This window comes from Salmo salar, chromosome 01 (genome assembly GCF_965601325.2).
Source record: "Salmo salar chromosome 01, fSalSal1, whole genome shotgun sequence".
Taxonomy (NCBI): Eukaryota; Metazoa; Chordata; class Actinopteri; order Salmoniformes; family Salmonidae; genus Salmo; species Salmo salar.
This window is the reverse complement of record NC_138291.1, coordinates 43,551,435-43,623,523: the sequence shown is the minus strand read 5'-3', so window position 1 is coordinate 43,623,523 and position 72,089 is coordinate 43,551,435. Positions and strand designations below refer to the sequence as shown.

General features: G+C 43.0%; 2 protein-coding genes across 2 annotated transcripts; both read right to left on the bottom strand.

The window, feature by feature from the left end:
- Positions 1 to 12,737: 12,737 nt before the first annotated feature.
- tmem229b (transmembrane protein 229B) lies at positions 12,738 to 28,032 on the bottom strand. Its single transcript, XM_014195496.3, has 2 exons — positions 27,701 to 28,032; positions 12,738 to 16,091 (listed from the first exon to the last, which is right to left on the bottom strand). Exon 2 carries the CDS (start codon positions 15,881 to 15,883, stop codon positions 15,338 to 15,340), a length of 546 nt encoding a protein of 181 aa, XP_014050971.1. The 5' UTR covers positions 15,884 to 16,091; positions 27,701 to 28,032; the 3' UTR covers positions 12,738 to 15,337.
- Positions 28,033 to 29,386: 1,354 nt separating this feature from the next.
- On the bottom strand, positions 29,387 to 71,651 carry mta1 (metastasis associated 1). The gene is made up of 17 exons (XM_014195485.3): positions 71,507 to 71,651; positions 64,668 to 64,735; positions 56,129 to 56,222; positions 42,100 to 42,232; positions 41,840 to 41,903; positions 39,935 to 40,052; positions 39,359 to 39,461; positions 38,837 to 38,936; positions 37,638 to 37,826; positions 36,435 to 36,568; positions 35,843 to 36,033; positions 35,303 to 35,454; positions 34,914 to 35,103; positions 34,555 to 34,644; positions 34,229 to 34,384; positions 30,320 to 30,458; positions 29,387 to 30,091 (listed from the first exon to the last, which is right to left on the bottom strand). The coding sequence occupies exons 1-16, from the start codon at positions 71,532 to 71,534 to the stop codon at positions 30,355 to 30,357; spliced, it is 1,914 nt and encodes a 637-aa protein (XP_014050960.1). The 5' UTR covers positions 71,535 to 71,651; the 3' UTR covers positions 29,387 to 30,091; positions 30,320 to 30,354.
- Positions 71,652 to 72,089: the final 438 nt, after the last annotated feature.

The window sequence follows — 72,089 nt, the reverse complement described above, 5'->3', positions numbered from 1 at the left end:
TTTGGACACTGTGTTAACAACCCTCCAGACAAGCTTCAATGCCATACAACTCTCCTTCCGTGGCCTCCAACTGCTCCTAAATACAAGTAAAACTAAATGCATGCTCTTCAACCGATCGCTGCCTGCACCTGCCCGCCTGTCCTGCATCACTACTCTGGACGGTTCTGACTTAGAATATGTGGACAACTACAAATACCTAGGTGTCTGGTTAGACTGTAAACTCTCCTTCCAGACTCACATCAAACATCTCCAATCCAAAGTTAAATCAAGAATTGGCTTCCTATTTCGCAACAAAGCATCCTTCACTCATGCTGCCAAACATACCCTCGTAAAACTGACCATCCTACCGATCCTCGACTTTGGCGATGTCATTTACAAAATAGCCTCCAATACCCTACTCAACAAACTGGATGCAGTCTATCACAGTGCCATCCGTTTTGTCACCAAAGCCCCATATACTACCCACCACTGCGACCTGTACGCTCTCGTTGGCTGGCCTTCGCTTCCTAATCGTCGCCAAACCCACTGGCTCCAGGTCATCTACAAGACCCTGCTAGGTAAAGTCCCCCCTTATCTCCGCTCACTGGTCACCATAGCAGCACCCACCTGTAGCACGCGCTCCAGGAGGTATATCTCTCTGGTCACCCCCAAAGCCAATTCCTCCTTTGACCGTCTCTCTTTCCAGTTCTCTGCTGCCAATGACTGGAACGAACTACAAAAATCTCTGAAACTGGAAACACTTATCTCCCTCACTAGCTTTAAGCACCAGCTGTCAGAGCAGCTCACAGATCACTGCACCTGTACATAGCCCATCTATAATTTAGCCCAAACAACTACCTCTTCCCCTACTGTATTTATTTAATTTATTTTATTTTGCTCCTTTGCACCCCATTATCTCTATTTCTACTTTGCACTTTCTTCTACTACAAATCTACCATTCCAGTGTTTTACTTGCTATATTGTATTTACTTTGCCACCATGGACTTTTTTTGCCTTTACCTCCCTTATCTCACCTCATTTGCTCACATTGTACATAGACTTATTTTTCTACCTATATTATTGACTGTATATTTGTTTTTCTCCATGTGTAACTCTGTGTTGTTGTATGTTGTCGAACTGCTTTGCTTTATCTTGGCCAGGTCGCAATTGTAAATGAGAACTTGTTCTCAACTTGCCTACCTGGTTAAATAAAGGTGAAATAAATAAATAAATAAATAAATAAATAAAAAATTTGGCAACACACGGTTTGAAAAAGCACGTGATCAAACAAAGATTCGGGCGTCATTGATGACGTACTTCTGATAAAGTAATATACGCATCGGCACACTGCTTGGAAATTAGCTGCTTAGCGATTTCGACGCGTAACTCGGAGCTCCGGTATCAAACGTAACATCACTATGGATCTCTTGGTGTAATGGTTAAATATACTATGTAAGGTGTGATTGCATTAGACCGTTGGTGTAAACTATGTATATAAACTTCCTAGGGTTAAAAATACTATATGAGGTGTTATTGCATAACACCACGTCAGTCCTAAGCACAGAGTTAATTTAACACTCAAAAGTGTGGACCCGTTTAGACACTGGCCCAGTGTTAAATATAACACTGTCAGTGTTGATTTAACACTGGAGAATTTTCTGTGTAGACAGTAAATTGTAGTTAACTAGACGTCACTAGTTACCAAAGCCATAAAGTCAGAAACCTTGCATATTTATTACATTTGTCTTCTTAAAATGTGATTTTAAACCTAACCTTAACCATAACCTTAACCACACGGTTAACCTTATGCCTAACCTTAACCTTGAATGAAGACCAAAAAGCTCTTATTTTTTTCATGAATTATGACAATATAGACAATTTTGACTGTGGCTGTGGTAACTATTGGAAACCTTGTTAACCCCCTAGAGTCTAATTAGCATAATACAAAATCCCCATAAAAATCTGTCAATTTAAGCTAGAGATATGTTGTTTTTGCATTGGATGCATCACAATCCACCACATCTGCCGATGTTGCACTTCCGCATCTGTGGTGAGAGGTGACAGATCTAGAGCGGTGTTCGTCTGACCATGACATATCCTGAAAATCAGTCTTCGCACAAAATTGTCTGTAGCTTCCGAACAGTCTAGCTTACTATTATGACCTCTCTATGGAAAGATAAAATCTCACGAACACAATGGTGTTCTCCGTTTTCCTCTCCGACCCCCACAAGCGTCTTGGGACTCGTCTGAAGTCGGTACAGATGATCTGCCAACTGGCTACACACTAACGTGACCCCTCATGTACGAACACGTACATGTACATGTCGGTTGTTTCACTCTAGGACGCCCACAAGCCTCACAAAGACTCGTCTGAAGGTCTCCCGGTACCAGTTGAAAAAAATGTATGGAAGTATATATGGAGACTGTTTAAAACCAAAAATATGGGGTTAAATACATGTTTTTTAAAAAGTTTTCTGAACTTTCTTATATCTCGCAGATATAGGACTGACACTTCAATACAAACTTCCTTTAGATTTTTTGGGGGGGGGACTATCTGTTGCTCCATGTAGTGAATCTGTTATTCAATGCATTTGTATGGGCTAATAGCAGTAAGGCCCTCAAAATAAATTCTTTTTTTTGATACTTCAAGGGGTCAAATAGCAAAATGATCCTTGGTATGACCTTCTTAAAACAATTCCAAAAAGTTTAGTAGAACCCTGCATATGCTTATATACACCAACAATATATACTAAGAATGATATGCAGTAGATATATCAGAGTGAGCTATGTCAATAATTCAGTATATAAATATGCAGTCTGTATAAACAGTGTAAGAAAAATGCAATATACTGTACAGTAGTAGATATACTAGAATGAGCTATGTGAAGAATACAGTATACAGTATGAATACACAGTATGAAAAACAGTATAAAAGAAATAGTGTCCAGTGTTTAATGTGTGTGTGTGTGTGTGTGTGTGTGTGTGTGTGTGTGTGTGTGTGTGTGTGTGTGTGTGTGTGTGTGTGTGTGTGTGTGTGTGTGTGTGTGTGTGTGTGTGTGTGTTTTGTTTGGGTGAGTCTGTCTTTGTCACTTACTACAGGAGGGCTCCCTCTTCCTTTTAAATGTTTTATTTATTTCACCTTTATTTAACCAGTGACCTGGCCAAGATAACGCAAAGCAGTGCGCCAAAAAACAACAACAGAGTTACACATGGAACAAAAGTACAGTCAATAACAATAGAAAAATCTGTATACAGTGTAAGGAGGTAAGGCAATAAATAGGCCAATAGTAGCTAAGTAATTACAATTTAGCAAATTAACACTGGAGTGATAGATGTGCATGTGATGATGTGCAAGTAGTAATACTGGTGTACAAAAGAGCAAAAAAGTAAATAAAAACAATATGGGGATGAGGTAGGTAGTTGGATGGGCTATTTACAGATGGGCTGTGTACAGCTGCAGCGATCGGTGAGCTGCTCAGATAGCTGATGCTTAAAGTTAGTGAGGGAGATATAAGTCTCCAACTTCAGCAATTTTTGCAATCTGTTCCAGTCATTGGCAGCAGAGAACTGGAAGGAAAGGTGACCAAAGGGTGTGCTGGCTTTGGGGATGACCAGTGAGATATACCTGCTGGAGTGCGTGCTACGGGTGGGTGTTGTTATGGTGACCAGTGAGCTGAGATAAGGCGGAGCTTTACCTAGCAAAGACTTATAGATGCAATTTCTGTCTCCTGGAGTCCACAATCAGCTCCTCCATTTTTTTTAACCTTGATGGAGAGGTTATTTTCCTGGCACCACTCCACCAGGGCTCTAACCTCCTCCCTGTAGGCTGTCTCATCGTTGTTGGTAATCAGGCCTACCACTGTCGTGTCGTTAGCAAACTTGATGATTGAGTTGGAGTCGTGGGTGAACAGTGAGTACAGGAGGGGGCTGAGCACACTCCCCTGGGGGAACCCCGTGTTGAGAATCAGCCTGGCAGAGGTGTTGTTGCCTACCCTCACCACTTGGGGCCGGCTCGTCAGGAAATCTAGAACCCAGTTGCACAGAGAGGGGTTCAGACCCAGGGCCCTGAGCTTAGTGACAAGCTTGGAGGGCACCAGGGTGCTGAAAGCAGAGCTGTAGTCGATGAACAGCATTCTCACATGGGTATTCCTCCTGTCCAGATGGGATAGGGCGGTGTGCAGTGCAATGGCGATTGAGTCATCTGTGGATCTGTTGGGGCAGTGTGCAAATTGTTGTGGGTCTAGGGTGTTGGGAAAGTTGGAGGTGATATGGTCCTGGACTTCATGGGTGAGTGGGTGAACATAATGTGGGGACAACAGATTGCGATAGGGAGAGGTTAAGTATGTCCACACTCCAGCCAGCTGGTCTGCGTATTTACTGAGGATGTGGCATGGTATGCCGTCCGGGCCGGTAGCCTTCAAAGGATTAACACGCTTGAAAGTTCTACTCACGTCGGCTACAGAGATCAGGAACCCGCAGTCCTCGTGAGCAGCAGGGGCCCACAACGGCGGCTCTGTGTTGTTTTCCTTGAAGTGGGTGAAAAACGTGTTAAGTTTGTCTAGGAGTGAGGCGTCGACATGGCTGGTGTCCCTTTCTAATCTTTGATTGTCTGAAGTCCATGCCACTGTGACTTCAGTTTGTCCCTGTAATGTATTTTTGCCTCTTTGATTGACTTACGGAGGTCGTAGCTGGTCTGTTTGTACTTGTACTTGTTCCCAGTTACCTTCCTGTGGTGAAATGTGATGGTTCGCGATTTCAGTTTATTTGCAAATGCTTCCATCTATCTACAGTACATGGGTTGGATGTGGTCTAATCCTCACTGTAGGGACAACAACTTGCCTACAGCTAAATTCTAGTTTTTTTTTACATTGTTGTTATAATTCTAACATGTTGTCTTTGGCAGAGTCAGGAGAGAATGACTGCCCTTCTCATTGAAGTAACAAAGTTCAAGCCAGAATGCAGGCATTGTTTGCAGAAAACAGCAGTCCATATTATAATGAATAGGAAAATGGCAATCTTCATTGTCAATCTTTCTGTAAAAAAATTATAATTTAGAGACAGTCATGGTACCAATAATTGCTTATTTTACCCCAGATGTATGTCCTTAAACCGATTATTTTAAAATCGCACACAGAAGAAGTTATAAGGATAATTTAGTAGCTAATGGCAGCCTGCAGTACCCCGGTCGGCCTTCAACTTAAAATACTCAATTAGAGGATGCATAGCTGAGCTAGCCTGCAACGTCACTTCCTGGAGTAGCTCAAATGTCTCCACAAATCTCCCACAGACACCATCTTAAACGAACACATACATGTACATGCTCGTTGTTTTGCTCTAGGACGCCCACAGGTCTCACAAGACTCGTCTGAAGGTCCCCCTTCAAAACCTTCAAAACAGGTGTTCCTTTTTTGAACACTCACTGTGTAGAGTTTTGCAACAAAAACATTTTTTCATACACATCTAAAACCTAGGAATAAAAAAAAATCTGAGAACAGTAATATTTTGCACTTCCTTGGCTTCAAATGCACTATTGAGTCTTCACATAGGAATGAATGGGGTCATGTGATCGATGGCTTTGTCCATTCATATACATAGAGTCATTGCACAAGGAGTGGAATGTTACTGAGACTGGTACCCAGGCTACGTTGCCTGATGACTCAGACCGAATTCTTCTGCTGCTCTATCAATCTCTACATATTTCATTCATTCATGAATTAATTCATTGCAGAAAAGAAACAAACGTTCGTGGGTGTGTCGTGGCGTTTGGCCGGAGCAATGGGCCGGTTTGTTTTGCAATGGACCCGGTGCACCGGGTGACTGGAGGTTTCACTTAAGGACCAATGGAACGGTCTAAAATGTGCCAGGCAAAGATGTGAGCATTGTTTAGGATAATCGATTCTGAAATGTGTCAGTGACATAATATGACATTTTTTTGGTCATTCAAATGCATTATACTGTTTCTAATAACTTGCTGTAAATGTAAAATAAATGTTTATTGTCGGTCCTTCTCGTTTTGAGGTTCTTTTTATTTAATTTGTGCTGGATCCACCTGCCGGTGGTTTTTCTGGACCATTTCCGGTTTCAGGGTATTTAAGCCATTTGCTCTCGGGGTGGCGGATCATGTGTAGACAATGTGCTGTTGCTTTTGTGCTCATGTATAGAGTGCAATAGTAATCGTGTCTTTTTGTAGACACTAACGGAGGCTAACTCCGCCATGTCTTGTTGGACAAACCCTATGAGGAAATGTTGGGATAATTGCAGAAAAAAAAGGTCTGTGATACACAGGCTTAGGAGATATTATACGTTTTGTTCTATGACGTAATCTTCATCTGCTAACATCCCTTTTTGTGAGTTTGAAAGCATTTATATAATTGAAACAAGCATATAAATCACATAAAGGCTTCATAATTCATAAAGGTCATGTTAACTGACTGATATTATCTCAAATTTGATTTTCGCCGCATATACCAAAACCCTATTGTTTCCCCATTAATTTCCCCCAACAAACCAGATGTAGAAAATGCTAATTAATGTCTGTTTTTTGGGACTACAAGCTGGCGAGCTATATTAGACTAGTATGAGTTTTTCTGAAGTTCTTGCCGTGTTTGGTCGTTTTGCTAAGGTAACCTAAGTCTAATCCTTTTTTGTCTGGTCTTTTTTTTTAACTACAACCATTTTTGCCCTGAACTTCTGGACTATACATTTGCAAATATCGTCATACCTTTTGCACAGTGGGCTTAAATAAAAACTGATTTTTTTTCAACCATCTGCTCCAAAACCCAGCATTCCACTGGCATCTTCTGACAAGACAGGCACACTGATCTCATTACTTTGTAGTGAGAGAGTGACACCATGTGACAGGATAATATCACTGCAACACTACAGAAAGGTGGGTGAGAAATGAGAAATAATAGTAGCTCACTAGTAAAGTGCATCATCATCACTGCCCTCTGCTTTGTCCTACTGACATGCAGTAGGCCTAGGGTTTCTATATTGGGATGTAAAATATGGCTGGTCTGGCTTATCCCCGTTACCCTCTGTGTGTTTTAATGTGTTTACCTGGCTTGCACACACAGTGGACTTCGTCTGACTACTAACAGAGGAGAAGGAGACAGAGGTTAGCTGAAGGGGCCTGTCGGTTTCATATAGCATCAATATTGTTAATGATTTCTCTACCCTTGTTAAGCATATGTACATTTACTGTACAGCCAAATGGTAATTTGTAAGTCCGAAAACCAGCTTTTTTAAATCAAATAAATAGGTTTATTCCAAAGATTTGTTACAAATTAAACACAATAAATACACACTTGAAATGTATGATACAATACAGTGCAGTGTTTTCACTAAACATTTGTAAAAAAAACAATAATTAAAACAAATAAATCATTTCAGAGACTGATCAAACCAAGAATATAGACAACTTGGTTTTGGAAGATTTACAACTGATAACGTTCTGACATGCATGAGTCTTAGATTTACGTGGTGAGAGATCAGAAACAGCCTCTCTCTCAGCGTCACTAAACATGCAAACATACACACACACACACACACACACACACACACACACACACACACACACACACACACACACACACACACACACACACACACACACACACACACACACACACACACACACACACACACACACACACACACACACACAGTTCTCATTTATAACTGAAAATATTCATTTCAAAATGCTACAGTATATATGTATTTTCAGAAATGTTGGTCAATTACTGTTTAAAGAAATGATGAAAGAGATTGGTGTGTTTTTCTCACTGTCTAATCATGGCATGGGGTTGTTCAATGACAGACATCTATTTGTTTAAAATCTATCACTTGATGGTTTCATTTCAGAGACAAGTAATCAAGTTTGGTTCCTAAATGCTATATATATCCGCCTCACTCTCAAGAGAAATAAGTAGTACTGCTAGGTTTTACAAAGTCAAATGTAACAAATAACTACATTTTTAATAAAGAAATGTACAAATGACAGAGCTGGCCGTAAGTATTCAGACCCCTTGACTTTTTCCACATTTTGTTACGTTACAGCCTTATTCTAAAATGGAGTAAATCAAAAAAATCTTCATCAAATCTACACACAATACCCCATAATGACAAAGCGAAAAACAGGTTGTTACAAATAATGGAACATTTAATTTGTTTTAAACAGAAATACCTTATTTACATAAGTATTCAAACCCTTTGCTATAAGACTCGAAATTGAGCTCAAGTGCATCCTGTTTCCATTGAACGTCCTTCAGATGTTTCTACAACTTGATTAGAGTCCACCTGTGGTAAATTTAATTGATTGGACATGACAGGCACACACCTGTCTATATAAGGTCCCACAGTTAGCAGTGCATATCAGAGCAAAAACCAAGCCATGAGGTTGAAAAGAATTGTCCGTAGAGCTCCGAAACAGGATTCTGTCGAGGCACAGATCTGGGGAAGGGTACCAAAACATTGATGCAGCATTGAAGGTCCCAAAGAACACAGTGGTCTCCATCATTCTTAAATGGAAGAAGATTGGAACCACCAAAACTCTTCCTAGAGCTGGCCGCCCGGCAAAACTGAGTAATCGGGGGAAAAAGGCCTTAGTCAGGGAGGTGACCAAGAACCTGATTGTCACTCTGACAGAGCTCCAGAGTTCCTCTGTGGAGATGGGAGAACCTTCCAGAAGGACAACCAATCAGGCCTGGTAGAGTGGCCAGATGGAAGCCACTCCTCAGTTAAAGGCACATGACAGCCCGCTTGGAGTTTGCCAAAAGGTACCTAAAGACTCAGACCATTTCAAAAAAATGTTAACCTGTTGGGGATAGGGGGCAGTATTTGCACGGCCGGATAAAAGAACGTACCCGATTTAATCTGGTTACTACTCCTGCCCAGTAACTAGAATATGCATATAATTGTTTGATTTGGATAGAAAACATCCTAAAGTTTCTAAAACTGTTTGAATGGTGTCTGTGAGTATAACAGAACTCATTTGGCAGGCCAAAACCTGAGAAGATTCCAAACAGGAAGCGCTCTCTCTGACTATTTCTTGGCCTTCTTGATCATCTCTATCCAAAACAGGGGATCTCTGGCATAACGTGACATTTTGTAACGCTCCCATAGGCTCTCAGAAGGCGCCAGAACGTTGAATGGTGACTTTGCAGGCCATGGCTGAAAAACAGTAGCGCATTTGGATAGTGGTCGATCTGAGAACAATGAGACTGGGGCGCGTGCACGAGCCGACACCATGTTTTTATTTTTTCGTCTTTGAACGAAAACAGGGTTTCCCGGTCGGAATATTATCGCTTTTTTACAAGAAAAATCGCATAAAAATTGATTTTAAACAGCGTTTGACATGCTTCGAAGTACGGTAATGGAATATTTTTTGTCACGAAACGCGCCGGGCGCGTCACCCTTCTTTACCCTTCGGATAGTGTCTTGAACGCACGAACAAAACGCCGCTATTTGGATATAACTATGAATTATTTGGAACCAAACCAACATTTGTTATTGAAGTAGAAGTCCTGGGAGTGCATTCTGACGAAGAACAGCAAAGGTAATCCAATTTTTCTAATAGTAAATCTGAGTTTGGTGAGTACCACACTTGGTGGGTGTCAAAATAGCTAGCCCGTGATGGCCGGGCTATCTACTCAGAATATTGCAAAATGTGCTTTCACCGAAAAGCTATTTTAAAATCGGACACCGCGATTGCATAAAGGAGTTCTGTATCTATAATTCTTAAAATAATTGTTGTGTTTTTTGTGACCGTTTATCGTGAGTAATTTAGTAAATTCACCGGAAGTGTTCGGTGGGAATGCTAGTCACATGCTAATGTAATAAGCTGGTTTTTTATATAAATATGAACTTGATTGAACAAAACATGCATGTATTGTATAACATAATGTCCTAGGAGTGTCATCTGATGAAGATCATCAAAGGTTAGTGCTGCATTTAGCTGTAGTTTGGGTTTATGTGACATTATATGCTAGCTTGAAAAATGGGTGTCTGATTATTTCTGGCTGGGTACTCTGCTGACATAATCTAATGTTTTGCTTTCGTTGTAAAGCCTTTTTGAAATCGGACAGTGTGGTTAGATTAACGAGAGTCTTGTCTTTAAAATGGTGTAAAATAGTCATATGTTTGAGAAATTGAAGTAATAGCATTTCTAAGGTATTTGAATATCGCGCCACGGGATTCCACTGGCTGTTGAGTAGGTGGGACGCAAGCGTCCCACTGGCCCAGAGAGGTTAAATGTAACCTTTATTTAACTATACAAGTCAGTTAAGAACAAATTCTTATTTACAATGACGGCCTAACCCTAACCCAGACGACTCTGGGTCAATTGTGCGCCGCCCCATGGAACTCCCAATCACAGCCCAGGATCGAACCAGGGTCAGTAGGGACGCCTCTAGCCCTGTGATGCAGTGCCTTAAACCGCTGCGCCACTCTCTGGTCTGATGAAACTAAAATTGAACTCTTTGGCCTGAATGCCAAGCGTCACACCTGGAGGAAACCTGGCACCAACCCTACGGTGAAGCATGGTGGTGGCAGCATCATGCTGTGGGAATGTTGTTCAGTGGCTGGGACTGGGAGACTAGTCAGGATCAAGACAAAGATGAACTGAGCAAAGTACAGAGAGATCCTTGACAAAACCCTGCTCCAGAGTGCTCAGGACCTCAGACTTGGGTGAAGGTTCACCTTCCAAAAGGACAATGACCCTAAGCACACAGCCAAGACAACGCAGGAGTAGCTTCGGGACAAGTCACTGAATGTCTTTGAGTGGCCCAGCCAGAGACCGGACCTGAACCCGATCGAACATCTCTGGAGAGACCTGAAAATACAGTTTACGGAAGTTTACATACACCTTAGCCAAATACATTTAAACTCAGTTTTTCACAATTCCTGACATTTAATTCTACTAAAAATTCCCTGTCTTAAGTCAATTAGGATCACCACTTTATTTTAAGAATGTGAAATGTCAGAATAATAGTAGAGAGAATGATTTATTTCAGCTTTTATTTATTTAATCAAATTCCCAGTGGGTCAGAAGTTTACATACGCTAAATTAGTATTTGGTAGCAGTGCCTTTAAATTGTTTAACTTGGGTCAAACGTTACAGGTAGCCTTCCACAAGCTTCCCACAATAAGTTGGGTGAATTTTGTCCCATTCCTCCTGACAGAGCTGGTGTAACTGAGTCAGGTTTGTAGGCCTCCTTGCTCGCACATGCTTTTTCAGTTCTGCCCACCAATTTTCTATGGGATTGAGGTCAGGGCTTTGTGATGGCCACTCCAATACCTTGATTTTGTTGTCCTTAAGCCATTTTGCCACAACTTCGAAAGTATGCTTGGGGTCATTGTGCATTTGGAAGACACATTTGCGACCAAGCTTTAACTTCCTGACTGATGTCTTGAGATGTTGCTTCAATATATCCACATATTTTCCCTCCTCATGATGCCATCTATTTTGTGAAATGCACCAATCCCTCCTGGAGCAAAGCACCCCCACAACATGATGCTGCCACCCCCGTGCTTCACGGTTGGGATGGTGTCCCTCGACTTGCAAGCCTCCCCCTTTTTCCTCCGAACATAACCATGGTCATTATGGCCAAACAGTTCTATTTTTGTTTCATCAGACCAGAGGACAGTTGCAAACCGTAGTCTGGCTTTTTTATGGCGGTTTTGGACCAGTGGCTTCTTCCTTGCTGAGAGGCTTTTCAGGTTGTGTCGATATAGGACTCATTTTACTGTGGATATTGATACTTTTGTACCTGTTTCCTCCAGCATCTTCACAAGGTCCTTTGCTGTTGTTCTGGGATTGATTTGCACTTTTCGCACCAAATATGTTCATCTCTAGGAGACAGAACGCGTCTCCTTCCTGAGCGGTATGACAGCTGCGTGGTCCCATGGTGTTTACACTTGCGTACTATTGTTTGTACAGATGAACTTGGTACCGTCGGGCGTTTGGAAATTGCTCCCAATGATGAACCAGACTTGTGGAGGTCTACAATTTTTTTCTGAGGTCTTGGCTGAGTTCTTTTGATTTTCCCATGATGTCAAAGCAAAGAGGCACTGAGTTTGAAGGGAGGCCTTGAAATACATCCACAGGTACACCTCCAATTAACTCAAATTTTCTGGAATTTTCCAAGCTGTTTAAAGGCACAGTCAACTTAGTGCATGTAAACTTCTGACCCACTGGAATTGTGATACAGTGAATTATAAGTGAAATAATCTGCCTGTAAACAATTGTTGCAAAAATGACTTGTGTCATGCACAAAGTAGATGTCCTAACCAACTTGCCAAAACTATAGTTTGTTACCAAGATATTTGTGGAGTGGCTGAAAAATGAGTTTTAATGACTCCAAGGAAAGTGTATGTAAACTTCCGACTTCAACTGTAGCTGTGCAGCAACGCTCCCCATCCAACCTGACATAACTTGAGAGGATCTGCAGAGAAGAATGGGAGAAACTCCCCAAATACAGGTGTACTAAGCTTGTAGCGTCATACCCAAGAAGAGTCGATGCTCTAATCGCTGCCAAAGGTGCTTCAACAAAGTACTGAGTAAAAGGTCTGAACACTTATGTAAATGTGATATTTCAGTGTTAAATTTTGTATAAAATACAAAAAAGTTCTAGCAACCTGTATTTGCTTTGTCATTATAGGGTAGTGTGTGTAGATTGATGAGGGGAAAACTATTTAATCAATTTTAGAATAAGGCTGTAACGTAACAAAATGTGGAAAAAGTCAAGGGGTCTGAACACTTTCCGAATGCAGTGTATTTAAACAAAAGTTGTTTAAAATGATTCGATACAGTAATAAGACATTTGACATTTTAGTCATTTAGCAGATGGACTTGTACTAAGTGCATTCATCTTAAGATAGCTTGATGAGACAACCACATATCATAATCAAAAATACAGGAAACAAACATTCCATTGAGTGTAGAAAACATAGGGAACATGAGATTGACTGACCAGGAGAATCCAGGTGAAAGCTATGATCCCTGTTACGTCAGCTGTAAAATCCACTTCAATCAGTGTCGATGAAGGGGAGGAGATGGGTTAAAGAATTATTTTAAAGCCTTGAGACAATTGAGACATGGATTGTGTATGTGTGCCATTCAAAGGGTGAATGGGCAAGACAAAATATTTAAGTGCCTTTGAACGGGATATGGTAGTAGGTGCCAGGTGCACCGGTTTGAGTGTGTCAAGAACTGCAACACTGCTGGGTTTTTCACGCTCAACAATTTCCCGTGTGTATCAAGAACGGTCTGCCACCCAAAGGACATCCAGCCAACTTGACACAACTGTGGGAAGCATTGGAGTCAATATCCCTGTGGAACGCTTTCGACACCTTGTAGAGTCCATACCCAAAATAATTGAGGCTGTTCTGAGGGGAAAAGGGGGTGCAACTCAATATTAATATATAACTCACAGTATAGTTTTGCAACAAAACAAAAAATTCATACACATATCTATGAATAAAAACATTTGAGAACAGTAATATTTTACACATGAAGGTACCCATAAGCAATCCTTTCTGATGAAAAAAACACAAATGTAAAAAATTGGTGGATATAGCGTTTTGAAAATAAACACTTCAATTGAATCATCAACGCAGTGCATTTTTGAATAAAGACATTATCTGCACAAAGTTATATACTGGTAGACAGTAGTCAAACTATAGACTTCTATGTTGACTCAAGGATTCATATAATCATTGGTTAAAGGCCCAATGCAGTCAAAAATGTGATATCCTGTGTTTTATATATATTTTCACACTATGAGACTGGAATAATACTGTGAAAATGTGAAAATTATGATAATGCCCTTTTAGTGTAAGATATGTTTGAAAAGACTGGCTGAATTTCTTGTCTGTTTTGGTGGGATAGAGTTTTGGCCCTCCAACGTGACATCACCAGGTGGTAAATTAGTTAATAAACCAATAAGAACAGCTAGTTTTCAGTTTTCCACTCCCCACTCAGACCACTCCCAGACAGTCCTAGCTAAATTCTTGCTTGAGAAATTACTCTTTACTCCTCCACTGAGAAGCTTGTTTTGTTTCTTTTTGACCATTTTCATTCAAAGCGATCACAGTAAGGTACTTAATGGTTACTCAGAAATGATTTGATATTGAGATAAAAACAGCTGCAATGGGCCTTTAATGTATTGCTTTTGAATCCCCTTTGTGGTTTGAGATACACATTATTTTGCATTATCAAAACAGTACCAGAGGCCATAAAGCAAGGGCCATTATAGGGAAAAACCAAAGATATATCTGGGAGGAATACAGCTCCTATAGTCCTATTTTTGAGACTTCAGATTAAGCTTTCAGATGCAGTATCATCTCAAGTCCACAAGGCAGCAGCAGCAGCTCTTTCAGTGTGGTGACAACATCCTTGGCTAATAGTGAATGATTACATCACATGAAAATCAGAAATCCTGATTTGGGATTTGTCTTTCATTTGGAAGAACAGATATACAGTAGAAATAGCACACAATTCATTGAGTAAGTTACCTGAGACCTAATTTCTCAATAGGCAAATAGCTTATGAGTAAACAGACTACAGTGCATACAGAACTTTTGGGGTAAACACCTCCCTCATGCATTTCCAAGTATTGTGGGTTATCACTAACTGTAGAAAATCATTCTCCATGACAATGAATTATGAACATATTGCATATAGCACCTTATTCAGATTGCTTTTGAAGCTATACAGATATACAGTACTTATGTATTTAATACAATGTTTTAGTGCTTGAGTGGGATTCCAGAGTGATTCAGATTCAGTGGCCTTTTCTCAATTGGACATGCTCAACTCCTGTGTCCTCTCTCCTCCGTCCTCTCTGGCCTCCTTTTGAAAAAGGTCAAAGGTAATTGTGGAGAGGTGGTGAGGAGAGGGAATGTGGATGAAAATGCACTTGTATGAAATGAGACTCTCCTTCTCCCATCATGAGTCAATCAAGAAAATTACTTTTGAAGGGTGGAATCCCCAAATAAATGTATAAAGTGATCAAAACAAATGTAGCCAGTCGTGCAAGACATTTTGTAGATAAATGGATAAGTAGCATATCGTTTTTAAATGTTTGCATGATTTTCTCCTTTGAGAAAAGAATTGCTGATTCAAAGCGGGTATGGCAGATTTCAAAACTCTTCCGCAAAGGACTCAGGTATGATACACTTGTGCTTCCTTGCCAAAAGGAGGCTACCGAGGAGGGGAGGACTGTCTTCCATTTTTCTACTAACAAATTGACACTCTCCTCGACCACTTATCGGTTTCCAGGTCACAGAAGAGAGAGGGCAGAGGTGCGAGGGTGGAGGATGGACTTTTCCCAAATTAGGAAATGCCCTTGTTCTTTGATCAGTCCAATTTAAGAGAGCAGTTGGCTCCTCTTTGTTCGCCCCACGCTTTCCTTCGTCCTCCCCCGCCTGCATCCGACTGGTCCCCTTCCACCCTGTCCATCCGTAAACGCAGCGTGTTGCGTATAACCAGTCGCTCCGTCATGAAAGATGCACAAAACCAGGGCAGGGCGTACTCCGCTGTGATCAACCCCATAAAGTTATACTGAAAATGGGAATAATCCCAGGGACAGGCATCGAACTGGGTCAACAACAGCCCTGTACCGAACTCCCAGATGTACGTCCATAGGGTATAGATGAGGCATCGCAGCAGCACGGGGCAGCGGAGAGCTCGGAGGGCCAGGTACATGTGCTCCACGATGAGGATGCAGGTCCCGTAGATTAGCAGAGCCCATACACTGGTCACACCAGGGAACTTCCAGTTGCGGTTGACCACGAACTCCCAGGCGGCGGTGAACATGACCTCGCAGAAGTAGCCGTGGATGGCGTACAGGTACCAGCGAGACAGGACCGTCAGAGGCACTGGTGAGGGTGCCGGGGTTGCCATTGCGGTGGATGCGATTTGGAATTACGCCCTCGTGATAAGGAAGTCCTGCCTAAGAGTTGTAAGCCCAAATGTCGCCCTCAGACCACAAGGATTTCCTCTTGGTCTAATGGTTGGTTTGGCGTGCCATACTGTAGGTCTAGTTCAACGACACCCGTTACACCATGGTGACGGCCCCTCGCTCTTTATCTAGTGGAGGAGAAACGTAGGTCTGTAAGGGAGAAAGGAGAGAAAAGTGAGTTAGTCAGTTTGGTGTTATAGAACGAGAGACAGCTGGAGTACCTCTGCTACCTCAAATGCCTACCTTATGCATGTGAGGCAAAGGAAAGTGTTTCATAAGGGCAATGCTACACTCTTAGAAAATAAAAAGGTGCTAAGTAGAACCATACAGGCCTCTGGTTTGTCCCTATAGGGGAACCCTTTGCATAGGGTTCTATCTAGAGCACTCTATACAGGGTTCTTCAAAGAACAACCTGTACATAGTTCTACCTAGAACCCTCTATGAAGGCTTCTGCATAGAACCATCTATGAAGGGTTCTACCGAGAACCCTTTCATCTTTGGACGGTTCTTCCTAGAACCCTCTATGAATGGTTCCACCAGCCTTATTAGCCTTTAAATGTTATTATTTATGACAATAAATTACATATATCATATGGCCTTTTTTAGGGCCTATTTATACCCTAAGCCTGCTGGCTTGTAAAGGGATGTGTAATTCCTATCGGAACCCAGACAGAATTGGGATATCCAACAAGTGGAATTGTTAATCAAGCCAGAGTAAGGAAGACTGAATACTGAGACTAACCCAATCATTTAAACTGGAACAACCACCTCAGTAACGGGTGCAATAAATCCAACAGATTGGATTAGTTTAGAAAACTGTGTTATTTATCTTTGTGTAGCATACAAATGTATCAACCATCAATGTACATGCAAAAATACTGATATTATAGTAAAATAAACAATTCTGAAAATCTCCCTGCAATAGAGCATGCTGGGAAATATTATATATGTTTCTATGTAGAACCCTTCTTGCCTTCTAAAGAATCATCAAAGAACCTTTTCTTCCAAAAACGGTTCTCAGGATGTTAAAGGTTCTAGGTAGAACCCTTTACCTTCCAAAAAGGGATATTCTGATCAAAACAGAACCCTATCCCTCTGCAAATAACTGTTTTGGAACCCTTTTTTCTAAGAGTATATGGAAACTACACAGACTGCTAAAGATTAACCTTCAGATGACTTGAGGCCTCTTAGATATCCCTTCCAACATTTTTGGCTGCTGGTACAAAGTCTTAAACTGACCACTTGACATTTGAATTAACGTCAGCTTGCATTTCTTTCCATGTCAGTTTGCAATATTAGAACCCGTGAGAATCAACGACTGATCATAAAGGAGTAAGTTGAAGTGGCCTCTAGAGTCTGATCTTGGGTCAGTTTCGTATTTCCCCCACTAGTGGTTAAGGTTAGGATTTGTCGTGGATCTGTAACTAGGGAAAACTTTACTCCTCAGCAATCATAATGTTGTATCAGCCACACAATGCCATTACATCACAAGTGATATCGGGGGTCAGACTAACACAATGCTATCACATGTAGAGAGAGTTAGAATAGCCCCCCATGATCTGTGTGCATCATGTGCCCTTGCTTTCTGTAGTGTAAATCCCCAGGTCAGAGCAAAGACTATATAAATAACGGGGGCAAGGCCAGGCACAGGCAGTAAGCACCACTGGTATCAAGTGTCTGGAGGCTCTAGCAGGAATGCCATCTCTCAACCACTCTGTCATAGTATATAACCTCTTCCCAAGGCCCCATTGGTTTGACAGAAAGCCTAAAGTATAGAAAGATTCTATAGTATTTACAGTATGTCTGAATCTGATTGAGACCACTGCATAGGCCTACTGACATCGGAAAATGGAACCAGAGGTCAAAAACTTTCAGAGCTAACAGTTACAAAAAATAAACACAGTGTACAGTGAATGTATGCATTCACTACTGTAAGTCGCTCTGGATAAGAGCGTCTGCTAAATGACTAAAATGTAAATGTACAAAACATCAAGAACATCTGTTCTTTCCATGACATAGACTGACCAGGTGAATCCAGGTCAAAGCTATGATCCCTTATTGATTTAAGTACCTTTATGATTGCTGGTAGTAGGTGACAGGTGCACTGGCTTGTGTCGAGAATTGCAACACTGCTGGGTTTTTCACACTCAACAGTTTCCTGTGTGTATCAAGAATGGTCCACCACCCAAAGGACATCCAGACAATTTGACACATCTGTGGGAAGCATTAGAGTTAACATAGGCCAGCATCCCTGTGGAACGCTTTCGGCACCTTGTAGAGTCCATGCCAAAATGAATTGAGGCTGTTCTGATATTAGGAATGTGTTCCTAATGTTTGGCATACTCAGAGTATATATAGTTCTGTAAATATTAGTAAGTAAAAGGAGACAATTGTTTCATAATAGTCAAGCTTGTAGTTCACAATCATCAAAGGGGATGATTGTGGACTACAGGAAAAGGAGGACCGAGCACGCCCCCATTTTCATCGACGTGGCTGCGGTGGAGCAGGTTGAGAGCTTCAAGTTCCTTGGTGTCCACATCACCAACAAACTAACATGGTCCAAACACACCAAGACAGTCATGAAGAGGGCACAACAAAACCTATTCCCCCTCAGGAGACTGAAAAGATTTAGCATGGGTCCTTAGATGCTCAAAAGGTTCTACAGCTGCACCATCGAGAGCATCCTGACGGGTTGCATCACTGCCTGGTATGGCAACTGCTCGGCCTCCGACCGCAAGGCACTACATAGGGTAGTGCGTACGGCCCAGTACATCACTCGGGCCAAGCTTCCTGCCATCCAGGACCTCTATACCAGGCAGTGGCAGAGGAAGGCTCTAAAAATTGTCAAAGACTCCAACCACCCTAGTCATGGACTGTTCTCTCTGCTACCGCACAGCAAGCGGTACCGGAGCGCCAAGTCTAGGTCCAAGAGACTTCTTAACAGCTTCTACCCCCAAGCCATGAGACTCCTGAACAGCTAATCAAAGGGCTAACCAGACCCCTATTTTACGCTGCTGCTACTCTGTTTATTATCTCTGCATAGTCACTTTAACTCTACCTACATGTACATATTACCTCAATTACCTCGACTAACCGGTGCCCCCGCACATAGACTCTGTACCGGTACCCCCTGGTGATAGCCTCGCTACTGTTATTTTACTGCTGCTGTTTAATTATTTGTTACTTTTATTGTCTATTGTTTACTTATCTATTTTCACTTTTTTTTCTTAAAACTTCTTAAAGCATTGTTGGATAAGGGCTTGTAAGTAAGCATTTCACTGTAAGGTTGTATTCGGCGCATGTGACAAAATAAAATTTGAAGATTATACATCCAACCGTAATACAATAGTACAATTAAATCCTATCAGGGAGAGGTTGTGAGTGTGACCATATACAGCAGAAGCTGGTTTGGCGAAGTGGGCAGAGAGCCAGGCTGGGGAGGATTTCCTAACAAGGAACAAGGAACAACTGGGCCAGGAGACTGGACTGACCTGCCGCAACCCTGTTTTCCTCACCTTCACACTCTTCCTGGCTCCCTCTCTCTCACCCTGTCTTGCCCCACTGGATCCTAACTCCTGCTCCCTTGAATTCACCTGAACTCCTTCTAGTTCCGCACTCTCTCTCCCTCGCTCACCCACCGACTCCCTCCCTCTCTCACCCCATGCCCTCCCTCCTCTCCCCACACCCTCTCTCACCCCATAGCCCCACTTCCTCTCTGCCTCACCCCTGCTGCCTCTAAAACATTCATAACGTCCCTACCACCACAGTGTCACCTGACCCACACCCTAACACCCTTTAGCATGCCTCTGTAGCCCAGCTTGACCCAGAGCTAAAGCCTGACATACAGTGGCTTGCGAAAGTATTCACTCCCCTTGGCACCCCCCAAAGTCAATACTTTGTTAGAGCCACCCTTTGCAGGAATTACAGCTGCAAGTCTCTTGGGGTATGTCTCTATAAGCTTGGCACATCTAGCCACTGGGAGTTTTGCCCATTCTTCAAGGCAAAACTGCTCCTTCAAGTTGGATGGGTTCCGCTGGTGTACAGAAATCTTTAAGTCATACCACAGATTCTCAATTGGTTTGAGGTCTGGGCTTTGACTAGGCCATTCCAAGACATTTAAATGTTTCCCCTTAAACCACTCGAGTGTTGCTTTAGCAGTGTGCTTAGGGTCATTGTCCTGCAGGAAGGTAAACCTCCATCCCAGTCTCAATGTGACTTCTGTGACTTCTGAAGATAATTGGTTGCACCAGATCTTATTTAGGGGCTTCATAGCAAAGGGGGTGAAGACATATGCACGCACCACTTTTCCATTTTGTTTTTTTAAACAAGTAATTTTTTTTCATTTCACCAATTTGGACTATTTTGTGTATGTCCATTACATGAAATCCAAATAAAAATCTATTTAAATTCCAGGTTGTAATGCAACAAATAGGAAAAATGCCAAAGGAGATGAATACTTTTGCAAGGCACTGTAGTGTGCAAGGCAAGTAGTGACCTGAAACTGTTGTTGTTGTTGATGATGATTATGATGTTGTTTTGTTGTAGGTCCTCTCCAGTGGTAGAAAAAGTACCAAATTGTCATACTTGAGTAAAAGTAATGATACCTTTATAGAAAATGACTCAAGTAAAAGTCACCCAGTAAAATCCTATTTGATTAAAAGTCTAAAAGTATTTGGTTTAAAATATTCTTAACCTCCCTGGGCACTTCAATTTCTCAAACATATGACTATTTTACACCATTTGAAAGATAAGACTCTTGTTAATCTAACCACGTTGTCCGATTTCAAAAAGGCTTTACAGCGAAAGCAAAACATTAGATTGTCAGGAGAGTACCCTGCCAAAAATAATCACACAGCCATTTTCAAAGCAAGCATATATGTCACAAAAACCAAAACCACAGCTAAATGCAGCACTAACCTTTGATGATCTTCATCAGATGACACTCATAGGGCATTATGTTATACAATACATGCATGTTTTGTTCAATCAAGTTCATATTTATATCAAAAAACAGCTTTTTACATTAGCATGTGATGTTCAGAACTAGCATACCCACCGAAAACTTCCGGTGAATTTACTAAATTACTCATGATAAACGTTCACAAAAAACATAACAATTATTTTAAGAATTATAGATACAGAACTCCTTTATGCAATCGAGGTGTCTGATTTTAAAATACCTTTTCGGCGAAAGCACATTTTGCAATATTCTGAGTAGATAGCCCGGCCATCACGGCTAGCTAATTTGACACCCACCAAGTTTGGCCCTCACCAAACTCAGATTTACTTTAAGAAAAATTGGATTACCTTTGCTGTTCTTCGTCAGAATGCACTCCCAGGACTTCTACTTCAACAACAAATGTTGTTTTGGTTCCAAATAATCCATAGTTATATTCAAATAGCTCCGTTTTGTTCGTGCGTTCAGGTCAGTATCCGAAGGGTGACGCGCGAGCGCATTTCGTGACAAAACAAATTCAAAATATTCCATTACCGTACTTCGAAACATGTCAAACGCTGTTTAAAATCTATTTTTATGCGATTTTTCTCGTAAAATAGCAATAATATTCCAACCGGGCGACGTTGTATTCATTCAAAGGCTGAAAGAAAAACATGGCGACTTCTTGTGACCGCGCATCTCCAGTGTCATTGTCCCCAGCCTGACCAGTAACAAACAGAGCTGCTGTACTTCACCCAGAGACTGCAGACACCCCATTACACTTTCTGGCGCCTTCTGAGAGCCAATGGAAGCCTTAGAAAATGTCACGTTACAGCAGAGATGCTGTATTTTCGATAGAGATGCCACAGAAGGAGAACAAATTGTCAGACAGGGCACTTCCTGTATGGAATCTTCTCAGGTTTTGGCCTGCCATATGAGTTCTGTTATACTCACAGACACCATTCAAACAGTTTTAGAAACTTTAGAGTGTTTTCTATCCAAATCTACTAATTATATGCATATTCTCGTTTCTGGGCAAGAGTAGTAACCAGTTTAATTTGGGTACGTTTTTTATCCGGCCGTGCAAATACTGCCCCCTAGCTCCAACAGGTTAAGAATCGAAAGTAAAATGTAATTGCTAAAATACACTTAAGTATCAAAAGTAAAAGTATAAATCAGATGGCACCATTTTCTTGTTTTTCTAATTTACGGACAGCAAGGAGCACACTCCAACTTTCAGACATCATTTACAAACTCAGCATGTGTTTAGTGAGTCTGCTAGATCAGAGGCAGTAGGGATGACCAGGGATGTTCTCTTGATAAGTGTGGGAATAGAGCATTTTCCTGTCCTGCGAAGCACTCAAAATGTAACGAGTACTTTGGATATCAGGGAAAATGTATGGAATAAAAACGACATCATTTTCTTTAGGAATGTAGTAAAGTAAAGTACAGATGCCCCAAAAAACTACTTAAGTAGTACTTTCAAGTATTTTTACTTAATTAAGTACTTTACACCACTGGTCGTTTCCTACCTCCCCACCTCCCAGCTGCCATCCCTCCCTAGCATCAATGGACAGTTTTCTGACTTCTCACTGCTTTTTATTGATCATGATGATCTGTTCTTGTTATTCTATTTTTGTGCTGCCTGGCATGAGGTGTTGGGTTCTAGGTCCAGATCAATAGGAAAGACAGCTCATATGCAATTACTTCTGGACTGCCTACTGGGTCTTGGCACTGCCTCCACTCTCAGTCCCTCTGCCACCTGGGACTTCTACCTGCTTCTGTACAATGGTCTCAGAGGATGTTAGAACAGCCCATAAATAGCACTAATATCTGTTTCATACAGCTCTAATACATACTACTACGCACCAATAGAAATGTGACACAGAAGGAATGAAACAGTGATCAAGTCAGTCTGACTGTGAGAGTCATCCACTGAGAGAAATTTGCTGGGTGGATTATATAAAAAGAACCGGGTGATGCTGATGGAACAGAGAGAGAAAAATTCCGTGAGGGATTAAAACGCTCATATAACACTCCAGTAGGCAGGTTTAAAGGTTTAAACTGCTACGTATGGTCTGCGTTCCCATAATGACTCAAATATGCTACCTGTCCTAAATGATTGCACAACTATGATCTACTATTGCTAGGGATCCTCAGGAACAACCGCACAAAGTTGACAGAGGAAAGAAAGGTAAACCAACAATGTAATGTAATGTAATGATGCAAAATGTAAGGAAACTAACACTAAAGTGGAAATAACTGATTAAGTAGGCCTACGATAGTGGCTAATATTTAAAGCTGTAATATGTAACTTTTTGGGCAACCCACCCAAATGCACATAGAAATGTGTGTTATAGTTCTGTCACTCATCGAAAGCCAGTCTAAGAAGCTATATATCTGTTCTATGTGCGCTATTTCTATGCTCCCCCTTCTTAAGTTTCGTTTTTGCGTCTTTTACTTTCGGTTTTGTACACCAGCTTCAAACAGCTGAAAATATTCTATTTTGTTATGGAAAATATATCGGTTTAGATGGTACAATGATTCTCTACCCTATACTTGCTTGTTTTGTCACATAAACTGAAATTAAGCAAACTATTCAAATTTTTGCAACCAGGAAGTGGCAGAGCGATTTCTGCAAAGTGCATCTTTAACATGATACAAATGTTTAAAAATACAGTGAAAAGTCCAGGCATACAGTATAATTCAAACATTCTAGAAATCACAAATCAACTCGGTAGGTTTGGAGCTATACTGTCATTTGCGCATGGCTACAGAAGCCTATAGCTTGGGTCTCCAAATGTAATCTCTGCAAGGTTATAAAGCCAGCATTTCATAAACTTAACTGTGGAAAAGGTGATATGTTGATATGCTTCAGTTTTATGCCATATGACTGGTTTCACATTTGTCTCCAGCGATCATAAAAGGTCAGATAGATCTACAACAATTGTCATTTATATTTACAATTCCCTTATTCAAACGGTTTACTCATTTACCTAGCTCTTATCAATAGCTCTTATCAATTTGTAAATTACAGTGCATGGACAATGGTGTTTAATTTGTCAGAAAAAAATTAAGTAGGCCTAGATGTTGTTCCACTTGGAACTGACAGGTTTCTTAACCTAATGAATTGTTTCATCGCGCGTAAAGGTGGTGGAATCAGGAAGGAATTAAGTCAAGGTCTGAATATGGTGTATCTGTGACACACCTCTGCCACACCTTCATTTCTTTGATCTCCACCCCAAACGAATAGCGGGTGCATAGCATGCTATTCCCATGCTTAAGTTCAAGGTCATCAGAATACACATAGAGAGAAAAGTGCATAAAAAGGGAATTACATTCCATTTACACATGCTTAACTCGGGTCAGAATTCCCCCATTGTCCCTGTGGGTTAGTATTGGACTGACTGAGCAAACCCTTTTTTTCAATTTTCGCCTAAAATGACATACCCAAATCTAACTGCCTGTAGCTCAGGACCTGAAGCAAGGATATGCATATTCTTGATACCATTTGAAAGGAAACACTGAAATTTGTGGAAATGTGAAATGAATGTAGGAGAATATAACACATTAGATCTGGTAAAAGATAATACAAAGAAAAAAACATGTGTTTGAAACGCAAGAGAAAAAGGCCATAATGTATTATTCCAGCCCAGGCGCGATTTAGATTTTGGCCACTAGATGGCAGCAGTGTCTGTGCAAAGTTTTACACTGATCCAATGAATCATTGCATACATGTTCAAAATGTTGTGTCAAGACTGCCCAAATGTGGCTAATTGGTTTATTAATACATTTTCAAATTCATAACTGTGCACTCTCCTCAAACAATAGCATGGTATTCCTTCACTGTAATAGCTACTGTAAATTGGACAGTGCAGATAGGCAGAAAGATTGAATTCTTGTTAATCTATATCAGATATGTCTGTCCTGGGAAATGTTTTGTTACTTACAACTTCATGCTGATCACATTAGCCTACGTTAGCTCAACCGTCCCGCGGGAGGGACACCGAACCGGTAGAGGTTCATCAAAAAGCATTAAGAAGTTTCCAAAGGTAGATGCAAAAATGTGGATGGGTTTTTCTCATTACACGGTAGGCCTACTGTGTTGTCTGTATCCAAGTTAAATCTGTAATTAAATGATTTACAGAAAAGTACATCTGTGGTCTTTCTTTAATTCCCTCAATTTTAATGAAAGACCCTGGGACGTGGAGTTAATCCGAACATCTTTGTCATGTCCCTGGGATTAGGAATCTGGATGCTCAAATTGAGAGGAAAAGACTTTAAGATTTTGTTAACTCTTTAGTAGATTCACATGTGCATATCTGGAGTGAATAATTATTGCCCTTTATCAAAATACACAGGGAACAGGATGTGTAAATAAGGATTGTAGGTTGGCCGGACTCCTTGTGCAGGCCCAAGAGAGGAGTTACTGTTACCGCAGAATCACTGTGCCGGCTGCCCCACAGAGATACTAATTTTGGGGATGCCCCGCTCTCTCACTTTTGAAACTGTGACAACCTCAAATAACCTCACTGCGGCAACCCCACTGATAGTGGGAGAAATGTTGATGCCATATAGGACTGTGACGGTCATGGAATTTTGGATGACAGTAATTGGCCAGTAATAATCCTTTTTTATTTGATTTTGTGGCACATTATCTCCTCTCCTCCACTCCTGACTGCATGTGCTGCCATATACAGTGCATTCGGGAAGGATTCAGACGCCTTGACTTTTTCCACATTTTGTTACGTTACAGACATATTCTAAAATGGATTGTATTGTTTTCTTCCCCTCATCAATCTACACACAATACCCCATAATGACAAAGCAAAGACGGGTTTTTGTACATTTTTGCAAATGTATAAAACATTTAAAACTGAAATATTATATTTACATAAGTATTCAGACCCTTTACTCAGTAGTTTATTGAAGCACCTTTGGTAGCGATTACAGCCTCGAGTCTTCTTGGGTGTGACACTACAAGCTTAGTACACCTGTATTTGGGAAGTTTCCCTCATTCTTCTCTGCAGATCCTGTCAATCTCTGTCAGGTTGGATGGGGAGAGTCGCTGTTCAGCTATTTTCAGGTCTCTCCAGAGATGTTCAATCGGGTTCAAGTCCAGGCTCTGGCTGGGCCGCTCAAGGACATTCAGAGACTCGTCCGGAAGCCACTCCTGCATTGTCTTTGCAGGGTGCTTAGGGTCGTTGTCTTGTTGGAAGGTTGGAAGGTGAACCTTCGCCCCAGTCTGAGATCATGAGCACTCTGGAGATTTTCATCAAGGATCTCTCTGTACTTTGTCCGTTCATCTTTCCCTCAATCCTGACTATTCTCCCAGTGCCTGCCGCTGAAAAACATCTCCACAGCATGATTCTGCCACCAGCATGCTTCACCGTAGGGATGGTGCAAGGTTTCCTCCAGACATGATGTTTGGCATTCAGGCCAAAGAGTTCAATCTTGGTTTCATCAGACCAGAGAATGTTGTTTCTCATGGTCTGAAGAGTCCTTTAGGCAAACTCCAAGCGGGCTGTGCTTTTTACAGAGGAGCAGCTTCCGTCTGGCCACTCTACCATAAAGGCCTGATTGGTAGAGTGCTGCAGAGATGGTTGTCCTTCTGGAAGGTTCTCCCATCTCCACAGAGGAACTCTGGTGCTCTGTCAGAGTGACCATCGGGTTCTTGGTCACCTCCTTGACCAAGGCCCTTCTCCTCCGATTGCTCAGTTTGGCCAGGCGGCCAGCTCTAGAAAGAGTTTTGGTTCCAAACTTCTTCCATTTAAGAATGATGGAGACTACTGTGTTCTTTGGGACCTTCAATGCTGCAGACATTTTTTGGTACCCTTCCCCAGATCTGTGTCTCACACAATCCTGTCTCAGAGCTCTACGGACAAGTCCTTCGACCTCATGTCTTGGTTCTTGCTCTGACATGCACAGTCAACTGTGGGACCTTATGTAGAAAAAGGCTGTACGTAACAAAATGGGGAAAAAATCAAGGGGTTTGAATACTTTCAGAATGCTATGTAAATAAAACAAATAGAACAGGCACTCCCATTCAAATCAATGATCGCATAATGAGTGGACCCGCGTCTGGCGGCCATTGCGAGTGTACACATTGGAGCAAAGCAGAAAGTAAAAGCAGGAAGTGTACCCATCAACATGTGCTGTGATTTGTTGATTCAACTCAACTGACATTACAAAGAATACATTCCATTGCATGAGCCACGTCAGATAACATCATTTTGAATGAACATTCTACATTTCATTAAGGAGCAACAAAGTTTCATCACGTTGTTAGGGGTCCATGTTACTGCAGTAACGGACTCAACCGAATGCTTACATTTTTTAGTTCATGGGTTATTTTATTTTCATGACTTCTCATCCATAACCTTCGGTTACTCGGTTATATGGTGATTGTGCCAGCCCCAGTAATGCCATAGGCTATGCCTTGCCTACTCCCCCCCCCAAATCAAATATTGATTGCTCATGTGATGCTTGGGCTGCATTTATGTTAGGCCATCCTACGGTAGCCTATGCCAATAGTACACATTTTGCATATGTATCAGTGAGTTTAAAAATGGCTAATATTATAGGAAAACATACAAATAATAGGAAACGCTCAACTGTTATAACGGCGGGAAATATGTGCTATTCATATTGTTCTCCCCATGGACAGCGCGTCAAGTGGGGCAGCAGAGTAAAAAAACAAGGAATTTAATCAACTGAATTCCTCTGCCAAAATACAGTCTGTAGCCTAGTCTAATCCCTGTCCTGTGCGGTTTCAAGTAGGCAGTAAAGTGGAACAAAAATGATATCAACCCGCACGTCTTACCGGGAGATTGTCGCCCACGGTTGTAGATTCCACGGGAATGCACCTCAGGACCAACGGTCAATGTGAAATGTACCATCCGCAACCAGGACATCGTCTGATCGTCAGTTACAGGCTCATTCACCATTCCGGAGGGGACTACTGTCCAATGAAAATGGACACATTTTCCTTCACTGCAGTATCAGCCTGGACAGCGGCAGCAGCACATGCTGAGACAGAACGGTCCCTACTCCTGCTGTTCTTGCATCTTTCATTAACTCTTACTTCACCTCAGTGAGTAGTGGGTTTTATTGAGCTCTGGCAGAATTCAGAGCTGGGTCGTGTTCAGTAGGGAGAACCGTTTTAAAACGCAGAGGTACAGTGCTACCTGAACTTGTCCAGTAAGAACAGGTTTAGTTTCAATCTTCCATAGCTAAACGCTTTGCTACAGTGTGTCCTTCTGAAGAGGCCTTTCTACCAGGCCTTTCTACCCCAGGCAGACAGTTTCTCTTGACAATCAGTGAGGACATACAAACACACAGTACAGAGTGCATAACTAAAGCACCGTTATATGTAATACCTGTAGGAACTGAACTCACCATCTTGGCATTTCTATTGCGACGCTCTTACCAACTGAGCCACAGTTATCATAAGCATTGACCAGGTAGAAACAGCTCAGGAATTGGAGTTGCAGTTTCCATTACAAATGAAATTGACCCATTCCCTGAACCTGATATAGAGCCTTGTCTCTAAAACTGTCTGTCATTGACAAAACCCGTGTGACCTCTAAGCACTTTTGGAGGTAGTGGGCAGGGCCAAACCTCTGCAGTTCTAAAACAGTAAAAAATAAGATCTCAGCGCCCAATCAGAGGTTGGATATGGCAGACTGGGTTTGTATCAGGATTGAGATCCACATATGGAGGTGGTATGGTATAAATTGGAAGTCAAAAGATCAGATTCAATATAGTTCCTATATACACCCCTATAGTAGGACTGGGAATTGCCAGGGACCTCACAATAAGACATCAAAATACTTAGGTGGAATACAATGTATTGCAATCACAGGTGGTTGGTGGCACATTAATTGGGGAGGACGGGCTCACAGTAATGGCTGGAACGGATTATTGATATGGTATCAAACGTGTTTGATGCCATTCCATTCACTCCTTTGCAGTAATTAGGAGTCATCCTCCCCTCACCAGCCTCCGGTGACTGCTATTCTATATGCATCACGATTTATCGCTCACGATTCTATGTACTGCGATTCGATAGTTCTTTTTTATTCCGATTGAATGTTCTAAACTTATTTCTCACGGTGTCTGCTGCAGCGATACAAGATGCCATGAGAAAAAAAAAGTTGGTCCATCATGGCAATAAAAGTGCTGAAAACATGTTGGCTCACCACTTATAAAGTTTGAAGCCAACCTATCGAAGGAGAAATGCTGGAGTTTTGGCACAGGTACAGCCGACCAGCGCTAGCCAACTATCCTAGCAAAAACATATCTTATAGAATCCATACTTGGGAGTCAAAGAATACATATAATATCATCATAAATAATACCGCGATCCTCTACTATATCGATTTATATTGTGCATTACTTTTAACCAGAACCCTGAGCCCCATGTAAAATTTAGGGTGCCATTTGGGACACAAACCTAGGAGTAATCCCACACAAACCTAACAGTAATCCCACACAAGGAGAAGAAAAAAAAAATCAATCATCTTTTTAATTACATCATTGAAGCATAGATGCATTACTTGTGAAAAAGGTAGAAAAAACAGCATGTTTCAGTTTTTCTCAATAAGTTAAACCTCTCGGGCCAAATAGGGTCGGGCCTGCTCACAAAACATAATCAGAAAACTCTAGAAGCTTTCAAAATAATAAATGAAACAAAAACAACCAAGGAGTTATTCTTATGTCATTGAAATGAATCTTTGTCTCCTTGTTGTGTATTTAATAAACATGTAAAAAAAAAATGCAAATGGCTTATATTACAATACAGACAGTCGTTCTTTCACCCTTTTCCACAGGGGTTTTCCACGCAACAACACCAAGAAGTTGTCATGAAACTTAAAGTTATCGTTTTTTTTAATTAACATTTAAACTGATAAGCTGTCGGGTTATACTCGGTAAAAAACAAAAAAATAATAATTATAATTACAATAATGACAGTAATAACAAGGTTAAGTAATAAACACAGTCCTGTTGAGTCAGGAAGTCTTCTGATAGGCCAAAGCCTTAGATCCATTCCCAAAGACAATTGGTCCATTGGTCTTTGACAGTTTTGCAGGCTCGTGCTGATTGGGTGAGATGATGGACAATCAATGATGGTGCTGCGGCTTTCAGCCCTCCTCCACTCAAATCCCCCAACTCCATCTCTGGATGTGGAAAAATACATTCCCATTTCATTTACCTGGGGTAAGAAAACAAGAGGGTTTAGACTTCATCTCTTATACTCCACTATATGATTCTACTGCAGAGTGCAATAAAGTACTATTTAACACTGTAAATGCATTACTTTTGGAATATCTAGTATCTTATGAGCCCATATCGACAGGACATCTTAAAGATGAAAGTCACTGAAATAACAAAATACATCAAATCAGCCAACAAATGAATCCTTGAACGAGAGGTGTCCTACCTTGTGTAAAGGTTAGAGGTTCCTGCTGTGGTCAGTCAGTCCAGTTCATGTACCTGCTGCATAGGGGCAGAGGTGGTCCGGCCTGGCTCAGCTGTCCTCTTGGCCATAATATCCCACTGAGGGGCTTTGGGCTTCATACCTAGCGGAGATGGATATTAATACACAGTCACAAGGGAAGGGCATGTGAAATTATTCCCCTATTTAAATAATATCATGATTCTCCCCCCCCCCGGTAGACAGCTTTTTTGGAACACACAGAGACAGAGAGAGAGTAGCCAAACTTGCGCTAGTTAGACAAACTTGTTGCTGCGAAAGGTTCTCTAAATCATCTGGTAGTGTCGGTCTCGACTGCATCAAATCGATGTAAAGAAACTAGCTGGCTAACGTAACGAGGCTATTTTGCGGCGCTCCCCATCCTTGTCTACAACAACTCCATATTAAAACATCCTATACCGGTTGGTTGATCATTATAGCCTACTCCCTCATTTAGCCAACTGAATCCCATCATTTTAAATTCCATTTTGCAATAACACGCTACAAGTGTGAAAAGTGTGTAGGCTACCAGTACATCTTTTTGTTAAAATGGGGCACACTCATAAAAACTGTCATAAAACTGCTTTATTAAAATGTCTAATGTAATGGTCTATCCTTGTAGGCTATGTAGAAATGTCATATACATTTCATTTTAGACAAAGCCTTGTGTTATAATAGGCCTATACGGGGTTTTTTTCTTCGTAAAAATGGATACTCTTGCAAGTAATAGAATACTAACGTCTGCTCGGATACTGAAATATTCTAATACCCGTGCCCATGGCTAGCAGACACACTATCAAGACTCTAGTCTATTGTAAAGCCTCCAGCACTGAGCGACTGATGCTGATGGAGCAGCAGCATTAAAAGGTTCCCTCCTGCCCCCTGTTGGTCTTCTGTAGTACTGCATGTTCATCTGCCCTGCGCTGCAGCAAGAGAGCCACTCCACCCAGTGACACACTTCCTGTCCCAAACCCTGACCCCCACTCAAGACAGAAGGGTTTCTTATTAGATATCAGACAATTGTGTAAACAGGGCTATGATCAAACTGATCTGTTCATACAGCATATCAATGAGATTGATGGAAACTTGCTGTAGCATATTCATGTCAATAATGTAGTAGTGCAGTCCGTGACGTGTGCATAACCACAGAGGACAAATAAATTATTTTTCCTAAATGAAAAGGAGACAGACATGAAGTGGCATTCAGACTAGTCAGGCACAGACAGCACATACAGTTGAAGTCGGAAGTTTACATACACCTTAGCCAAATACATTTAAACTCAGTTTTTCACAATTCCTGGCATTTAATCCGAGTAGAAATTCCCTGTCTTAGGTCAGTTAGGATCACCACTTTATTTTAAGAATGTGAAATGTCAGAATAATAGTAGAGATTTATTTCAGCTTTTATTTCTTTCACCACATTCCCAGTGGGTCAGAAGTTTACGTACACTCAGTTAGTATTTGGTAGCATTGCCTTGAAATTGTTTAACTTTGGTCAAACATTTCAGGTAGCCTTCCACAAGCGTCCCACAATACGTTGGGCGAATTTTGGCCCATTCCTCCAGCTGGTGTAACTGAGTCAGGTTTGTAGGCCTCCTTGCTCGCACACGCTTTTTCAGTTCTGCCCACAAATTTTCTATAGGATTGAGGTCATGGCTTTGTGATGGCCACTCCAATACCTTGACTTTGTTGTCCTTAAGCCATTTTGCCACAACTTTGGAAGTGTGCTTGTGGTCATTGTCCATTTGGAAGACCCATTTGCGACCAAGCTTTAACTTCCTGACTGATGTCTTGAGATGTTGCTTCAATATATCCACTTAATTTTCCTACCTCATGATGCCATCCATTTTGTGACATGCACCAGTCCCTCCTGCAGCAAAGCACCCCCACAATATGATGCTGCCACCCCTGTGCTTCACGGTTGGGATGGTGTTCTTCAAGCCTCCCCCTTTTTCCTCCAAACATAACCATGGTCATTATGGCCAAACAGTTCTATTTTTTTTTCTCCATCAGACCAGAGGACATTTCTCCAAAATGTATGATCTTTGTCCCCATGTGCAGTTGCAAACCGTAGTCTGGCTTTTTTATGGCGGTTTTGGAGCAGTGGCTTCTTCCATGCTGAGCATCCTTTCAGGTTATGTTGATATAGGACTCGCTTTACTGTGGATATAGATACTTTTGTACCCGGTTCCTCCAGCATCTTCCCAAGGTCCCTTGCTGTTGTTCTGGGATTGATTTGCACTTTTCACACCAAAGTACGTTCATCTCTAGGAGACAGAACGCATCCTTCCTGAGCGGTATGACAGCTGCGTGGTCCCATGGTGTTTATACTTGCGTACTATTGTTTGTACAGATGAACGTGGTACCTTCAGGCATGTGGAAGTTGCTCCCAAGGGTGAACCAGACATGTGGAGGTCTACAATTTATTTTCTGCGGTCTTGGCTGAGTTCTTTTGATTTTCCCATGATGTCAAGCAAAGAGGCACTGAGTTTGAAGGTAGGCCTTGAAATACATCTACAAGTACACCTCCAATTGACTCAAATGATGTCAATTAGCTTATCAGAAGCTTCTAAAGCCATGACATCATTTTCTGGAATTTTCCAAGCTGTTTAAAGGCACAGTCAACTTAGTGTATGTAAACTTCTGAGCCACTGGAATTGTGATACAGTGAACTATAAGTGAAATAATCTGTCTGTAAACAATTGTTGGAAAAATTACTTGCGTCATGCACAAAGTAGATGTCCCAACCGACTTGCCAAAACTATAGTTTGTTAACAAGAAATTTGTGGAGTGGTTGAAAAACTAGTTTTAATGACCCCAACCTAAGTGTATGTAAACTTCCGAATTAAACTTTATTCTAGGAGTCTTGAACTTCCGTCCTAACTCCAAACCCAGAAAAGATGTCTGTAGCTACCAGCTAGCCTGCACTGCAGTCATCCTAAGAGCAGGGTTTCCCAAACTCGGCCCTAGGGGCCTCCTGGGTGCACATTTTGGTTTATGCCCTGGCACTACACAGCTGATTCAAATAACCAACTCAGCATCAAGCTTTGATTATTTGAATCAGCTGTGTAGTGCTATGGCAAAAACCAAAACGTGCACCCAGGGAGGGGCAGGACTGAGTTTGGGAAACCGTGCCTTAGAAGACACAGTAGAACCACTCATTATAGGTAGCCTATAGGCCTAGCTCCCTCCCGCCATTACTCTCCACATCTTCCCCCTCCCTCTCTATGCAACACACACATTGACAGGTGCTCCTCCTTTCTGAACATGGACATAGTCCCTAGTGAGTGTGGACTAGCCCTGCTGTGGTCCAGGAGAGAAGGGTTATTAGGGGGCGAGGTCCCAGCGAACCACACCACCCCTCTGGTCTCACTCCTGTCTCAGATAGGTCCTGGCTACCGCTCCGTTACCATGACAACACCCGCCGTAGCCTAGAGCGATATACACCACAGAGAAAGAACCCAGCCTTCACTACAACCTACTGAGATGGATATACAGAGACAAAGAGAGAGAAATGGAGAGCAGGAAAAAAAGAGAACGGTGCAAGAGAAGAGGGGGTAAAGGAGAGAGTGACAGAGACAGATGGTGAAAAAATAATAAACTGTCAAGGGAGAAAGAGGGGGGGTAAAGAGAGAAAGTGAAAGGCGGAAAGTTGGTGAGCGAAAAAAAGAGGGTCATGTATAACCAGTTACAGTAGTACATTGAGACAAAGGGAGATGAGGGGGAGGGGTGGAGAAAGGGAGGCCGCAAAGACACAAAACGTTGGGTTGCAGACTCCAACCCCAGTGGAGTGCAGCAATGACCACAACAGTCTTCCATCAACATCCCAACTGCTCCAACCCCTTTCCACTCCTCTCCCGCACCTCGGTCTCTCACCATCAATGCCGTTGTGCTGCTCGTAGGTGCGTTTGCCCAGGATGGTGGGCGAGCCGTTGTTGAGGATGTTGGGTGTGGACTTGATGGGTGTCAGGCTACCCGTGGTGACCGTCTGGCCACGCGGGGGGTCATGTTTGGGAGGGCACGGGTGGGCCTCTGGGGACCCGGAGAGAGGAGGGCGGAAGAGACAGAAAGGAAGAGAAAACAGAAAGATATGAGTTTAAAATCGCAAAACCAACACCGGCTAAACAGACTATAATATATAATACAGTATGTCATTTAGCAGACTGAAAATTAAAGACTACAGATGGGCATAAGATCCTCACCTAGATATCGGACAACAGACTCTAGAGGCTTCCTCTCAACTGGCTTCAGCGGCAAGGGCTTTTTGGGCTCGTCTGGCAACCGCAGCGCACCTGAAATACACAAGAGTCAGTATGCATGTACCACATTTCAGCAGACAGTTACATAAGACAGCCACTGAGACCTTTCAAAACATTTTGCAACAGGAAAATAAAACAAACGTTTCTTATTGGACAATTCCAGGTTCCAATTCCTCCCTGTTTTACTCAGTTTTGGTCCGTTTGGTGCCTTAATGAACAGGACCCAGGTCTACGTCGTACTCTCGCTACGCCTTGATTTGGGTGGTGAGGAGGTGGTAGGGGTTGAGGGGTACAGTACTCACACTCTTGTTTGATTTGGGCTGTATTGAGAGGGAGGTAAGGGTGCCGGGCGAGGAAGCGTGGTCTGATGATGTCCTGACAAACCCGTCGGGCGGCGCGTGTCACCTGGGTAGTCTGTAGGTAGAAGGCCTGTTTCGTCTTCACAGCAAACTTGGGGCTCCCACCGTGACGCATAGGCACACTGTGAGGAGACTGGCGGTGGGGGAAGAGAGAGAGCGAGGGTATGAGAAATTGTTAGAGAATAGACAACAAGCAGAGACAAGAGTGGAGTCCAAGACAAAGGGTTCTAAGTTGTTATACAGAATGTCCGGGAAGTTTTTCCTGGTCAGTTTCACATTACCTGTGAAAATGTTTTTATCCAATACATGATATCTCAGTTTGAGTTGTTTACCATGTTGTTGCGGTTGGGTCCAGGCCGCTCTCCTTCCAGTCTGGTTGGCATCTTCAGTCCTCCATACTTCTTCCAGTAGGTCCAGCAGGAAGCACACAGACGACACTGCATGTTGGGGGGACCCCACGAGTACCACTGGTACGAGCTGGTGGCTACACGCACAGAGAGAAAGAGGACACACGTCGAGAGACACCCACAGACTCAGTGAGTCTTTAAAACATTTAAGACTTTATTAACACTACTAAAATAGCTCAATAGATTCTACTGCAGCGTGAGCTGAGCTTTGCCTCGCTCTCCGTCTTAAAAACTCCCACTCCTTCATTGTTAAAGAACAGCAATAGAGATGGAGGCTTGGCTTGGCGCTTTGCTACTGTAGTATGTGGAAGAAATCATACTAGGATGAGAGTGAATCTCAAGGTTCTTCAGGAGGTACTGAATATCTGTACTAGGAGCACATGTACTCTTGACTCCCAGGTTTACTTCCTGGTCTCTTTTTTTCCCCCATCATCCAGGAAACAGGACAGTTGTGGTGTTACTCACTGTAGCAGCTTTCGCAGGCGCGGCCCAGACCTGGGATCTGTCCTGGGGGAACTGATATCACCCCCAGAGCTCCAGGCAAACCCCCGGCTCCGACTGCGGCTCCAGCTGCAGCCCCGGAGCCGTTCACCAGGCCTCCCACACCTCCAGGCTTTACACTGTTAACACTCAGCTGGTTGGGGTTGGGCTTGTTGCTATGAGGAAGTGGGCAGAGGATCAGAGACAGAGATGCAGTCGTCACTATCTGGGCAAGTTGCAAAGTCATAAACCCCGCCTATTTCTACAATTTCTCTTCTTAAAATCAGATTTTAAACCTAACTGATAACCTTATGCCTAACCCAAACCTTAAATTTAAGACCAAAAAGCTTGACCATCTAGTGGGAACCGTCATCTGCAGCCAGTCCCAAATATCTCCCTAACCCTTCGGCAACATCCCTCCATTGTTTGCAGACGCTCCACCACTACCAATTACACTTATACAGAGCCTTCCGATCTGCAAACACCGAAGACTTCGCGGCAGAGTGCAAATTGGGACTTGCTGTAGGAGCCTGACAAGAATCACAGTATCCCAGTAGCCAGCCAGATAGATACTCACTAGTTGGGGATGTAGACCTGCTTCAACTTGCTCTCTGCCTCTGCTGCTTTTAACCGTTTCTGCTGTACGTATCTGTCTGTGGTCTTCCACATGTAGTAGTACTCTATGATACTAGTCAGGGACTTCCAGGGGAGCTGCCAGGGAGGACGAGAGACAAGCGGTTTCAACATCACAGATATGTCGTCGTCATGCTTTAGAGCCCTTCCCACCTCACAGACAACGGGTCCTCACCATCATGCTTTAGGGCACTACATTAGTACATTTCCTACATCTTTGTAAGCAAATACTTTGATCTTCGATGGGAAAAATGAACACTGCGATCTTTAAAAAAAGTTTTGAAAGAGGCAACTGAATTGTCAGGCTGCCAGAGAGAGCAAGCCCCACCCCTAACAGCAGCCAGTGGCTGTAGGCTGGGTAGTGCACAGACTGTAACCCACCACCAGGTGGCAGAGTGAGGCACAGTGTAAAGACTGCAGAAACCTCATTCATTTATTCTTCCCCCTCAGGGCAACAACAGCACCTGGCTGACAGAGATATAGACATACAGTATCCATCTCTATAGCTACAGCAGACATGCTGGATTCTCTTCTCTGCTCTCAATAGGGTCCCTGTGAGCCTCTGAGTTGAGTGTCTCACTATTAGTTACATAAAGGATGGGCAACTTTGATGGGGGTGGGGGCCACAACAACAACAAACAAAAAAATCATAGCTCATCATGAGGGGCTACCAGTGGCTAGCGGGTCTGTGTACCCACATCCATACCCACACATGCAGTCAGATCCGGGTATGGATAGTCTTTTGGGGGCCCTAAGTAAAACAAATTGTTGGCCCCCACCCACCTTGCGAGCAAAACATTTTTTAGCGGCCACCCTCTTGAAAGCGGAGAGAAAACATTTACGTTTTACAGTTAATTTACTCCAATGCTACAGATTTTGCCATGGGGAAAAGATTTAGCTGTTTTCTAACACATTTCATGTAATACTCATTTTGCCATGAGGGAACTGATCCGCGGGCCACCAGGTGCCCATCCCAGAGATCCATATTGTGAGCCTTGAACTGAGCCAGTTCCTCTCAGTCTAAGCATTGTTTCTCTTCCCCCTTATTTTGGTGGCATGTACATCAGAGCTTCCTTGTCGAGGCTAGTCTAAGCCAAGGCAGCAGAATCGTGCCTTCCTGACTGGCTACCCGTCAGTCTGTACTCACAAAGTCCTGTTGTATGTCTGTGAAGTCTTTTCCGTATTTCTCCAGGGCCTCTTCAAACAGGTTGGCCTCGGAGGCGCTCCACTCCTCCATTTCGTCCCGGCAGAGAACAGGCCCTCCTTGGGGAACCAGCGCAGCGATGGCCCGCGTCATGTCATAACGCGTCTTATCCAGGCTGTCCATGGCATGGAACTGGGGAGAGGAGGGGGGGGCAAAATGGCAGGTAGTGTTTGGTAGGCACAAAACAGAAGAAACACATCAAAACTGGGAGGTACCATCTGTACTGGTCCAATATGAAACACTTGTGCGTTTTTTTATTTTATTTAACATTTATCTAGGCAAGTCAGTTAAGAACAAATTCTTATTTACAAATGAAGGCCTACCAAAAGGCCTCCTGCGGGGATGGGGGCTGGGATTAAAATAAATAAATACAATATAAATATAGGACAAAACACACATCACAACAAGAGAAACCTACGACAACATAGCAACACATGGTAGCAGCACAAAACAGGGTACAAACATTATTGGGCACAGACAACAGCATAAAGGGCAAGAAGGTAGAGACAACAATACATCATACAAAGTAGCCACAACTGTCAGTAAGAGTGTCCATGATTGAGTCTTTGAAGAGAACTGTGTTTACCGTGTGCCCTAATGAACACAACCCTGTTTACCTTGTGCCCTAATGAACACAACCCTGGTTTACCGTGTGCCCTAATGAACACAACCCTGGTTTTTCCACATACACCCAGCAAACAAAACCCACCCTCGTAAAATACAAACCAAGCAAAGGGTCCCCATTCTGCTTGTCAAAGCCACCAAGGTTGAGGAACAGAGCATAGTCAAAAAACAGAAGTGGATGGGCTATTATCTTGTCACTTGACTTAGTGTGAGCGTCTCTATTGGCGAGTCTGAGTGGATGTGCGTTGTGCGCATGCGTTCATGGATGTGTGTAGCTTGGAGGCCTGCGTTTCATGTTTTATATATGAGGTGCAGAAGTGGGCCGGAACGTGTGGCGTCTGGGGCAGGCTGAATCCTGCTCGTTACTGATCCTCACACTGTGGCAAGCTAACACACACGCAAACAAGCTCACATACACACCTTCTACTGTAGCTCCCAGCATACCCCTGGGCTAACAGCACTCAACTCTGGCCTGACCCTACCTAGGGAAGTGGGCAATGTGTGTGTGTGTGTCTTACCAGGGTGATGTCTCTAGAGGCAGCAGCAGCACTCATGTGGAGACTGGGCTGCCGGACAGAACTACTGCAGTCTAGAGCCCGCGCAAAGGTACCCACTGACCTGAGAGAGAGAGAGAGAGAGAGAGAGGGATGAGGCGGCAGAGGGAAAGAGATGGATGAGAGACAGACAAGGATACAATTTTTACATTTAAGTCATTTAGCAGACGCTCATTTAGCAGATCCAAAGCGACTTACAGTAGTGAGTGCAAACATTTTTATACTGCAGGAGTCTATTAATCCTCCAGATATCATGTTTTTTGACAATAGTGCAAATCTGACTAGAATAGACCTGTGTGAAGACCAGTCTTCTTACTGATTGATCCAATACCCTTGCACACCGTCTTACCGAGCCACTAACCAAAAAGTCTTACTGAAAAATATTTGACATTGGCTATCCAGTTCACAGCAGTCTTACCAAGGCACTACCACTACAGTAGAACCACTTACCCATTCACCACAGCCCACCGGACCGGAGCCACTTACCGAGCCACAACCAGGAACTGGTCGATCTGTTTCTCTGTGAGGGGACTGCTGGGGTCCCACACCCTCTCCTCCAACTTGGCCAGGTCCCTGCCATCCTCCTCACCTGGGGGTCCAGTTAGCACAATCACCAGTTAGTAAGCAGTCAGCACAGTCACCAGTCTGATACACTCCATCGGACTAGACAGCCCTGTGGTTAACCAAACTCAATTTAGTTCTGGCTCTCCAAAAGACTTGGGGTGATGTGGTTATGATTCCTTCGATAGAGAGATCCACAAAATGGTGAATATCCTGCCCTTTGACCCTCTCCAACACAATTGGTGTGACATGGCTCCTCAGTAAAACTCACTTTGATAACACACTCCTTGTCATAACGTTGCATAATTGTTCCAATTGCACTGGGTTTATTAGGCAGTGGGACAGACACCCATGCCCTCCCACTGACTGAGCCTTGAGATGAGATCGGACCCGGCTTGCACTACCAAAGAGAATACTAGCCAGGAGGCTAATCTACCAGCTAACCTATGGAAAATGCTAACAGTCCACAGTTTTGTGTACGAGTGTCTTTGGCGTACGTACCCTCTTTGAGGAAGTCTGTGATGTCTGCCTGGTACTTGTTCCCCACCCTGATCTCCCCTTTATCAGCCAGCAGAGTCTTCTGTTGGGGGTCGTAGACCAACGAGTAGAAGAATGCATCCTGGAGAGAGTGAGAGGGAGGAGGAAGAGAAGTGGGGAAAAAAAGAGGGAGGGATAGAGAGAAGAGAGACATTAGAAAAGAGTTAGAGAAATAGGAATGGAGAAAATGAGTGGGGTTGTGGATTGAGAGTGTGTGTGTGTGTGTGTGTGTGTGTAGAGAGCAATCTTTCGTCTCCTCATTACTGACTGTGAGAAGAACATTCTGGGTCAACACACTGAATTATTCATACAGCACCAAGACTCACAACTAACACACACACACACACACACCAGTCAGTTGGACACAGGCACACAAACTTATCCAACACGGTCATACAGTACCAGTCAAAAGTTTGGACACACCTACTCATTCCAGAGTTTCTTTATTTTTACTATTTTCTACATTGTAGAATAATATTGAAGACATCAAAACTATGAAATAGCACACATAGTAACCAAAAAAGTGATAGATAAATCAAAATATATTTGAAATTCTTCAAAGTAAACACCCTTCGCCTTGACAGCTTTACGCACTCTTGGCATTCTCTCAACCAGTTTCACATGGAATGCTTTCCCAACCGTCTTGAAGGAGTTCCCACATATGCTGAGCACTTGTTGGCTGCTTTTCCTTCACTCTGCAGTCCAACTCATCCCAAACCATCTCAATTGGGCTGAGGTCAGGTGATTGTGGAGGCCAGGTTTATCTGTTGCTGCACTCCATCACTCTCCTTGGTCAAATAGCCCTTACACAGCCCGGAGGTGACAAATTATATCCCATCTGGTTTGCACTTAGTGGGACTATCGCTGCAGAACGCTGTGGTAGCCATGCTGGTTAAGTGTGCCTTGGATTCTAAATGAAATCAATGACAATTACACCAGCAAAGCACCATCACACTTCCTCCTCCATGCTTCACGGTGGGAACCACACATATGGATATCATCCGTTCACCTACTCTGTGTCTCACAAAGACACAGCGGTTGGAACCAAAAATCTCAAATTAATGACCATTGCTTGTGTTTCTTGGTCGAAGCAAGTCTCTTATTCTTATTGTCTGTTACTTGAAATCTGAAGCATTTATTTGAGATGAAATTTCTGAAGATGGTAACTCTAAAGAACTTATCCTCTGCAACAGAAGTAACTCTGGGTCTTACTTTCCTGTGGCGGTCCTCATGAGAGCCAGTTTCATCATGGCGCTTGTTTTATGCGACTGCACTTGAAGAAACGTTCAAAGTTCTTGACATTCTCCAGATTGACTGACCTTCATGTCTTAAATTAGGTAGTCTTTTCTCTTTGCTCATTTGAACTGTTCTTGCCATAATATGGACTTGGTCTTCATCTTCTGTATACCCAACCCTTCCATGTCACAAGACAACTGATTGGCTCAAATGCAATAAGGAAAGACATTCCACAAATTAACAAGGCGCACACACACACACCTGTTAATTGAAATGCATTCCAGGTGACTACCTCGTGAAGCTGGTTGAGAGAACGCCAAGAGTGTGCAAAGCTGTCATCAAAGCAAAGGGTGGCTACTTTGAAGAATCTCAAATATAAAATCCATTTCGATTTGAATTAAAAAAAAAAAAAGTGGGTTACTACATGATTCCATGTGTGTTATTTCATAGTGTTGATGTCTTCACTATTATTCTACAATGTAGAAAATAAAAACCCTTGAATGAGTAGGTGTGTCCAAACGTTTGACTGGTACTGTACATCAGAGCCATACATAGAGGCTATGGCACACACCATTCACTCTCTGAGAAGACGGTGTTATGAGGCCTGTGAGGACAATAAAGACAGCCACCTACCTCCCGGTCCAGATATGACTTCAGAGCCTCAGTCTCATTGAGCAGAGTGACACAACACTTCCCCCTGAGACACACACAATCTGATTGAGATGTAGCTCTTAAATACAGTACAGCCGTATAACACCAATGCGTTCCTATAATACAGGTGAAAGAAAGTGCCATCTGTTCTCCAGGCTGTGTTTTAACGTATACTTGTAACCAACTCTCATGGTCTGTAGCAGGTAGCTAACACAAGGTGAGATGGTAAGGACATGTCGTACCGGATGTGTGTAGCAGGTAATGACTCCAGCTGGCGGGACAGGAACAACTCTCTGTGTCTCAGCTGGTGTTTCTGTTTCTCTGGCAGGTCAACTGGGTTCAACTCCGGGTTCTCCATCTCCTCCTCCAGCTCTCCTGATAGGGGTCAAAGGTCACGTTAGTTAGCTTGCTCGCTCACACACAAAACAGGGGTTTTGGGCAGAACTGGCAAGGATTGAGCCAAGTGAGGGCACCACATACTGAAGAACCAGCGACCCAGAGCCAAACAAAAGGATTAGATGCTACAGAGATTTGTTTTCCAAGAAAACAGTGAAGACAAACAAAAACAGTATTCACACCATGAAGGTAGCTAGGGTAATGAGGCAGATGAGCTAGGGTAATGATCCAGAGGAGTTCATGTCAATGCTTTGTGGCACTGCAGGTGCCAGGCTCATTTAGTAAATGAGAATATTGATCCCTGCCTGGACTGGTGAGTTTCTCTATAAGCCCCTCTATTCTCCCCCAGCATGTTTCTCTCTAACCTCTCCCTCTACTTCTTTCTTTATACCCCCTCTCCCCATGTGGGAGAAGACACAGAAGAGTATTTCAGCAGGCGTTGGATGTGTGTGGTCTATGAGGAGGAAGGTGGAGGAGAAAGACGTGGGGGATGGAGCTAAAGGCGGGAGGGAGACGAGGGGGAAGGCAGAAGAGCGACAGATACAGTACATTCGGAAAGTATTCAAACCCCTTCACTCTTACGTTACAGCCATATTCTAAAATGGATTCAATTGTCCCCCCCCCCCCCAGTCTACACACAATACCCCATAAAAACAAAGCAAAAAAAAGTTCAGAAACGTTCGATCGGGTTCAAGTTCGGCCTCTAGCTGGGCAACTCAAGGACATTCAGAGACTTGTCCCGAAGCCACTCCTGCATTGTCTTGGCTCTGTGCTTAGGGTCGTTGTCCTGTTGGAAGGTGAACCGTCGCCCCAGTATGAGGTCCTGAGCAGGTTTTCATCATGGATCTCTCTATACTTTGCTCCGTTCATCTTTCCCTCAATCAGGTCTATTCTCCTAGTCCCGGCTGCTGAAAAACATCCCCACAGCATGATGCTGCCACCACTATACGTCACCGTAGGGATTGTGCCAGGTTTCCTCCAGATGTGACACTTAGCACTCAGGCCAAAGAGTTCAATCTTGGTTTCATCAGAGCAGAGAATCTTGTTTTTCCATTATCTGAGAGTCCTTCAGGTGCCTATTGGCAAACTCCAAGCGGGCTGTCATGTGCCTTTTACTGAGGAGTGGCTTCCATCTGGCTACTCTACCATAAAGGCCTGATTGTTGGAGTGCTGCAGAGACGGTTGTTCTTCTGGAAGGTTCTCCCATCTCCACAGAGGATCTCTCGAGCTCTGTCAGACCAAGGCCCTTCTCCCCCGATTGCCCAGTTTGGCCGGGTGGCCAGCTCTAGGAAGAGTCTTGGTGGTTCTAAACTTCTTACATTCAAGAATGATGGAGTTCTTGGGAACCTTCAATGTTACAGAAATGTTTTGGTACCCTTCCCCAGATCTGTGCATCAACACAATCTGTGCCTTTCGGAAATCTATGGACAATTCCTTCCCTCTCATTGCTTGGTTTTTTTCCTCTGACATGCACTGTCAACTGTGGGACCTGATATAGACAGATGTGTGCCTTTCCAAATCATATCCAATCAATTCACTTTACCACAGGTGGACTCCGATCAAGTTGTAGAAACATTAAGGATGATCAATGGAAACAGGATGCACCCGAGCTCAATATCAAGTCTCATAGCAAAGGGTCAGAATACAAAAGGATCAGTTTTTTTATTTATAAATTTGCAAAAGAAATTAAAAACCTGTTTTTGCTTTGTTATTATGGGCTATTGTGTAGATTGATAAGGGAAACAAATAATTTTATCCATTTTAGAGTAAGGCTGTAACGTAACAAAATGTGGAAAAAGTGAAGGGGTCTGAATACTTTCCGAATGCACTCTGTGTGATTAATAGCCACACACACACGGAGCGAGGGTGACCGAGAGAAAGAAGGGAGAGTGAAGACGAGAGAGACCAAGGGGGACAGGGGGTAGAAAGCGAAACCAGCAGGCGTGTGCTCCAGCTCATTTGAAGTTTCATTAGAGAAGGCGCTAGACCGGAGACAGGGAGACCCAGGAGAGAGGGAGACCGAGACCGGAGAGAGGGAGACCTAGAGAGGGAGACCGAGACCGGAGAGAGACCGACAGAAGCAATCAAAGGATTTCCAGGAGAAGGGAAGTGGGACCAGAATCAATAAGTGCTCACTCTCGCCAACACTCACTCAGCACCCACCAGACAGACTCTTATATAGACTCTTATTATAGACACCATCACAGAATGGACAAACACTACGGTACATAGTCCCACAGCCAAACCAATCTGACAAAAAAAGCATGTAACACAGGTTGAAAAAAAAAAAAAAACTCTGAACCAATTATATTACATTTGGGGACAGGTTGAAAAGCATTAAAAATTTATGGCAATTTATCGAGCTAATTTGTCCTGGGATATAAACGTTGAGTTGTTATTTTACCTGAAATGCACAAGGTCCTCTACTCCGACAATTAATCCACACATAAAATGGTCAGCCGAATCATTTCTAGTCATCTCTCCTCCTTCTAGGCTTTTTCTTCGTTGGACTTTATACAGCAATTGTCATCCAACTTTCATAATATGGTGTAATACCAGAACCAACCAACCTCAGTTCATCTTTCAATCACCCACGTGGGTATAACCAATGAAGAGCTGGCACGTGGGGATATTCTTCTATAAACCAATGAGGAGATGGGAGAGGCAGGACTTGCACCGCGTTCAGCGTCACAAATAGAACTGACTTCTATTTTAGCTCTTGGCAACACAGACACTCGTTGGCAAGCGCGTGCAGTGCAATGATTGAATAGCATGTATGTGTACATTATTTTGCAATGCATGCGACGTGAGCGGTGTGGTCAGCACGTAACACCGATGCCAAAGCTGATGTGCATAGCTATGTAACGTAGGTACTCGACGTAAATGTTGTACTACAAGTGCAACACAGCATTCCTAACCTAGCCCACAATGTCTGCTGTGTGGATCGAGCAGTCATTTGAAAGAGAAAGAAAATTTCAGCGATACAACTAAGGTGAAATCCATTAACGCCAAGATAATGGAATTCATTGCCCTTGACAATCAACCGTTCTCTGTCGTGGGTGATGTTGGCTTTCGCGACTGGTTGAGCACCGGCACACACTACTAACTTCGATATTTTTCAGATGTTGCCCTACCGGAGTTGCACAGTAATAGCGGCACTGCTATTAGCTTCACAACATACGATGGAACGCCGTTTGGGCCTTGGCGTGTCAAAAAATATATGTCAAATAAACAAGTAAACAGGCCACGAACGGTGCTTACACAATACCGCGTTGGTAATAAAGTATTATTTGTTCGACCGCAACTTCTGGGGTAGCTAGCTAGCTTTAGCTTGGTACCTAGCTAGCACCAATACAACCAAACCTTAAAACAATGGCCAGTAGAAACTGCATTAATTTTCATTATTCTTAGCAATGATTTAGGAATCCTTGTGAGTAAGTATTAGCTAGATAGCCACTTGTTCACCTTTTGAAATTGAACCTCAGTTCATGAAAATAAATAGCTAGCCAGCTACTTAGCCCTGTTGCCCAAAGCTAACGTTATAAGCAGCCAGACAGTGCCATCTGGCTAGTGAGGCTCGACCGGACCGGGTTGTGTTGTGAAGCTAGCCACAATAAGGATTAGGTACAATAGTGGAATTTGCAGTTTGCCTTCAAAATAAAAGTACTAATTTGAAAGAGATGCAGAAGGTTACAATTGGTGGAATCATGCCATATTTAGACTAGATCCAACAAGGTTGGAATCTGAAGCAATGAAATGGGGTATCAGTCTACTCGGTGACACCCACAGAACACAACTGTGAAGAGTTTACGCAAATATTAGTGTTGTAGCTCTTATCGCGGGACTGTGTGTGTGAAATCACCTCCCCAGTCAGCCCATTGCTTGTATTGACATTCATATTGCACTGTACAGCTTTACCTAAGGATTGGGGATCAATGAAATGGGGTATGAGTCTACTCAATACACAAGATATTTTTTCCCAACATCCTCCTCAGAGTTATCAGACTCAGTATTGTTTTTCCTCAGGAATAGTGTTCAATACTCATAGGTTGACAATAAATGTGGCTCAATTCACAGTTGTTTCAGAGTTCCGCAATAAGAGCTACGACGCTAATGTTCTCTAGGTGTCACTGAGTAGACTGATACCCCATGTCATTGATCCACAATCCATAGGTAAGGCTGTACAGTGAAATAAATAAGCCCCCGATGCAATTCTAAAGTATAATACATCCAGTGTGATTAACAGATGTGAAATTAACAAATTATTGTATTTTGTTGATTTGATATAACATTCCAACCTCATTTAGCATGATCTATTCAATTATGGCATAAATCTACTATTTGTATTCATTTACATCACTGTCAATGACAGACTTTTATTTTGAAGGCTAACCGCAAAGTCCAATATTGGGGTTATCATTATTGTGGCTAGCTTCACAAATGGGTCCGACCACCATTAATCAAATAAGAACGGTCTTATAAAATTAGGGTTATTTTAGATGACACCTAGCTATATAGTTAACTAGCTAACTATAGCTACTGAAACATGTCGTTTTGCTATGTTTTTGTGGAAGAACATTGTTTGCATCCATGAGCTGGCTAGCTTTTTTTGTAATTTTTTTTTAATGACCAACCCTGTAGGTGCGCGAGACAACTTTACCAGCATCATAGCCTGCGTATCAATGAATCGTTGTGACATGAAATACGAGTGATAGTGTAATCAATGTGTAATAGCCACGTAAAAAAAATTAATGAGCGCGTTCAATTATTATGTGACGTGCAGTCATATTCAGGTCCTGATTGGTCAACAAGCTTATTTGACGTGTATCTTTTTTTGACAAGCAAAAACCCAAATCCTGGTTAAGAATGAAACGACTGAACAATGAAACAGCACAGAGGGTAAGTGAAAGAAAAAGGTTTTGATTATGTTTTACTGGTAATGGGGACATACGTAAATGCCAACAAAATAACCTTTTGGGTCAGAGTGGTGTGTGTGTGTAACCTTTATTTAACTAGGCAAGTCAGTTTAGAATAAATTCTTATTTACAATGACGGCCTACCCCAGCCAAACCCGGATGACGCTGGGCCAATTGTGCTCCGCCCTATGGGACTCCCAATATTAGTTTTGGATTATATTATATTTGACTAGTCGGCTGTACCTAGTCAATAATACAATCGCAGTACCGAATCACAATGCATATAGAATCACAATACATATAGAATTAGCACTTAAGTATTGTGTTAATATCGTCCCAGGCAATTCCCAGCCCGAGTTGAAGAGGATCAACCATCTGGCCTGCTTTGGCCTGGGGGTATGTAGCCAGGTGGTGGACAGGTGCAGTAGCACCATTAACACCAGCCCCTGACTGACTCCCTGAGCCCTGACTCTATCCACCCATAAAAAGACACAGACCATTTTCTGGCACAGCACCAAATCCATACTCTCCACAAATTGCCTCTCCATCTCACCTGCCCGTACCAATTCTCAATTATTGATGAATGAGAGGCCTTACGAGTAGAGGAGGGAAAGAAGAGAGGAGAGACACCTCAGATCCCGAGCTCTGAAGGACTTTTACTTTTTTTCAACGATGCATTCTTCTAAAAGTTATGAAGTCTAGCCTACATTGAGAAACAGTTCTTCACCACTCTATTCTTTTGTGTTTGTGAATGGATTCATCGTCACCATTGATGTCTATTGTTTACTGAAACTAACGGCCTACAGTTCTAGAGTTCTCACAATAGAAAGGGAAATTAAAGAGAGGCCAAGTCACATGGGCCTGTGAGGGAGGGGCCAGAGGAGCAAAAGGCCACGTCAATCAGTGGGACCAACCACTCGGGAGGCAGCTCTGCCGACAGGGGCGGGGCTAAAACCTGGAGTAAGGGTGCAGTCACAGGCCCTCTAAGGGAAGCCTCCAACCGAATCCCGGCAAGGAAAATATTTGATCTGTGACTCACAGCACGCACACACACACGCAATAATCCAGAATGGAGAAAGAAAGCCATCAACAACACAAGGACAATGTTCCACAGGGCCACTCTCAGAAAGTGAAGTTCCCTCTCCCATTTCCAAACACACACACTGGTTGGGAAAGCTAACAGGCCCTCAGATTTTCCCCTTGGGCTGACGGCTCCAGAACCAGACAGGATACAGCAGCAGCCCACCACCACACCCATGGGGTGAAGAACCATTCCTTACATGCATACTTCACATATTGCAAATGTCTGTCTGGGGTAGCGTCCCAAACGGCACCCTATTCCCTACATAGTGCACTACGAGTGCTGGTCACAAGTAGTGCACTATATAGGGAATAGGGTGCCATTTGGGACAATTGGGACTTCTGGAGGGACTGACTGCTGGTGCTGGCTGCACATAGAACCAAGAGGCCCATACTCCACACACAGACAAATGCACACAAACCGGCACAAGTTGGGACTGTCCGGGACACACACGGTTCTCAAAAATGAACAGTGGTTCTCCCGCAGGAACACACAGAAAGAGGAGAGAGCTCATGGGCTCCTGAGTTCTTCTGCAAAAAAATATAGAATTAGAGTTGGATAAATGTAGATAAACTTGCATTTTTTCACAAGGACTCATACAGGATACCAACCTAAACATTAAAACCTTCAATCCAATTAAAAAAAAACTTGATTTTGGACAAAATGACCTGAATGGACTATTACTTCCAAGGACTTTCAAGTAAGAAAGAAAAACACAGTGGAACCTGGAAATACCAACCAACACAAATCTGAGTGAGTAATATTCAGTCTGAAGCCACTTTCGAAGACAAAAATGTAAAGACAATCTCTTGGTAATGTTGTTATATAAAGCTATGTAAACAAGTATACTAAGCTACCAAGCTGCTAGGACAGAACAGACCTGGCGGCACCTTCAATTAGCACTGAAGTCTGATGTGTGAAAACTCTTGAGCCCAACAATGGCAGGAGAGTTTCACAGATGATGACGACCACCCCCCCCCAGCACTAAACACACCCAGGTCCCACAACTGCAATGCTCCTCCATCATCATTGAGAGGGATAAAAATCACAGAGCTGGAGATCAGAGACCACCCCAAGCAAACCCTGGCCACACCCTATATAGGCAACCCCATATCAGACCTATGCCCCTTCTGCCCGACCTATGCCCCCCCCCCACCCCTGCGGCAAGGACCTCAACATAACAACAGGACATATGCCAGGCCGGGAGCAGAGCAACAGGCCCAACCCTCACTATTACCCCCGCCCAAGCCAATCCTGCGACCTAAGAGGTATGTATCAGATGCTCAACATGCTCTGCTCACACCTACTGTGATGGTCCAGGCCTAAACCACACAAAAACAACACTAAACACCATGGAACACAAAGCTTCTACTACCGTAAATTCCGGACTATAAGCCGCAACTTTTTTCCCAGGATTTGAACCTCGCGGCTAATATATGGATTTTTCCCGATTTCAAATGTTTTTTTCTCCAAAAAAACATTCTGTGACGTGCTCAGTTTTTTGGTGGCATGAAGCTTTCATTAGACCAATAAAATTGCCGAACGGGTTAAGGTCAAAAACTTTTTTGTTTACTGTTTAGATTAAATCGAGCACTCTCAAACTTCCCATCATTCTGATTACGGTAGTCATTTTGTCACCCTCATGGCAAAGACATGGAGAAATGCATATGAAGCAGGTTTCAAGTTGAAGGCGATTGATCTGGCTGTTGAAAAAGGAAATAGAGCTACTGCACGGGAGCTTGGTCTTAATGAGTCGATGATAAGACGTTGGAAACAGCAGCGTGAGGAATTGACTCAGTGCAAAAAGACAACTAAAGCTTACTGCTAATTTTTTGATGATCAAATGATCAACAGAGAAAAATGCCCTCGTGTGCTAGCTATATCCCCCAATAGAATCCCCATACTTTAAACGATGACAGCTTCTCCATCCTAGAGGGGGATCTCAACAATTTTCAGGCTCAGGGACATGTACTAGTCTGTGGCGAACAAAATGCCAGAACTGGACAAGAACCCGACACTCTCAGCACACAGGGGGACAAACGCCTACCTGGAGGTGACAGCATTCCCTCCGCCGCATGTCCCACTAGACACAACTACAAAAACATACTGTAACCAACAAAAACGGGTCACACCTCCTGGAGCTCTGTTCCACGCTGGGTAAGTACTAGAGGTCGACCGATTAATCGGAATGGCCAATTAATTAGGACCGATTTCAAGTTTTCATAACAATCGGTAAACTGCATTTTTGGACACCGATCATGGCCGATTACATTGCACTTCACGACGAGACTGCTTGGCAGGCTGACTACCTGTTATGCGAGTGCAGCAAGGAGCCAAGGTAAGGTGCTAGCTAGCATTAAACATATCTTATAAAAAACAATCAATCTTAACATAATCACAAGTTAACTACACATGGTTGATGATATTACTAGTATATCTAGCTTGTCCTGCGTTGCATATAATCGATGCGGTGCCTGGTAATTTATCATTGAATCATAGCCTACTTCACCAAACGGGTGATTTAACAAGCGCATTCGCGAAAAAAAGCACTGTCGTTGCACCAATGTGTACATAACCATAAACATCAACGCCTTTCTTAAAATCAAAACACAAGTATACATTTTTAAACCTGCATATTTTGTTAATATTGCCTGCTAACATCAATTTCTTTTAACTAGGGAAATTGTGTCACTTCTCTTGCGTTCTTGTGCAACAGAGTCAGGGTCTATGCAGCTGTTTGGGCCGCCTGGCTCGTTGCGAACTGTGAAGACTATTTCTTCCTAACAAAGACAGCCAACGTCACCAAACGGGGTATGATTTAACAAAAGCGCATTTGTGAAAAAAGCATAATCGTTGCACGAATGTACCTAACCATAAACATCAATGCCTTTCTTAAAATCAATACACAGACGTATATATTTTTAAACCTGCATATTTAGTTAAGAAATTCATGTAAGCAGGCAATATTAAACTAGGAAAATTGTGTCACTTCTATTGCATTCATTGCACGCAGAGTCAGGGTACACGCAACAGTTTGGGCCGCCTGGCTCGTTGTGAACTAATTTGCCAGAATTTTATGTAATTATGACATAACATTGAAGGTTGTGCAATGTAACAGGAATATTTAGACTTATGGATGCCACCCGTTAGGTAAAATACGGAACGGTTCCGTATTTCACTGAAAGAATAATAGTTTCCGGATTTGACCATATTAATGACCTAAGGCTCGTATGTGTGTGTTATGTTATAATTAAGTCTATGATTTGATATTTGATAGAGCAGTCTTACTGAGTGGTGGAAGGCAGCAGCAGGCTCGTTAGCATTCATTCAAATAGCACTTTCGTGCGTTTGCCAGCAGCTCTTCGCAATGCTTCATGCATTGCGCCGTTTATGACTTCAAGCCTATCAACTCCCGGGATTAGGCTGGTGTAACCGATGTGAAATGGCTAGCTACTTAGCGGGTGTGCGCTAATAGCGTTTCAAACGCCACTCGCTCTGAGACTTGGAGTAGTTGTTCCCCTTGCTCTGCAAGGGCCACGGCTTTTGTGGAGCGATGAGTAACGATGCTTCAAGGGTGGCTGTTGTCGATGTGTTCCTGGTTTGAGCCCAGGTAGGGGCGAGGAGAGGGACGGAAGCTATACTGTTACACTGGCAATACTAAAGTGCCTATAAGAACATCCAATAGTCAAAAGGTATATGAAATACAAATGGTAGAGAGAGAAATAGTCCTATAATTCCTATAATAACTACAACCTAAAACTTCTTACCTGAGAATATTGAAGACTCATGTTAAAAAGGAACCACCAGCTTTCATATGTTCTCATGTTCTGAGCAAGGAACTTAAACGTTAGCTTTTTTACATGGCACATATTGCACTTTTACTTTCTTCTCCAACACTTTGTTTTTCCATTATTTAAACCAAATTGAACATGTTTCATTATTTATTTGAGGCTAAATTTATTTGATTGATGTATTATATTAAGTTAAAATAAAAGTGTTCATTCAGTATTGTTGTAATTGTCATTATTACAAATAAAAAAATAAAACAAATCGGCTTTTATTGGTCCTCCAATAATCGGTATCGGCGTCGAAAAATCATAATCGGTCGACCTCTAGTAAGTACATAGTCAATGGTAGGCTGAGGGGACTCTCATGGTAGGTACACGTATAGCTCATCTATTGGCAGTAGTACTGTGGACAACTTTATCACTGACCTCAACCCAGAGTCTCTTAGAGCATTCAGTCAGTCCACTGACATCACAGCAAAATCATGTGGCATCAAAGCCAAAAGGAACTGATAATAATAATAATAATAAAGAAATGCTATAGATGGAAGGAAAATTGTGTGGAGAACAACCAAAAAAACTATATTAGGCAACAACAAATTCCATCCCTTCTAGACAATTTCCTGGAAAAGGTTTCACTGTAATAGTGAAGGTGTAAACTTAGCAGTAGAAACCTAAAAAGCATATTTGACCTCTCAGCTTCCCTATCAAAAAATAAAATGTAAAGCAGACAACCTAAGAAATTAACAATGACAAAAGGTTTGATGAAGAATGCAAAAACCTAAGAAATTGAAAACCTATCCAACCAAAAACAGAGACCCAGAAAACCTGAGCCTACGCCTTCACTATGGTGAATCACTGAAGACAGAAATACACTACGGAAGAAGAAGGAATAGCACGTCAGAAATCAGCTCAATGTAATTGAAGAATCCATCAAAATCTAACCACTTCTGGGAAAATTGGAAAACTCAAAACAAACACCACCACAAAGAGTTATCTATCCAAAACAGAGATGTATGGATAAACCACTTCTCCAATCTTTTTGGCTCTATAACAAAGAACAGCAAAAACATATACATGATCAAACACAAATCTTAGAATCAACTATTAAAGATTACCAGAACCCAGTGGACTCTCCAATTACATTGAATGACCTACAGGACAAAATACAAACCCTCCAACTCAAAAAGGCCTGTGGGGTTGATGGTATCCTAAATGAAATTGGCTATACTTAAACTGTTTATCATCCTCAGCTCTGGCATCTTCCCCAATATTTGGAACCAAGGACTGATCACCCCAATCCATAAAAGTGGCGACAAATTTGACCCCAATAACTCCTGGAGGATATGCATCAACAGCAACCTTGGGAAAATCCTCTGCATTATCATTAGCAGCAGACTCATACATTTCCTCAGCAAAAACAATGTACTGAGCAACTGTGAAATTGGCTTCTTACCAAATTACCATACGACAGACCACGTATTCACCCCGCACACCCTAATAGACAAACGAACAAACAGGCAAAATCTTCATGCTTTGTTGATTTAAAAAAAAGCATGACTCAATTTGGCATGAGGGTCTGCTATACAAATTGATGGAAAGTGGTGTTTGGGGGGGGGGAAACATACAACATTATAAAATCCATGTACACAAACAAAATAAAATTGGCAAAAAAACACATTTCTTTCCACAGGGCCGGGGGGTGTGAGACAGGGATGCAGCTTAAGCCCCACCCTCTTCAACATGCCAATCGCACTAGAACAGTCTGCAGCACCCGGCCTCACCCTACTAGAATCTGAAGTCAAATGTCTGTTTGCTGATGGTTGGGGACAGAAGCACCAGATCAAGGACGGCCTACAACAGCACCTAGATCTTCTGCACAGATTCTGTCAGACCTGGGCCCTGACAGTAAATCTCAGTAAGACAAAAATAATGGGTGTTCCAAAAAAGGCCCAGTTGCCAGGACCACGAATACAAATTCCATCTAGACACTGTTGCCCTAGAGCACACAAAAAAAACTGTACATACCTCAGTGTAAACATCAGCGCCACAGGTACCTTCCACAAAGCTGTGAACGATCTGAGAGAAGGCAAGAAGGGCCTTCTATGCCATCAAAGGGAACATAAAATTCGACATACTAATTAGGATCTGGCTAAAAATACTTGAATCAGTTATAGAACCCATTGCCCTTCATGGTTGTGAGGTCTGGGGTACACTCACTAACCAAGAATTCACAAAATGGGACAAACACCAAATCCTCCGTGTACAATGTAAAACACCAAATAATGCATGCAGAGCAGAATTAGGCCGATACCCGCTAATTAACAAAATCCAGACAGGCGCGGTTAAATTCTACAACCACCTAAAAGGAAGCGATTCCCAAACCTTCCTAACAAAGCAATCAACTACAGAGAAATGAACCTGGAGAAGAGCCCCCAAGCAAGCTGGTGCTGGGGCTCTGTTCACAAACAGACCCCACAGAGCCCCAGGACAGCAACACAATTAGATTCAATCAAATCATGAGAAAACCAAAAGATAATTACTTGACACACAGGAAAGAATTTACTGGCCCTAAACAGAGAGTACACAGTGGCTAATACCTGACCACTGTGACCGACCCAAAATTGAGAAAATCTTTGACTGATGTACAGACTGTGAGCATAGCCTTGCTATTGAGAAAGGCTGCCGCAGACATACTGCCCACAAAATGAGGTGGAACTGAGCTGCACTTCCTAACATCCTACCAAATGTATGACCATATTAGAGACAGATATTTCCCTCAGATTACACAGATTCACAAAGAACTCGAAAACAAATCCAATTTTGATAAATGCCCATATCTATTGGGTGAAATAACACAAGTGTGCCATCACAGCAGCAATATTTGTGACCTGTTGCCACAATGGCAACCAGTGAAGAACAAACACTATAGTAAATACAACCTATATGTATGTTTATTTATTTTCCCTTTTGTACTTTAACTATTTGCACATCATTGCAACACTGACATATGACATTTGAAATGTCTTTATTCTTTTGGAACTTTTGTGAGTAATGTTTACTGTTCATTTCACTTCTGTTTTTTTTTATCTATTTCACTTGCTTTGGCAATGTAAACATGTGTTTCCCATGCCAATAAAGCCCCTTAAATTAAATGTAGAGCTCCTCCTTGCTGACTGTGTGGTCCACAAAAAAACCACTGCCACAGAATCCCCCCCCCCCCCCCACTTCTCAGCACACAAGCTACCACACCCAACCTAACGTTCAGCCCCACAGATTCAGTCGTATGAGTGGACACAGTAGTGCAGTCAGTGAGTTAGGCCTTGGGAGTGCTGCAGTCTAGAAGGCTTAAATTCTCTAGTCAGTCAGACCCTGGGTCTGATGCAGAGCTCCCTCTTCTCAGTCTCAACATAAAAAAGGTCCAGTAATGAGCAGCCCAGTGAAACCACAGCTACCGCCAGCAACAGCTACCGCCAGCAACAGCTACCGCCAGCAACAGCTACCGCCAGCAACAGCTACCGCCAGCAACAGCTACCGCCAGCAACAGCTACAACCCTCACAGCATCAAACACTGAAAAGCTAGCTTGTACACACACAATCGGGAGGAAAAGAACACACAAATAAAGCAATGCTGGCATGCACAGTCATTCACACACGATGACGCAAACACAATTCTGCATAGACGAGCAAACGTACACAAAACACTGACATTGGCCTAGACTAGTCCAAGACGGATACATAGGTCCTTCACTACACATTCACTCTTCAGGCAGAAGTCATTAGGTTCAATTAGGTTTAGATTGCACATCTGAAAACCTTATACACAAGAGCACTTGAGTCAAACTGTCCATCTGTGATCTATACAAGGCGATGAAGTGTCATTGGATGCTGAATGGTGGTTAGTGAACAGGTCTCTCTTGCAAGACGTTTTAATGGAATGAGAATAGCCCGTTTAAAAGGTTCCATCCATTTAAAAGTGGTTTCTGACTGAACACTCACTATACTAGGGGATTTGAATTTTGGCATTCGATGTTGAACAGTGGTTAGTTGGTGAAGACTTCTGACTGAACAGTGAACCGTGCGTGTCACTCACGTGCGTGTTTGTCGGCCAGGGCGATGAGCGTCGAGGAGATGTCCCTGCGTCGATAGAAACACACCACTTTAGCCTCCACGTTTCCATTGGCAGTCTGCAACACAACGTGAGAGAGAGATGAGATGGAGGGTTACCATGGTAACGACCGTAATCCGCCAGCCCAGCCTGCCACACGTCATTGGTCACACACCGAGAGAGTAGAGTTGGAGTTTGCTGCTGATCTGAGAACAGAAAGATCAATACCAGCTAGGCTTATACGTACTAATGAGAAACTAGCCTGGTGAAGTCTGGGTTTTACAGGTTGTAGAAACAGTAGTACAACTAGGCTAGGCCTGCGTAATAACTAAAGTATTTTACATTTCAGTGTTGATTGGTTGATCAAAGCGGGTTGACTACTCATCGACGATGAGGTACATTTTTCTGAATTAGTCTTCGCTTGATTCATCACCTCCTTCCTTCTCAAACAACTTCGGAGAAGATGACCCAAAGTCCCTCCCCTCTTACCTTTTCCTCCAATGCCTTGAGGATTCGAAGAATGAGGGATCCAGGAGAGACTTATTGGGAAAGAGCCTGTGTTATGCCTGTCTGGGCAGGCTGACTGAGTGACATGAGAGAGGCAGCTTAGCTAGGCCTATACTCAGCTCTGTGTCTACTGTCAATCACAGACAGACACTAGTCTCCAGTACAATAAAACAACCAGACAGGACAGTTGGCACCTGTTAGGACTAGGGCTGTTACGGTGACAGTATCACCACCACACCGGCAGTCATGAGTCATACCTCACCAAATTCCACGTGACCGTTGAATCACAGTAACTAGGCTTCTCCAAAACTGCACTCTTATGTCGCAGATGGCCATTAGTAGCCTACCAAACTTGCTAACAGCTAGTTGCTAATGGTATGGTACTCAGCGATCTACTGTCCCGCTAATCACTCAGACGGCAATGCAAATACAATCGAATTAAACATTTCATGAGAGCCCTGGCATTCAGAGTTTGAGCGGAATAGGATCCCCAGAGAAAGCCAGCTCCTCATAGCTGGTTGATGCATGGAATGAAATAAGTGTTCCTATAAGCACATGTCGCACAACATTTCTTCTGTAGGCTATGCAACAAAAAAATGACGCTCTCTCTCTAGGCTTAGCCTACTGTATTTATTTCTCAACTTTCCTAATATTAAGCACATTGCTACGCTTACAACCGGAGTAGCTTACCTGGCTGGCATGAAAAATAACTGCCGTAAAAGCTTGTAAGATGGTGGTTGTAAGATGGCTGCCGTATCATGGGCTCTTCACCAACCTTGCTATTTTGTTCGATTTTTCGAATTGTTTGTACATAATGTTGCTGCTACAATCTCTTATGACCAAAAAGAGCTTCTGGAAATCAGAACAGCGATTACTCACCTTGAACTGGACAAAGAATTTATCTTTAATGAGTCGGACGAGAGGGATTTACTCCAAACACCCGAACAGGCCCTCATCCCCGTCATTAGCAGGAGAAAAAGACAGAAGAGGTATTGCGGAAAGAGAGCGGGGTGTCTTGCGAGGATATGCCACCGAGTGGCTAATCTGCCTTTGCCATCCGTACTATTGGCCAACGTACATCCGCTGGATAATAAATTGGACAAACTAAAAAGCAACTATATCATACCAACGGGACATTAAAAACTGTAATATATTGTGTTTCACCGAGTCGTGGCTGAACGACGACATGAATGACATACAGCTGGCGGGATATACACTATCGGCAGGATAGAACAGCAGCCTCTGGTAAGACAAGGGGTGGCGGTCTATGTATATTTGTAAACAACAGCTGATGCATGATATCTAAGGAAGTCTTAAGGTTTTGCTCACCTGAGGAAGAGTATCTCATAATAAGCTTTAGACCACATTATCTACCTAGAGAGTATCTACATTTTTCGTAGCTGTCTACATACCACCACAGACCGATGCTGGCACTAAGACAGCACTCAATGAGCTATATGCCGCTATAAGCAAACAGGAAAAAGCTCATCCAGAGGCGACACTCCTAGTGGCCAGGGACTTTAATGCAGGGAAACTTAAATCAGTTTTACCTAATTTCTATCAGCATGTTAATTGTGCAACCAGAGAAAGAAAAAGAAAGAACTAGACCACCTTTACTTCACACACAGAGATGCGTACAAAGCTCTCCCTCACCCTACATTTGGCAAATCTGACCCATAATTCTATCCTCCTGATTCCTGCTTACAAGCAAAAATTAAAGCAGGAAGCACCAGTGACTCAGTCAATAAAAATAAAAAAGTGGTCAGATGAAGCAGATGTAAAGCTACAGGACTGTTTTGCTAGCACAGACTGGAATATGTTCCAGAATTCTTCCGATGGCATTGAGGAGTACACCACATCAGTCACTGGCTTCATCAATAAGTGTATCGATGACGTCGTCCCCACAGTGACTGTACGTACATACCCCAACCAGAAGCCATGGATTACAGGCAACATCCGCACTGAGCTAAAGGGTAGAGCTGCCGCTTTCAAAAATCGGGACCCTAACCTGGAATCTTATAAGAAATCCCGCTATGCCCTCCGACTAACCATCAAACAGGCAAAGCGTCAATACAGGACTAAGACCAAATCGTACTACACTTGCGCCGACGCTCGTCGGATGTGGCAGGGCTTAAACACTATTACAGACTACAAAGGGAAGCACAGCCGAGAGCTGCCCAGTGACACGCCTACCAGATGAGCTAAATTACTTCTATGCTCGCTTCGAGGCAAGTAACACTGCAACATGTATGAGAACATCAGCTGTTCCGGGCGACTGATCACTCTCTGCAGCCGACGTGAGTAAGACCTTTAAACAGGTTAACATTCACAAGGCCGCAGGGCCAGACAGATTACCAGGACGTGTACTCCAAGCATGCGCTGACCAACTGGCAAGGGTCTTCACTGACATTTTCAACCTCTCCCTGTCTGAGTCTGTAATATCAACATGTTTCAAGCAGACCACCATAGTCCCTGTGCCCAAGAACACTAAGGCAACCTGCCTAAATGACTACCGACCCGTAGCACTCATGTATGTAGACATGAAGTGCTTTGAAAAGCTGGTCATGGCTCACATTAAAAAAAAATGATCCCAGAAACCCTAAACCCACTCCAATTTGCATACCGCCCCAACAGCTCCACAGATGATGCAATCTCTATTGCACTCCACACTGCCCTTTTCCACTGGACAAAAGGAACACCTATTTGAGAATGCTATTCATTGACTACAGCTCAGCGTTCAACACCATAGTGCCCTCAAAGCTCATCACTAAGCTAAGGATCCTGGGACTAAACACCTCCCTCTGCAACTGGATCCTGGACTTCCTGACGGGCGTCCCCAGGTGGTAAGGGTAGTTAACAACACATCAGTCACACTGATACTCAACACGGGGGCCCCTCAGGAGTGCGTGCTCAGTCCCCTCATGACTACACAGCCAGGCATGAGTCCAACACCATCATTAAGTTTGCCGATGACAGCGGTAGGCCTGATCACCGACAACGATGAGACAGCATATAGGGAGGAGGTCAGAGACCTGGCCATGTGGTGCCAGGACAACAACCTCTCCCTCAACGTGATCAAGACAAAAGGAGATGATTGTGGACTACAGGAAGAGGAGGACCGAACAAGCCCCCATTCTCATCGACAGGGCTGTAGTGGAGCAGGTTGAGAGCTTCAAGTTCCTTGGTGTCCACATCACCAACAATCTAACATGGTCCAAGCACACCAAGACAGTCGTGAAGAGGGCACGACAAAGCCTATTCCCCCTCAGGAGACTGAAAAGATTTGGCATGGGTTCTCAGAGTCTCAATAGAGGAGATTGGATCATCTGTGGATCTGTTGTGCGGTATGCAAATTGGAGTGGGTCTAGGGTTTCTGGGATAATGGTGTTGATGTGAGCCATGACCAGCTTTTCAAAGCACTTCATGGCTACAGACGTGAGCGCTACGGGTCGGTAGTCATTTAGGCAGGTTACCTTAGTGTTCTTGGGCACAGGCACTACGGTGGTCTGCTTGAAACATGATGGTATTAAAGACTCAGACAGGGAGAGGTTGAAGTGCATACAGGTGCATGAAAATGGCCCATTCTAAATCCAAAACTAAATTCACACATTATTTAGTATATGTAAAAGATGAAATTGAGAATAGTCTGATGGGTGAGAATATTATCACTTGTGAATGAAGCCCAGCATGTTCAGTCTAAGACAAGAAACTGCACATACATTATGACTTTTTCCTAATCCTAGTGGCATGGATCATTATAGTCTATCCCATAGGCCTATATGTTTTTGATAAGGTTTCTATCACAACTAAAGAGTCCAAATAACTCCAAACATAGCCTATAGGCCTAGGACTCCTGGAACATGGTTGGAGAGCTCATAACCTACATACAGAGCCTAGTGAAATGTATTCATATCAACCCAGTAACTGCGCAATTGCGTGTGAAAACATGAGTTTTGAGTCCCCTCTATTTAAAAGAGGATGCCAGCTTCCCCGTGCTGCTATACTTATTTGCTAAATTCTTAAAATGAAGCACATCAATCTGCTTTTCAACCAGTATAGCCTACCTTGACATGGGAAGCTCTTCCCCCATTCCCTATTCAAGTGCAGCCTACGGATTACATGTTTTTTTTGTGGGCCATTTTAAATAATTAAAATCCAGACATTAATAAGCTATATGTAAAGACCAGATCAAAATTGACAATAGTCTGACAGCTGAGAATATTAGCAAGTGCATGTCAAATTCTGGATGAAAGACTGATGACGTGAAATAGCAGAGCTCTTTCCTTTCATGCAACTTTTTTCAAATCATTAGGTGCATCATGCAGCCTTAGAATGTATTAGAGAAAAAAAAAGGCAAATACATTTAGTTTGTATTAGTGTTGTCACAATACCAAATGTTACTAACACGATACTAGGCCAAGTATCACGATACCGTGGGGGGAATATAATAAAATCGGTGGACTAGCGTCCTGTTCGCCCCGTCCCCTGTACCCTTGTTCCCGTTCTGCGCATGTGCTATGCAAAAACCTGTCACTGAAATTCACACTTCTACTCAATACAGCAGATTGATTTTCATTTCCCACTGTTTAGTGTATAATAGAATACTGCATAGAACGCAAATATGAGCAAATCAGCCAAAGGCCTACCTGTGATTTGGCTGGAGGAAAGGGAGGAAGGAATATACAGTTGAAGTCAGAGGTTTACATACACCTTAACCAAATACATTTAAACTCAGTTTTTCACAATTCCTCACATTTAATCCGAGTAAAAATTCCCTGTCTTAGGTCAGTTAGGATCACCACTATTTTAAGAAAGTGAAATGTCAGAATAATAGAGAGAATGATTTATTTGAGCTTTTATTTCATTCATCACATTCCCAGTGGGTCAGACATTTACATACCCTCAATTAGAATTTGGTAGCATTGCCTTTAAATTGTTTAACTTGGGTCAAACGTTTCAGGTAGCCTTCCACAAGCTTCCCACAAGTTGGGTGAATTTTGGCCCATTCCTTCTGACAAAGCTGGTATAACAGAGTCAGGTTTGTAGGCCTCCTTGCTCGCACACGCTTTTTCAGATCTGCCCACACATTTTCTATAAGATTGAGGTCAGGGTTTTGTGATGGCCACTCCAATACCTTGACTTTGTTGTCCTTAAGCCATTTTGCCACAACTTTGGAAGTATGCTTGTGGTCATTGTCCTTTTGGAAGAACCATTTGCAACCAAGCTTTAACTTCCTGACTGATGTCTTGAGCTGTTGCTTCAATATATCCACAATTTTCCTACCTCATAACACCATCTATTTTGTGAAGTTCACCAGTCCCGCCTGCAGCAAAGCACCCCCACAACATGATGCTGCCACCCCCGTGCTTCACGGTTGGGATGGTGTTCTTCGGCTTGCAAGCCTCCCCCTTTTTCCTCCAAACATAACAATGGTCATTATAGCCAAACAGTTCTATTTTTGTTTCATCAGACCAGAGGACATTTCTCAAAAAAGTAAGATCTTTGTCCCCATGTGCAGTTGCAAACCGTAGTCTGGCTTTTTATTGGCGGTTTTGGAGCAGTGGCTTCTTCCTTGCTGAGAGGCCTATCAGGTTACGTCGATATAGGACTCGTTTTACTGTGGATATAGATACTTTTGTACCCGTTTCCTCCAGCATCTTTACAAGGTCCTTTGCTGTTGTTCTGGGATTGATTTGCACTTTTTGCATCAAAGTACGTTCATCTCTAGGAGACAGAACGCGTCTCCTTCCTGAGCGATATGATGGCTGTGTGGTCCCATGGTGTTTACTTGCGTACTATTGTTTGTACAGATGAACGTGGTACCTTCAGACATTTGGAAATTGCTCCCAAGGATGAACCAGACTTGTGGAGGTCTACAATTTTTTTTCTGAGGTCTTGGCTGATTTCTTTTGATTTCCCCATGATGTCAAGCAAAGAGGCACTGAGTTTGAAGGAAGGCTTTGAAATACAGCCACACCTTCAATTGACTCAAATTATGTCAATTAGCCTATGAGAAGCTTCTAAAGCCATGACATCATTTTCTGGAATTTTCCAAGCTGTTTAAAGGCACAGTCAACTTAGTATATGGAAACTTCTGACCCACTGGAATTGTGATACATTACATTTTAGTCATTTAGCAGACGCTCTTATCCAGAGCGACTTACAGTAGTGAATGCATACATTTTTTGTACTAGCCCCCCGTGGGAATCGAACCCACAACCCTGGCGTTGCACACACCATACTGGCGTTGCAACCATGCTTATAAGTGAAATAATCTGTCTGTAAACAAATGTTGGAAAATTACTTGTGTCATGCACAAAGTAGATTTCCTAACCGACTTGCCAAAACTATAGTTTGCTAACAAGAAATTTGTGGAGTGGTTGAAAAACAAGTTTAATGACTCCAACCTAAGTGTATGTAAACTTCCGACTTCAACTGTACATGCATAATGATCTGCATGTCACTGTGTCAGTAAGGGAAAACACTGCATGAAACTTTCTACTCTTCAGTTAAAACACACTCTCCCTCCCACACTGTCTCCCTCATATTAAACACACACTATTCTCGCTCTCCCACAAGCACTGCTCCCAACTTTTAATACGTTAGGCCACAAACTAAATTTAAGGAGCAGCAGAAAGAAATTGATTTGTGATATAGTTTAGGCTTACATTAGGCCTATATGAATCCTACCTTTAAAGCACATCTCATGAGTAGCAGACTCTTTTCCTTTCTTCCTGTGCCAATCAAATTAGCCTAAACCTACTGTCAAGTTACAGTACCAGATTGTTAGCTAGCTAGGTGACATGACTGAACAAGGTTTGTTATCAAACCAATCATTTGTGATCCAGGATTAGTTTGAAAAACAGCCCGCAACACAGTTTGTGAAACTATATAAAATGCATGTGTAACTCAATAGAAAGTAAACTATGGCGCCCGCCCCCCCCCCCCCCGTGGAATCGTGATACCACTAGGTATTGTGATACTTGGCCTGGTATCGTTAGTAACATTTTGGTATCATGACAACACTAATACAAACCTTAGAAAGAAAAGAATATAGGCTAATACATTCTAACCCAGCATGGTGAAACTGGTCTCCCTGAGCGGCGCAGCGGTCTAAGGCACCACATTGCAGTGCTCGAGGCGTCACTACAGACCCGAGTTTGTTCCCGGGCTGTATCACAATGGCCGTGATCGGGAGTCCCATAGGGGGCGCACAAATTCACCCAGCGTCGTCCGGGTTAGAGGAGGGTTTGACCGGGGGGGGGGGGGGGGCGACGACTTTAAACAGGTAGGGCAGAATGTTATTTTATATAAATAAATAGGTAGTATCATACGAAATGGAACTACAGTATTTGAAAATGTTGGTATCATAAGTATGACATTTTGGTAACATGATATTACTGTGGTACCGGTATACCATGCAACACTAGTGTGTATCACAAATAACTAAATTAGGTATGTAAGAGGACCCGTTTTTTCGTTAACCGCTCAACACAGAACACCTGCATGTGCGCACTCCTTCGGAAATAGTTTCGGGAAAATATCCTTGCAATTTTACTCAGCCATGTTCAACGGTATTCTTCTTAGTATAAAATAATGTAACGCTACAGGAATTAGAAGAAAATCTTATCTGCCAAATGAACTGCTGTAGCCCATGGCCATATAGCATAGCTAGATCAGAGCCTAACATAAGACTCAGAATATTCCATTCAGTTCTTCTGAAATATGATATGAGAGAATATAGCCTAATGTTTCTTTAGCCTAAAATAAGTAATGGATTTATTGTGATGGTGCAGGCTATAATAAATGGATTCATGTTCCAAAGATCTGCATCAGTGGCTTGCTTGAAGGCTATGTGTGGAAGCCCTGAGACGCTAAAATGTGTTTATGTTAATTAACGGTAAATTACCGTGAGACCAGCAGTTATTTGAGTGACAATTACCGGCTGGCAATTTCATGACCACCACAACCCTAGTTAGGGCCAGAGAGACTGTACACACACGCACCACTGTCTCACCTTGTTGAGCTCTTCTATCCGCCGGATCAGCAGTGGGTTACTGGATGAGTTTTCAAAATAAACATAATCTGTTGAGGAAAAGGGGTGGAGGGAAGAGAAGTAGGAGGGGGGAGAGAGAGAGAGAAAACACGTCAGTAGTCTTAACAAGGTTAGCCTACTCTGTATAGCCAACAGACAGAGACAGCGTCAACTGTACTCTTGCGGAGTGATTTGGCCACCTGGACCAATGGATGACTGCAATAGCTTGTACAGTATATCAAAACACTATTTCCAATATTCTCTTCCCATTCTTTGTCCTCTGCATTTCTAGCTCCCTCTCCTCTTTCCCTCCATCTGTACGCTTGACCCAGCTCCTCTCCTTTCACCCCCATTCCCCTTGCTCTTGACCTAGCCCCTCTCCTCCCCCCCTGCAGTCCTCCCTCCCTCCCTCTTGCTCCTCTCCTTCCTCCCTCCCGCTTGCTCCTCTCCTCTCTCCTCCTCCCTCCCTCCCTCTTGCTCCTCTCCTCTCTCTTTCCTCCCTCCCTCTTGCTCCTCTCCTCTCTCCTTCCCTCTTGCTCCTCTCCTCTCTCTCTTGCTCAGGCCCTAGGCTTAGTAGAGTGCGTGCCTCTCCTCTTAAACCTGCATGCAACTTGACTAATGTCAGATTATCATACCCCACACTTGATAGGCTGCCTGGAGCTAAACCCCTCCCCTCGTCTCCCCTTTTAGTCTCCCTCCACTGTCTATCCCCATCCTGTCCAGTCCAACTCTTCATCTCGTGTCTGACTGAGCAGGTCACTGCTCTCCTAGGAAAAAATATATATAAGTTTGGGGTCACTTAGAAATTCATGTTTTTGAAAGAAAAGAAAATTGTCCATTAAAATATCAAATTGATCAGAAATACAGTGTAGACATTGTTAATGTTGTAAATGACTATTGTAGCTGGAAACGGCTGATTTTTAATAGAATATCTACATAGGCATACAGAGGCCCATTATCATCAACCATCACTCCTGTGTTCCAATGGCACATTGTGTTAGCTAATCCAAGTTTATAATTTTAAAAAGGCCCATTGATCATTAGAAAACCCTTTTGCAATTATGTTAGCACAGCTGAAAACTGTTGTCCTGACTAAATCAGCAATAAAACTGGCCTTCTTTAGACTAGTTGAGTATCTGGAGCATCAGCAAATGTGGGTTCGATTACAGGCTCAAAATGTCCAGAAACAAAGAACTTTCTTCTGAAACTCGTCAGTCTATTCTTGTTCTGAGAAATGAAGGCTATTTCATGTGAGAAATTGGCAAGAAACTGAAGATCTCGTACAACGCTGTGTACTACTCCCTTCACGGAACAGCACAAACTGGCTCTAACCAGAATAGAAAGAGGAGTGGGAGGCCCCGGTGTACAACTGAGCAAGAGGACATGTACATTAGTGTGTCTAGTTTGAGAAACAGATGCCTCACAAGTCCTCAACTGGCAGCTTCATTAAATAGTACCTGCAAAACACCAGTCTCAACGTCAACAGTGAATAGGCAACTCCGGGATGCTGGCCTTCTAGGCAGAGTTCCTCTGTCCAGTGTCTGTGTTCTTCTGCCCATCTTAATCTTTTCTTTTTATTGGCCAGTCTGAGATATGGCTTTTTCTTTGCAACTCTGCCTAGAAGGCCAGCATCCCGGAGTCGCCTCTTCACTGTTGACGTTGAGACTGGTGTTTTGCGGGTAAAAATAAAGAAAAGCCCTTGAATGAGTAGCTGTGTCCAAACTTTTGACTGGTACTGATAGATACCAGTCAATCTATCACCCCCCGGTTCATATAAGCAAAGAGCAATGTAACAAATAAATTACATTTCAATAATCTTAAAAAAGTTCAGACCCCTTGACTTTCCACATTTTGTTAAATTGATTATAGTTTTTCCCCCTCAAGCTATACACAATACCCCATAAGGACAAAGCAAACAGATGGTTTTTTTGGGGGGGAAAATGTATTAAAAATTAATTTATTAAAAATAAATGTAAAAGTATCACATTTACACTAGTATTCATTCCCTTTACTCAGTACTTTGTTGAAGTACCTTTGCCAGCGATTACAGCATTGAGTCTCCTTGGGTATGACGCTACAAGCTTGGCACATGTATTTGGGGAGTTTCTCCCATTCTTCTCTGCCGATCCTCTCAAGCTCTGTCAGGTTGGATTGGGAGCGTTGCTGCACAACAAAAATGTTCGATCTGGTTCAAGTCCAGGCTCTGGCTGGACCACTCACGGACATTCAGAGACTTGTCCCCAAGCCACTCCAGTGTTGTCTTGGCAGTGTGCTTAGGGTCGTTGTCCTGTTGGAAGGTGAACCTTCGCCCCAGTCTGAGGTCCTGAGCACTCTGGAGCAGGTTTTCATCATGGATCTCTCTGTACTTTGCTCCGATCATCTTTTCCTCGACCCTGACTAGTCTCCCAGTCCCTGCCGCTGAAAAACATCCCCACAGCATGATGCTGCCACCACCATGCTTCACCATAGGGATGGTGCCAGGTTTCCACCAGACATGACGCTTGGCATTCAGGCCAAAGAGTTAAAGCTTGGTTTCATCAGACCAGAGAGAGTGTTGTTTCTCATGGTCTGAGAGTCTTTAGGTGCTTTTTGGCAAACTCCAAACGGGCTGTCATGTGCCTTTTACTTGCGGAGTGTCTTCCGTCTGGCCACTCTACCATAAAGGCCTTATTGGTGGAGTGCTGCAGGGACGGTTGTCCTTCTGGAAGATTCTCTCATCTCCACAGACTAACTCTAGAGCGCTGTCAGAGTGACCATCGGGTTCTTGGTCACCCTCCTGACCAAGGCCCTTCTGCCAGCACTAGGAAGAGTCTTGGTGGTTCCAAACTTCTTCCATTTAAGAATGATGGAGGCCAGTGTTCTTGGGAACCTTCAATGCTGCAGACATTTTTAGGTACCCTTCCCCAGATCTGTGCCGACACAATCCTGTCTCGGAGCTCTACGGACAATTCCTTCGACCTCATGGCTTGGTTTTTGCTCTGACATGTACTGTCAACTCTGGGACCATTCCAAACCATGTCCAATCAATTGAAAATTATATTTTCCACAGGTGGACTCAAAATCAAGTTGTAGGAACATCTCAAGGATGATCAATGGAAACAGGATGCACCTGCGCTCAATTTTGAGTCTCATAGCAAATGGTCTGAATACTTATGTAAATAAGATCTGTTTCCTATTTTTTATAAATTTGCAAAAAATGTATAACAACCTGTTTTCTCTTTGTCATTATGGGGTATTGTGTGTAGATGAGGATTTGTATTTATTTAATACATTTTAGAATAAGACTAACGTAACAAAATGTGGAAAAAGTCAAGGGGTCAGAATACTTTCCAGAGGCACTGTACATGTCCAGCCATGCACTCACGTGTGTACTCCTGTAGCAAGTACACTAACCAACTCAATTTGAGCGGTTTACTAATGGGAAACATGCAGCGAATCTTACACTGAACATGCTCAACCACAGCCTTCAAAAGAGCTCAAAAATGTAATTTAAAAAAAACATACAGAACAGGCAAACCTGCCTGCCCGTCTCTCCAGCTCACTCTTCCTGCCTGCCTGTCTCTGCCAGCCCTCGCCTACCCTCCTGCCAGATCAGCCTGCATGTGCCCACAGCCAGCGTCTGCTACCCCCACCCCTCCCCCACTGCCGGCCTCAGCCAATCATGCGCCATCACTACCCGCCACGTCACAGTGCAGTCAAATTCCCTCAGAGCCAATCGTAGCATGTAGCTGAGCCCCAAAGACAGTCTGTCCATCTATCTCACTCAGATAGGTAAAGAAAATGCAGGGCCTGTTCTAACACTAGCCAAACTTGGTATGATCCTCCATACTGTCTGTGACTGTTAGAAGGCATAGCCTCCACCTTTTTCCTATCTGAGCAGTGTGTTCACCCTCTGTCAGAGAGCCTGTATCAATTCTGCTGCCAAAGAGATGCTGTCTACCACAGTTTGGCTCTGAGGAGACGCAGTGTACAAACGTCTGTGTTGCCACTGGTCACTTGTCATTTTACCGTCACAATATGTTCTCTGCTGGGAAAATGTTCCGGTTATTGCTACGGATCGAAATCACATCAAATGTATTAATAAAGCCCTTGTCACATAGTACTTATACAGAAGCCCAGAGACCAAGCAACGCAGAAGTACATCACACTCAAGGGGTCAGTGATTGACATTTCCACTGAGGGCCACTTGCTGAAGATATTGCTGCTTTCTGTCCTTACGGTCTTCCTTTACCCAAACATCGATCCCATCATGCACTCTCTGCATGACATGTAGCCAATCACATTTGTAAGGAAGATTCCATGTGATAGTGCCATGGGGGGCTTTTACCAAAGAAGAGCCAATCCAACTGAATAGTAAAGCTTGTCCAAGCATCCAACTACCTGGATCCTCTCCTGAACTTTGACCCCAGGGGGCCTGAGACTACACACCTACAGGGAAAGTGGCCATGATGACAATTTGTTGCTCATTCAGTGCGTGTTAGCCAAGACAATAAGCTGAAAATGCCAGATTGATGCTACTGATCAAGCAACTTTCCTCTTATGCCAGGGACAGGAGATCAGTTTAGGATACTATGATGTTAGTTCACAATAATGCTGTGTGACTCCAAAATGAAAAACAACCAACAACCATACAGACCCTTGTTTTTATCATTTCCTTTGGGTTTTGGAGGGTAAAATGGTCAGGGACCCTAAATGCCAGATGAGGCTCGCTCTCCAGAAGAGTGATCTACAGAAAACAAAGACAAATAAGTGATCTATCGGAAGGAGTAAGGGTAAATGGACTTTGGGGTAGAAAATGTTGAGGGCCCAGAAGAGTAATCTGCTGTGGGAAACAAAGACATTAGGGCCTAGCTAGCCTACTGTGTATGTGTGACAGGCTTTGTCCACGCTTCAGCCACAAGGGAAGTCCTCCTCATTGCCTCTGTGATGATCCAGCCTTGTCTACAGCATTGTCTTTTTAAGTGTCAGCTATCTTTGAGGGGAACTCGGCTTTGCTCAGATGCCAGGCAATGCCCTAGACTGGAGAAGGGGACAAGGCACCTACCCAGAGTGGCATCCATTTGATCCTGGACCTTATTAGATTTCAGTGTACTGCCATGAGCGGTTCGACATTGAACCAAAGAGCTGAGGCAACGACTGTGGTTGTAGGGCCAAACGGGACCTAAAGGGAATGTAGCAGGTCAGAAGAGGACTGGCCACCCCTTGGAGCCTGATTCCTCTCTAGGTTTCTTCCAAGGTTACTGCCTTCTAGGGAGTTTTTCCTAGCCACTGCGCTGAACTGCCTCTGCATTGCTTGCTCCTTGGGGTTTTAGGCTGGGTATCTGTAAAGCACTTTGTGACAACTGCTGATGTAAAAAGGGTTTCATAAAATACATTTTATTGATTGACATGGCTATTCTAAATAATTTCTCCCTCTAAAATGTAGGCTTACCTTTACTATCTTGGCACTGATTGAATGGCTATTCATCAGAGGTTCTTGAGAAACTGTCAAACAGTTCCATCAAAAGTCCATCATTTCTAAAAATGAGTGCGCCGCTGTAATGAATCTGCTGTCAAAAAGATGCATTCCCCAGCTATCAATTAAAATGATCTGCCATAAACTACTCTGTGGCACCAACTGTGTGCACAGCAATGAGTGGCTTGAATTCCCCACTTTCCAAAACAATGAAATGGGTCCTCTATTAAGCAGAATCAGCATGATAACAAGCAGACAGACAGAATAACTGTTACCATTTCTGTACAGTGCCAACTAAACTCTATATTTTATGAACACTAGTGTGACAGAGTTGTCTCACAAACAAACAAATGATTCATAAACAACTGAAAGACAGTTAACATGAATTAATAGTTAGAGGGTAGGCTAGGCTATTGTTGTTACATAGTATTGTTTCCTCTATGTTAAATAGTTAAATAAGTAAAAGTGGTTTCCTCTATGACTGGTCCCATTGACCCCATCCATTACAATCCACATCTGGTGCTGCTGACACACACTGTTGTGGTCAAACAGAAACATTTTCACACCAGCTGACAATGAATGAAGCTTGGTTTAAAACCTGTGGCTCGACTAGACTACTGCTGGATACAGTTACCAATTTGTTGACAAACTAATTTAAATGTATTGCAGGGGAGTGTGACACCGGACCTCAGTATACTAACTATTCCCATGCACTGAACGAGCCAGGTGAGTCGGAAACTCATTTAAGTCAACTTCAACCCGAGTAGACTAACCTTGCTAGGTAGCTATTGTTATTGTAAAGTTGTATATATTATGAAACGCAAATGCTGATCAATTTGATATAAACTAAAAAAGGTCAGTCTGTTATAATACAGCTACTTTGACTAGACAATAGGCACTATTGTACTTTATTATAATTCTGAAAGTACAACTTCAGAGACCAGCAGCAGTTAGTAACGTTTTCGTGTTCTGCCTCAAAATACAAAATGCCAAATAGCCTGTTAGCCAACTAATGCGTTAGCTAGCCGACTGGCAAGCCAAACTTTACTTTTAAAAGCGTATCGTTGAATAATTATTTTAATAAAAACTAAAAAATGTTAACTAAAGACGACCATATTGGTTTGTGTAACAGCAGTGATACGTTTAGAAACAACGAGGGGAAAAAACCCGGGGTCCCTACGAGACTCTTCATCACCATCCTCCTCCTCCTCAGTCACCATCATCTTCATCACTGACTGAAGCACAAGGCACTTTAGCTTTAGGAAATAAAAAAAAAAGGACAAAACCATGGCTGCAAAACCCGCGACGAACCAGGGAGAACGCGACATAAAGGACACTAAATTGTCCATAACTGTGTTCCCCTTACCTCCAACCCGGTACATGTTCGCTGCCATGACTGCCCCGGGTCCTGGCGTCTCCAGGTAGGGCTATCTCTCGCAGTAGCCGTCGCTGTTACCACTGCCGCCGCTGTGTGTTGGAAAATGGTGGATTGATCAATACGAAGCAGACTAGCCAAGAGATCTTAAAGAGACAGTACCCGTTATTTCTCCAAAACCCCTACTTCTCTGGGTAGGCCTGCTGTGTTTTTAATTGAGGCGGACTTGAGTTCACCCGCGTAAAATGTGGATACAGTTCGTAACAAAGCGGTTTCCCCTGGAAGTCAGTGCATGAACGAGGGGCCACTATTCAGCATCGTTGTGTTATTTCAAAACTAACGGGAACATTTATAAAGTATTACACTGTTGCTGTTTGAGTAGCCTACAAAAAAATTAAATACATTTGATTGTGGTCTGTTCATATCTCCCTCTGTCTAGCCCACTCAACCTCACTGAAGCCAGTTCCACTGCTTTTTTCATTGTTCCCCTCTAATCAGAGACTTATTTAGACCTGGGAAACCAGGTGTATGCAATTAATTATCAGGAAGAAGAGAAAAGCAGGCTCCAGATCTC

What these genes read in the sequence shown, in the direction of transcription:
- tmem229b (XM_014195496.3), bottom strand. Translation starts at nt 15,883, where the DNA reads ATGGCAACCCCGGCACCCTCACCAGTGCCTCTGACGGTCCTGTCTCGC.
- mta1 (XM_014195485.3), bottom strand. Translation starts at nt 71,534, where the DNA reads ATGGCAGCGAACATGTACCGGGTTGGAG. An exon ending in CCTGGCCGACAAACACGCAC is followed by an intron (nt 42,233 to 56,128) that starts GTGAGTGACACG and finishes GACCCCTATCAG; the next exon opens with GAGAGCTGGAGGAGGAGATG. An exon ending in AGTCATATCTGGACCGGGAG is followed by an intron (nt 40,053 to 41,839) that starts GTAGGTGGCTGT and finishes CACTCTCTCCAG; the next exon opens with GATGCATTCTTCTACTCGTT.